Source organism: Xenopus laevis, chromosome 5L (assembly GCF_017654675.1).
Source record: "Xenopus laevis strain J_2021 chromosome 5L, Xenopus_laevis_v10.1, whole genome shotgun sequence".
In the NCBI taxonomy this organism is placed as follows: Eukaryota; Metazoa; Chordata; class Amphibia; order Anura; family Pipidae; genus Xenopus; species Xenopus laevis.
This window is the reverse complement of record NC_054379.1, coordinates 137,688,880-137,760,968: the sequence shown is the minus strand read 5'-3', so window position 1 is coordinate 137,760,968 and position 72,089 is coordinate 137,688,880. Positions and strand designations below refer to the sequence as shown.

The 72,089-nt window shown below is 40.8% G+C and overlaps 2 protein-coding genes across 2 annotated transcripts; both read left to right on the top strand.

Moving 5' to 3' along the window:
• The first annotated feature begins 1,837 nt into the window (after positions 1 to 1,837).
• Positions 1,838 to 23,206, top strand: LOC121393826 (vesicle-associated membrane protein 1-like). The gene is made up of 5 exons (XM_041563465.1): positions 1,838 to 1,915; positions 14,857 to 14,926; positions 18,705 to 18,863; positions 20,349 to 20,400; positions 22,093 to 23,206. Coding segments are annotated over exons 1-5 (300 nt in total). The 5' UTR covers positions 1,838 to 1,913; the 3' UTR covers positions 22,110 to 23,206.
• Positions 23,207 to 28,574: 5,368 nt separating this feature from the next.
• per2.L (period circadian regulator 2 L homeolog) lies at positions 28,575 to 62,914 on the top strand (the record flags this gene model as incomplete). The annotated part of the gene is given in 23 exon segments (NM_001087629.1): positions 28,575 to 28,760; positions 36,360 to 36,912; positions 37,300 to 37,392; positions 38,254 to 38,408; positions 39,373 to 39,494; positions 40,787 to 40,988; positions 42,777 to 42,828; positions 43,439 to 43,581; positions 44,655 to 44,733; positions 45,103 to 45,209; positions 45,313 to 45,466; positions 45,665 to 45,773; positions 47,388 to 47,516; positions 49,540 to 49,627; positions 51,111 to 51,258; positions 53,464 to 53,618; positions 55,172 to 55,510; positions 56,581 to 56,790; positions 57,017 to 57,891; positions 57,981 to 58,161; positions 58,272 to 58,464; positions 58,893 to 59,043; positions 62,361 to 62,914. Coding segments are annotated over 22 exon segments (4,284 nt in total). The 5' UTR covers positions 28,575 to 28,760; positions 36,360 to 36,403.
• Between the last annotated feature and the right edge of the window lie 9,175 nt (positions 62,915 to 72,089).

Below are 72,089 nucleotides of genomic sequence, written 5' to 3'. Positions count from 1 at the left end.
ATGTTTGTATGAATATGCCCTAAACATATTCTGTGCTGTGCCATTGGCACAAATACAGAGCTGCATGTTTGGGGATCACCCTGCTATGTCCCAGCAGCCCATCATTCAGCTCCAGCAAAAGAATATCAACTGCTGAGAAACTTACTGCCTAAAGGCAGATAAGTGCAACTTTGGCACATAAGGTGCCGGGTGAGATGGGGACAGAAGGGCCGGATAGTTACAGTAATTCAGCATTGCTTAGTCTAGGTCCCTCCAGTTGTTTGTTAAGTACAGCTCACAGCAAAAGGCTGTCACATGGGGCTGGGAGTTGTAATTCAACAATGGCTAAAGTTCCATAGTTAGGACAGTTCTGCTCCCACAAAGCCTTTTTAACCCCAGGGTGCTAAAGAGAAAAAAGAAGTTACCTTACCTGTGGTCCTTTACTGTCCTATTCTCTATAGTCGGAGCTGTGTAAGGAGCCAGCCCAGCCTGCAGCTCTTATAAGCCTCTGTCCCCTGCTTGCACCCACTTCAGCTCCTCATGGATCCATCTTCATTTCCTCATTGCTATATTCTCCTGCAGATATAATTGTCCTTTTTAAACAAATTATCCCCATCCTGAATATGATTGTGTAATTTACTAATTGTATTTGGGCCTGGTCAGAATCTCCTCCCTCGCAGGCCCATCTCCTTCTCTCCATGTAATACAGTTTAATGCAATTTCCCGCTGTGCTTTTGGTTACAGAGACACACACACATGGAGACTGGGCAAATGGCCACATTACCTGGTTACAGAACCAAAGCAAAGTAGCCTGTACTAATATAGTTGCAAAAGTGCACAGTTATGGTAACCCGTAGCAACTGCACTGGAATAAGGATATCCAGCTGTTATTCAATACTCCCATCACCCCCTGACAGTCTGCTTTGACTGAATATGTTCAGTGGGCTCATTTATCAACACTGGGCAAATTTGCCCATGGGCAGTTACCTATAGCAGCCAATCAGTGATTAGCTCTTTAAAGCCAGCTGTAAGTAGAACAATGAATGCAGCAATCTGATTGGTTGCTATGGGTTACTGCCCATGGGCAAATTTGCCCAGTGTTGATAAATGACCCCCGTACGACTATAGAACATATTGGACACTACTGAATCAGTGAAAGTTATCTGTCGGTTGGTTGCTGAGGATAACCCAACCTTTCCACTTGTTGCTAAATGATTATTGTTATCCAGAATGCTCATGACCTGGGGTTTTCTGGTTGAGGGGTCTTTCTGTAGTTTGGATTACCATAACTAAAGTTTGCTAGGAAAAAAAATACCTTTTAAAGATACACTGTCAGTTTGTGGTACACACACACACACACTTGCATTCACACTGAGACATATTCACACACATTTGGTAAAGGAGCTGCTTTGTTGGGAGGGATTCTCTGCTCTCATTCTCACACAGTTGGGGAGCAGAAAGCTTTTTATAGAGGGAATGGGCGGAGGTAAGTCTACACAGCAGCTTTCAGCCATGGAGCAGACTTTAGTTTAGAATGGATGAGTCTGGCATGCTCCATTTTTTATTTTGCAGGGGTCTCTAACTGCAAGAGGTAAACTTGTTGCAGATTTTGAAATGTCCTCAAGTAGAAAAGAACAAAACAAAAACACACACACACATATATATGGAAGTCAATATCTTTTATTATTAAGTTAATAGTCGGGGAGGGGGTTGATTGTCATTCTCTGTGGACCCCAGTGCACTGGCTCTGTGACTCTTCATTGCTATTCCCTACCCCCATGCTCCCCACCTAGCAACCCTGCCCACCCACTACCCGCCTCCTGCTCGCCCCCCTCCCCTCCCTTCCGTCCCTGTTCTGGGATGATGAATGTATTGAAACCTGCAGATCTACCGGGGCTGCAGTGGGGAGAGGAGCGGAGGGACCAACAGGGATCATGTGAGTAGGAAACTGACACATTGCCCAGTGCCAGGTCAGTGCTCACCCCCAGCAGCAGGGATGCCCCTATCTCAGTGCCTATAACCACCTCTGTGTAATTCTCACTCCATTCACTTTCTCTCATCTGCTCTCCAAACATCTGTACTTTCCATTAGCATATTCATCCCCAACTACTGCACATTTACTAAGGTGCCCATTTGACTCCTTTGTCTCTGGGCTCAGTGCATGAGCCCATTATCCCTAATTCTACCTTCACTGCCCATGTACCCAGTGCTTCTTACCCTTCTGCCCATGTACATAGAGCTTTTCATCTTACTGCCCATGTACCCAGTCCTTGTCACCCTATTACACATATATGCTCAGTGCTTCTCACCTACTGAAAGCTGCTCATCCTACTGCCCATGTGCTCAGTGATTTTCACCCTACAACCCATGTGCTCAGCGTTAAATCTTCTCAGGTGCTCAGTACTCAAACTTGGGTGCCCAGCCGTGTGCCCCTCACAATGCTCAGACGTCTCACCATAATGTCCATGTGTAGAGTGCTGAAAGCTAGCGCTGGTAAATCATCCTTTAAATGTGCATTCTGAACAAACAGCAATTAAAGGGCTAATTAGCAATTAAATTAGATGCATGCTGTATGGCAGTACAAAAGCCACACAGTTTCTTTTAAATAATAAGTCAACAGCCATTCAGACTGTGCTCTGGGTTAAATAAGGGAGTAGCAACTACACTGAGAGGCCTGGCTCCCCCCATACAACTCAGCGCCGAAATGTCTCCCAGTGTCACGGCGCTGTCCACGTGTTCAGTGCCGAAATCTTTCCCCATGGGCAGTGTCCATTAGCTCAGGGCTTGCCACCATTCTGTCCAACCTGCATGGATTAGTCTTGAATTAAACATTGTACAAAACTAGTTTAGGGCTCTAGGATAGGGATGTAGCGAACGTCGGAAAAAAAGTTCGCGAACATATTCGCGAACTTGCGCAAAAATGCGAGCGGTTCGCGAACGCGAACCCCATAGACTTCAATGGGAAGGCGAACTTTAACATCTAGAAAAGACATTTCTGGCCAGAAAAATGATTTTAAAGTTGTTTAAAGGGTGCAACGACCTGGACAGTGGCATGCCAGAGGGGGATCAAGGGCAAAAATGTATCTGAAAAATCTGCCTGTGTGTGCTTGGAAGAGATAGTGTAGGGGGAGAGCTGTTAGTGATTTCAGGGACAGATGATAGTAAGCTTGCTGGCTAGTAATCTGCTTGATACTGCTCTGTATTGGAGGGACAGAAGTCTGCAGGGATTTGAGGGACATTTTAGCTTAGGTAGCTTTGCTGGCTAGTAATCTACTGTTCTCTTTAAACAACTGCCATACGTTGACCTTGTAGGCATTGTTTGCCCAGTTTTTTTGGACGCAGCCACTGAAGCACAGTTGCCAGAAAAAATATGCCATATAAATGCTGAAAATAGTAATTTTTCGCCATACGTTGACCTTGTAGACATTGTTTGCCCAGTTTTTTTGGACGCAGCCACTGAAGCACAGTTGCCAGAAAAATTATGCCATATAAATGCTGAAAATATAATTTTTTTTGGTTGCAGCCACTGAAGCACAGAGGCCAGAAAAATTATGCCATATAAATGCAGAAAATATGCATTTTTTTGGTCGCAGCCACTGAAGCACAGTTGCCAGAAAAATTATGCCATATAAATGCTGAAAATATAAATTTTTTTGGTTGCAGCCACTGAAGCACAGAGGCCAGAAAAATTATGCCATATAAATGCAGAAAATATGCATTTTTTTGGTCGCAGCCACTGAAGCACAGTTGCCAGAAAAAATATGCCATATAAATGCTGAAAATAGTCATTTTTTGCCATATACGTTGAGTCAACGTATGGCAAAAAATTACTATTTTCAGCATTTATATGGCATATTTTTTCTGGCCTCTGTGCTTCAGTGGCTGCGGCCAAAAAAACTGGGCAAACAATGCCTACAAGGTCAACGTCGTTGACCTTGTAGGCATTGTTTGCCCAGTTTTTTTGGCCGCAGCCACTGAAGCACAGAGGCCAGAAAAAATATGCCATATAAATGCTGAAAATAGTAATTTTTTTGGTCGCAGCCACTGAAGCACAGTTGCCAGAAAAATTATGCCATATAAATGCTGAAAATATAAATTTTTTTGGTTGCAGCCACTGAAGCACAGAGGCCAGAAAAATTATGCCATATAAATGCTGAAAATATAAATTTTTTTGGTTGCAGCCACTGAAGCACAGAGGCCAGAAAAATTATGCCATATAAATGCAGAAAATATGCATTTTTTTGGTCGCAGCCACTGAAGCACAGTTGCCAGAAAAATTATGCCATATAAATGCAGAAAATATGCATTTTTTTGGACGCAGCCACTGAAGCACAGTTGCCAGAAAAAATATGCCATATAAATGCTGAAAATAGTCATTTTTTGCCATACGTTGACCTTGTAGACATTGTTTGCCCAGTTTTTTTGGTTGCAGCCACTGAAGCACAGAGGCCAGAAAAAATTAAACCAGTAGGGTTTGCACCCTAGTTTGTAACGGTGGCGGAGGGAGGAGGAGGACGCTAAAGGACAGCTGTGTGTGGAGTCATGAGGCTTGAAGAGAAGGACAGCTGCATAGAAGTCAGAACAAGTCTTCCGGCGTGCAGTAACCCTCCGAGATCCACCCCTCATTCATTTTAATAAAGGTCAGGTAATCGACACTTTTGTGACCTAGGCGAGTTCTCTTCTCAGTTACAATCCCTCCTGCTGCACTGAAGGTCCTTTCTGAGAGCACACTTGAGGCTGGGCAAGACAAGAGGTTCATGGCAAATTGTGACAGCTCTGGCCACAGATCAAGCCTGCGCACCCAGTAGTCCAGGGGTTCATCGCTCCTCAGAGTGTCGATATCTGCAGTTAATGCCAGGTAGTCCGCTACCTGCCGGTCGAGGCGTTCTTTGAGGGTGGATCCAGAAGGGTTGTGGCGCTGCCTTGGACAGAAAAACATTTGCATGTCTGACGTTACAGACTGGCCAAAGGGCTTTGTCCTTGCAGGTGTGCTCGTGGCAGGATTACTGGCACCTCTGCCCCTGGAATGTTGATGAGTTCCTGAAGTGACATCACCCTTAAAAGCATTGTACAACATGTTTTGCAGGCTGGTTTGTAAATGCCGCATCTTTTCGGACTTGTGGTATGTTGGTAACATTTCTGACACTTTATGCTTGTACCGAGGGTCTAGTAGCGTTGCGACCCAGTACAGGTCCTTCTCCTTAAGCCTCTTGATACGGGGGTCCTTCAACAGGCATGACAGCATGAAAGACCCCATTCTCACAAGGTTGGATGCAGAGCTATCCATCTCCGCTTCCTCATTATCAAGGACTGCATCATCCACGGTCTCCTCCCCCCAGCCACGTACAAGACCAGGGGTCCCCAAAAGGTCACCACTAGCCCCCTGGGAAGCCTGCTCCTGTTGGTCCTCCTCCTCCTCCTCCACAAAGCCACCTTCCTCCTCTGACTCCACTTCTGGCACCTCTCCCTGCGTTGCAGCAGGTGCCTGGGTTCGTTCTGGTGATTCCGACCAGAAATCGTGCGCTTCCAGCTCCTCGTCACGCTGGTCTACAGCCTCATCTGTCACTCGTCGCACGGCACGCTCCAGGAAGAAAGCGAAGGGTATTAGGTCGCTGATGGTGCCTTCGGTGCGACTGACCATATTTGTCACCTCTTCAAAAGGTCGCATGAGCCTGCAGGCATCGCGCATAAGCACCCAGTAACGGGGGAAAAAAATCCCCAGCTGTGCAGATCCAGTCCTACCACCCAGTTCAAAAAGGTACTCGTTGACGGCCCTTTGTTGTTGCAGCAGACGTTCCAACATAAGGAGCGTTGAATTCCAGCGAGTCTGGCTGTCAGAAATCAAACGCCTGACTGGCATGTTGTAGCGCTGCTGAATGTCAGCAAGGCGTGCCATGGCTGTGTAGGAACGTCTGAAATGGGCCGACACCTTTCTGGACTGGGTGAGAACGTCCTGGAATCCTGGGTACTTGGAGACAAAACGTTGGACTATTAAATTTAACACATGTGCCATGCAGGGCACATGTGTTAAATTGCCTAGTCTCAACGCTGCCAACAGATTGCTTCCATTGTCACACACCACTTTTCCGATCTGCAGTTGGTGTGGGGTCAGCCACCGATCGGCCTGTGACTGCAGAGATGACAGGAGTACAGATCCGGTATGGTTTTTGCTTTCCAGGCACGTCATCCCCAAGACAGCGTGACAACGGCGTACCTGGCACGTCGAATAGCCTAGGGGGAGCTGGGGGTGCACAGGTGTGGAGGAGGAGAAGGAGGACCCAGCAGCAGAGTAAGAAGAAGAAGAAGACGAGGTAGAGAGCGATGGAGGAGTAGAGGTGGTGGCAGAACCGCGTGCAATCCGTGGCGGTGACACCAACTCCACTGTTGTTGTTGAGCTACCCATTCCCTGCTTCCCAGCCATTACCAAGTTCACCCAGTGGGCAGTGTAGGTGACATACCTGCCCTGACCATGCTTGGAGGACCATGCGTCAGTAGTCATATGGACCTTTGGCCCAACACTAAGTGACAGAGATGCGGTAACTTGGCTCTGCACATGTTGGTACAGGTGTGGTATTCCCTTTTTAGAAAAAAAATTGCGGCTGGGTACCTTCCACTGCGGTGTCCCAATTGCTACAAATTTGCGGAAGGCCTCAGAGTCCACCAGCTGGTATGGTAAAAGCTGGCGGGCTAAGAGTGCAGACAAGCCAGCTGTCAGACGCCGGGCAAGGGGGTGACAGTCAGACATTGGCTTCTTACGCTCAAACATGGCCTTCACAGAAACTTGGCTGGTGGCAGATGACTGGGAATGGGAACAGGTGGTCAAGGTGGAAGGCGGAGTGGAGGGTGGTTCAGACGGGTCAAGGAGAGCAGAGGTAGAGCAGTAAGATGCTGGACCAGAAGGAGTGTGGCTTTTAGTTTGCCTGTTGCCTTTGAGGTGTTGCTCCCAAAGTGCTTTGTGCTTGCCGCTCATGTGCCTTCGCATAGAAGTTGTACCTATGTGGCTGTTGGGCTTACCAAGGCTCAGTTTCTGACTGCACTCATTGCAAATTACAATGCTTTTGTCAGAGGCACACACATTAAAAAAATCCCACACTGCTGACTTTTTGGAAGTGTGCGATCTGGCGGTAACAGTAGAAGTTGGCGGAGTTGGCGGTATTGGCGGCAATGGCGGGTGCGTTGGCCGGCTGAACACAGGTGCCGATACATGTTGTTGCCCTGCTGATCCCTGCGGGCTGTCCTCCCTGCTTCTTCTAAGTCTTATTCTCCTACTGCCTCTCTGACTCTCCGTCTCTCCATCTGAACTACCCTCCTCTTGCTCTCTTCTACTAGGCACCCACAAAACATCAATCTCCTCATCATCATTCTCCTCAGATGCATCAATTTCTTCTGACACATCACAGAAGGAAGCAGCAGCGGGGACCTCCTCCTCATCACTCATTATGTCCATCTCTATCGTGTTCTCTGCCAGAATTAAATCTGGTGTAAGGTCCTCATCTCCTTCATCTTCTTCTGGCAATAATGGTTGCGCATTACTCAGTTCAAGAAACTCATTGGAAAATAACTCCTCTGACCCCAGTGAAGAAGGGGCACCGGTGGTGGAGGAAGTGTTACGTGGGGTGGCCATAGCAGTGGAGGATGAGGAGGATGTTGTGGTAAAGTTAGAAACGGTAGAGGATGGGGTGTGCTGTGTAAGCCAGTCAACTACCTCTTCAGCATTTTGGGAGTTCAGGGTCATTGGCTTTTTAAAACTGGGAAATTTGCTAGGGCCACAGGATTGCATAGCAGCACGGCCCCTAGCACGGCCTCTGCGTGGCGGCCTGCCTTTGCCTGGCATTATTTTTAAAAAAACAACAACAACAACAAAAACTCAGTTGGTTTTTCTGGAAACGATAATACACACAGCTAGATGGCGGGTTGAAGAAAACACTGTGCAAATAATGCCTACAAAGTCAACGTATACACTACTACAGCGGTGGATACGGATTACGTAAAATATATGAATGCTGCTTGAAAAAAAGTAACTCAAGTGGTTTTTCTAGAGACGATAATATTATCAATATTTAGACAAAATGTGAACAAGCTCACACAGCTCGATGGCGGGTTGAAGAAAACAGTGTGCAAATAATGCCTACAAGGTCAACGTATACACTACTACAGCGGTGGATACGGATTACGTAAAATATATGAATGCTGCTTGAAAAAAAGTAACTCAAGTGGTTTTTCTAGAGACGATAATATTATCAATATTTAGACAAAATGTGAACAAGCTCACACAGCTCGATGGCGGGTTGAAGAAAACAGTGTGCAAATAATGCCTACAAGGTCAACGTATACACTACTACAGCGGTGGATACGGATTACGTAAAATATATGAATGCTGCTTGAAAAAAGTAACTCAAGTGGTTTTTCTAGAGACGATAATATTATCAATATTTAGACAAAATGTGAACAAGCTCACACAGCTCGATGGCGGGTTGAAGAAAACAGTGTGCAAATAATGCCTACAAGGTCAACGTATACACTACTACAGCGGTGGATACGGATTACGTAAAATATATGAATGCTGCTTGAAAAAAAGTAACTCAAGTGGTTTTTCTAGAGACGATAATATTATCAATATTTAGACAAAATGTGAACAAGCTCACACAGCTCGATGGCGGGTTGAAGAAAACAGTGTGCAAATAATGCCTACAAGGTCAACGTATACACTACTACAGCGGTGGATACGGATTACGTAAAATATATGAATGCTGCTTGAAAAAAAGTAACTCAAGTGGTTTTTCTAGAGACGATAATATTATCAATATTTAGACAAAATGTGAACAAGCTCACACAGCTCGATGGCGGGTTGAAGAAAACACTGTGCAAATAATGCCTACAAGGCCAACGTATACACTACTACAGCGGTGGATACGGATTACGTAAAATATATGAATGCTGCTTGAAAAAAGTGACTCCGGTGTTTTTTTCTGGAGACGGTAATATTATGGATATTTAGACAGAATGGGAACAAGGTCACACAGCTCGATGGCGGGTTGAAGAAAACAGTGTGCAAATAATGCCTACAAGGCCAACGTATACACTACTACAGCGGTGGATACGGATTACGTAAAATATATGAATGCTGCTTGAAAAAAGTGACTCCGGTGTTTTTTCTGGAGACGGTAATATTATGGATATTTAGACAGAATGGGAACAAGGTCACACAGCTCGATGGCGGGTTGAAGAAAACAGTGTGCAAATAATGCCTACAAGGCCAACGTATACACTACTACAGCGGTGGATACGGATTACGTAAAATATATGAATGCTGCTTGAAAAAAGTGACTCCGGTGTTTTTTCTGGAGACGGTAATATTATGGATATTTAGACAGAATGGGAACAAGGTCACACAGCTCGATGGCGGGTTGAAGAAAACAGTGTGCAAATAATGCCTACAAGGCCAACGTATACACTACTACAGCGGTGGATACGGATTACGTAAAATATATTATGGCTGCTTGAAAAAAGTGACTCCGGTGTTTTTTCTGGAGACGGTAATATTATGGATATTTAGACAGAATGTGAACAAGGTCACACAGCTCGATGGCGGGTTGAAGAAAACAGTGTGCAAATAATGCCTACAGGGCAAATAATGCCTAAAAGGTCAACTTATACACTACTACAGCGGTAGTAAAATAAAAAAAAGTAAAATAAAAAAAAAATGAATATTAAAAAAAAAAAATTAAAGTTGGTGCTGCTGAACTACTAGGAGCAGCAGATTAGCACACCAGTCCCACTCCCCAACACTGCTAGACTAATAGCACTGGGCTCTTATAGTAGTAGTAGTAGTAGTAGTAGTAAAACAACAAAAAAATAAATAAAAGCAGTCCTTACAAGGACTACTGTTATTGCAGCAGTCAGCAGATGAGATCAGAAGCAGGACAGCTGCCCACTGCAGCTACATACAGAGCACTGCAGTAGAAGGTAGATTACTAGCCAGCAAAGCTACCTAAGCTTAAATGTCCCTCAAACCCCTGCAGACTTCTGTCCCTCCAATAACAGAGCAGTATCAAAACGATTACTAGCCAGCAAACTTTCAACTGTCCCTGAAATCACTAACAGGCAGCAGCTCTCTCCCTACACTATCTCTTCAGCACACACAGGCAGAGTGAAAAAACGCTGCAGGGCTTCGGTTTTTATAGGGAAGGGGAGTGGTCCAGGGGAGAGCTTCCTGATTGGCTGCCATGTACCTGCTGGTCTGGGGTGAGAGGGCAAAAAAAAGCGCCAACAATGGCGAACCCAAAATGGCGAACGTCGCGCGACGTTCGCGAACTTCCGGCGAGCGCGAACACCCGATGTTCGCGCGAACAAGTTCGCCGGCGAACAGTTCGCGACATCTCTACTCTAGGACAATGCAACATTGCACCAATATAAGCTATTTGCAGACTGGCTGTTTCACCTTTGGCACTTTTGCCCCTGTGTTAAATTTACTTTATTGGATTAGCTGAATCATGCAAAAGTGCACCAGTTGTGTGACCCATAACAACCAATCAGCATTGCATAAACTCAAGATATAAGGAACTGCAGTCCTGAACTAGTCCTCTGTACAGCCACTGGATTATATAGAACTGGACATAGGACGTGGGTGAGTCAGTGAGAGAAGACTGCAACTAATACAAATCTTTTGCTAACACATTCTTAAATATCCAGCCCAGAGTATTGCCGCTATGTACAGTAATGCATATTAAAGGGGTTTATGGGAGTTATAGTTTAATAACATCTGGAAGAAAGAGCAGCATGTGCAGCTGTATTGGCAGCCTGGGGAAATCACCTAGCTGCCTTCTAATAAACTGAAACTGAATCCAGCACAAGGACCTTATACTGTACTTTCTTGAGAGACACAGATTATTTCCAGCCTAGAATTTTGGAAGAAATAAGTGATCTGTATTTTTGTCCCGCTTCTTTGTGTGATTCTCTAACAACTTTCACCTCCTCCATGCCATGTAGCTAAGATTAGCCTGTGCCTCACACCTTCTCACCCACGCTCCATCTCACCACCTCCTCTTTCTTAAAGGAATACTGTCATGGGAAAAAAAATTTTTTTCAAAATGAATCAGTTAATAGTGCTGCTCCAGCAGAATTCTGCACTTAAATCCATTTCTCAAAAGAGCAAACAGATTTTTTTATATTTAATTTTGAAATCTGACATGGGGCTAGACATTTTGTCAATTTCCCAGCTGCCCCAAGTCATGTGACTTGTGATCTGATAAACTTCAATCACTCTTTACTGCTGTACTGCAAGTTGGAGTGATATCACCCCCCTCCCTATTCCCCCCCAGCAGCCAAACAAAAGAACAATGGTAAGATAACCAGATAACAGCTCCCTAACACAAGATAACAGCTGCCTGGTACATCTAAGAACAGCACTCAATAGCTAAAACCCATGTCCCACTGAGACACATTCAGTTACATTGAGAAGGAAAACTAGCAGCCTGCCAGAAAGCATTTCTCTCCTAAAGTGAAGACACAAGTCACATGACATGGGGCAGCTGGGAAATTGACAAAATGTCTAGCCCCATGTCAGATTTCAAAATTTAATATAAAAAAATCTGTTTGCTCTTTTGAGAAATGGATTTCAGGGCAGAATTCTGCTGGAGCAGCACTATTAACTGATTCATTTTGAAAAAATTTTTTTTGCCCGTGACAGTATCCCTTTAAGTGTCTTGGTTGTTAATTAGCACTTGACACTGAAATCCACATATCTAATTTGTAATCGTAGAGTGATAAACTTAATTTGCAAATATGGCTGCAGAAGAAAATCCCAGAAGAATTCAAGGGTTCATTTATCAAAGGGGGGCAACTTCAAAGTGCTTTATTATTTCCCATGATGCAAAATGTACATGAAATTGATAGTTATAACTGTTTGTGCCCCGTTATTAGCAAAATAGTAGCAAAATGTTGCAATGAACAATCCGTTCTACACTGTGAGATACAGCTGGCAGGTAAAGGGCCTGTATATGAGAGTCCACATTCATAGCACTTGGCTCCAGCACTTGCATCCACTGTCCACCCATGAGTAAATTCTTACAGTATTTACTTATTGCAAGTATCTGTTTTGTCGTGTGTCATTAGGTCACTAGATGGCGCTGTTTTGTTTGTCTGAATTAATACACAATTCATTCTCACCTTTAACTGTCTTTTTATTCTGCCTTCATCTTAATATTTAAAATGCTAGTGACACCTGGCAATTCGTGCCCACACTCGGATTTCAATCAACTCATGGGGTTTATCATAAAGTATCTTCAAACAAACAGCACTCCCATTATAGAGATATCCTTTGAAAATACTATATATATATATATATATATATATATATATATATATTGGGAGTATTTGGGCCTCCATAGTAGTTGCTTGGGCCAAGCACATAGAGAAGGTGCAGTCCTGGGGAAATAGCTCCAGAGGAAGCAGAGCCTGCAACTGTTGAGGGACAGGAAGTTAAAGAAGGTTCTGATAATCGGTTGCATTATATATCAATAAAAATAGCTAATTCTAAGCTATTTTTTCACTAGCTTTCATTTTTTCTTTTTTGTAGTTTTTGAATTATTTGCCTTTGACCCACAAGCTCTGTAAGGCTACACATTTATTGTTATTGCTATAGAATGGCTAATTCTAAGCAACGTTTCACTTGATCTCCATTTTTTTCTTTTTTTTTTTATAATTTTTGAATTAGTTGTCTTCTTCTGGCTCTTTCCAGCTTTCAATTGGGGGGGGGGGTCACTGACCCTTCGTAAAAGAACAAATGGTCTGCACGGCTACTTTTTATTACTTGTGTTTTTATTCAGACCCTCTCCAAATCATATTCCAGTCTCTTTTTCAAATCAATACATGGTTGCTAAGGTAATTTTAGACCCTCGCAAACCAGATTGCTAAAACTGCAAACTGGAGAGCTGCTGAATAAAATTAACTCAAGAAACACAAATAATAAAAAAATAAAACCGACTGCAAATTGTCTCAGAATATCATTCGCTACATCATACTTAAAGGTATAACAAACCCTTTAACTATAAATGCAGAAACCCCTGATGTTTGCCTCCAACCTACACAGACTTTCATATTAGGAGAATGGGAAAGGAGTCAGAAGAAGCAAAGTCTTTAAACCCCCCCCCCCCCCAAAGCCATTCAGGTTCAACACAGCACAGAGATTCAGTCCCAAATGCAATTGAAGTGTTCCAGGCAAGATGGTTGCCAGGCAACATACAATGGTAAATCTACTGAACAGAACACTTAAAATGATATTTTTCTTAATTTTCTTGTAAAGTTCTATTTACTGAGCAGTCATTACAAAGTGCAGTTGAATCCGAGAGCAGTTGGACTGACTGGTTAAATAAATTGCTATTTTATGATGCTCATCTAATAGCATTGATTGGTAACAGTGTAGGCTCCAGAAATGCACTGAGAAATGCCCCATATAAGGCTAAGCAACACTTACCCATCTCCTCGAGGTACTTATAACTCCCTCCATAGCCTGGACCAGGATAGCAAAACAAGAGTTCAGGGCCACCAGGGCTGCTGCCTCAGGGGCCCACCCCCCCGGCTGCATCCCTCACTTTGCCTCCCGGGCCCCCATCTCCAGTTGCAACACCCTCCACCCCACAAGTGTACGTTATTCTTTTTTCAGCAGTGATCGGGCCCGTTGGGAGGCCGTAGGCAGCACCCATAGTTTGTGGGTCTGGGTTGGCAGGGTCTGGAGCCCACTGGGTTTTTTCCCAGGTTGCCGCCAGCCTAGTCCAACTGTGGGAGGATCTCAACTCAGGGGCTCCCCATATCTACAACTCTACAACTGCCTTTTCATACTTAGTTGGAGGACAGTACTGGCCTCTAAAGGTGACCATACACGGGCCGATAAAAGCTGCAGACAGAACAAGTCGGCAGCTCATTGGCCATGTATGAGGCCCTCCGACGGGCTTTCCCGATCGATATATGGCAATTGGGCATGGCTAAAAATCCTCTTCGATGATGCATGCGCGCAAACGACTGCCCGTACTCCTCCATTATGATCCGATCGTTGGGCCCTAGGGTCCATGATTGTATTAGTCCAATATCGCCCAAGGTGGGCATATCGGGGAGAGATCCGCTCATTTAGCAACACCTCCTTCTCTGTGTATGGACACCATTAGGGGAGTGAAATGGCTTAATGATTTGCTTAATAACCGAGCCTTTATCAAATTTGAAACAGTTAAAGAGAGACTAGGGAATGCACATCTGCAACTTCTGTATTTCTCTACATGCAATTGAGGCATGTATATGTATGTATGTATAGTTTTATTTGTATAGCGCTCCCTGAGGGCAAAGCACTGTACAGCAGAGCAATAAATTAGCAGAATAAACAGGGGGTCATTGCAATAATAAATACCAATAAGTACATTATTAAAATACAATTCACATAAATATAAAGTAAAGTTACAATACAGATGAAGTGCTCAGTGTCAAGGAGGCAAAAGGATGGAGGCATGCCTTTAAAACCCAATATGGGTCGTCAGTGTTAAGCCCAGAGGTAACTTTTTGGGAGGCAAGACTGTGGAAACCTAGCTCCAAAAAATACTTTCACAAGATGATTCTTACAATATCCCCCCTAGCCCATTTATTAAGGTTAAAAACAAGTCCTCAAATGCAAAAATGTAAAGAAGAATGGCTGGGAAGGGGATATTTTGATGCTATACCCTGTCCCCCGAGAATCCCAGTGAGGTCTTCTTCCTCTCTAGTTATGTCACTGACGACGCTCCTTTTCCACTGTCCTTTCTGGCTGTCGCATATACCCTGCTTACATACAGTAGCTGTGAGTGGAAATCAGATTTCATTTTTTGTTAAATTTCCATTTTTTTTCAATTTTAGGTCAGCATCTGGGGTACCCCCTCCAGGTAGCAACCGCAGGCTTCTACAGACCCAAGCACAAGTAAATGAGGTAAATAAAAGACCCCTTTATGCCCGCAGTCCACTGATTATACTGCACAACATAACATTTATAATACTGCTAATAACTGCTTTATGGCTACACTGTAAGTATTCAACCTCTTGGACTTTCCCACATTTTGCTGTGTTACAACCTGGAATTAAATTACTTTAAATGGGGTTGTTACTAATTGGTTGACACGACATAGGGATATAACAAATCCACTATTTTGGGATTCGGGTGAATCACAAATCCTTTATGAAAGATTCCAAACCAAATCTGAACCCTAATTTGCAAGGAAGGGAAAAAGAGAAAACATTTTTAGCTTTCTTGTCTGTATGATGGTTTAGCAAGACACCAGGATTCCAAATCCTGCTGAAAATGACCAAATCCTGCCTAAATACCGTACCAAGATTTAGTTAATCCCTAATATACAGTATACTTTATATATATGTTGATGAAAGATCAGCACACTCAGTAATTTGTGAATATACGCTCTTTTATTGGTACAGCATCTTTCGGTCCCACCTGGGGAACTTTATCATGGTTAGATGCTGTACCAATAGAAGAGCATATAATTACAGAATGTGCTGACCCTTCATTAACACATACCACAATGATTGGTCGTGCACCTCTGGCAACTTTAAAGTTTGAGTGAGGGCACATTTGGGACAATTACAGTATATATATGTATATATAGGACATAGTACCACAGTCCTCAGGATTATGTGCAAAAAGATTATTAGAGAAAATTATAGGATTTCCTCTAATAGATCTTTTTGCAAGTAATCCAGATGAGTGTTGTACTCTGTATCCTGCTATTCCATATACTTTGTATCTGCACCCACAAAAGCTGCTGGACTTGTTATGTGACTGCTCCCCCTCCAGATTGAGGTCTGGCCATTGACTGGTCCCAGTGCTTTGTAGCTCCAGTGTAGTTTTAAATGTATCTTTAAGGCATTGCCATGCTGGAAGGAGAACATCCATACTAGTCTCAGGCCTTTTGCAGACTGAAACAGAGTGAAATTAGTGGATCTGCTTATCCACAGAATGGTGGATTCGGTGCATCCCCTCTATTTACATAAAATATACCTATTACATTATAATTACCCCTTACAGATGTACAGAATTTCTTTTGAGATTATGCGAGTTGAATTGCACAAGGGTCAGCTCCAACTGCCAATGTATTATACCTCATATTATACTTCAACTCCAGCTCTAAACATATTGTCAGGGGCTTTAAAAGGAAGAAAACAAAATACCTCCCAGATAAACTTGCTATTATGCTCATTGGAAAAAGACACTTCATATTAATCTTTCTCACTGGAGATGAATTAAAGGAAGAACTGAGAGAATTTGATCAAAATAGTAGATACATTTGATCAAAATGCCACTTCTTTCACTGATGTCAACATCCAGAATTTCCCATTGGCTGATTATTTTGATATTGGTACAATTTGGCCACTTACGTGGATAGCCATGGAAGTTCAAGGTCAGCAGATGACCATATACACACATGGAATTGATTATGGACATGGATGTACAATCAGCCTCCTTAGTTTCCCACCTTGTCCAGTTACCTGAATTGAGATTGCCCGTTTGATTGTTCACAACCAATGGAACAAACTATTGTGCCCAGAGAAGTGGGCACTATTTATTCTTCATTCCCACCAAAGTGGGGAGTGGTTCCCAACTGACAACAATGTCAACTAAGATCCAGAATAGGAAACAAAGCCAAATACAGATTAATTCATCAATTAGCATTTATTGATCTGCCATGCAGGTTTTACCTGCAGAAGTAATGCCTCTGTCTATGCAACCTAGCATGTAGGCATTTAACCAGTGTGTGTGTGTGTGTGTGTAACCTCGGTTGCTTATAAAGGGACTGACATTAGTTCTGAAGATAGCAGCATTTGGTTTTCATAAAAATATTTTCACAAAAACACAGTGCTGTCCAACTTCTGTGGTATTGAGGGCCGGAATTTTTCCAAAAATGCAAGCCAGTGTTGGCCACTCCCCTTTTAAACCACACCCACTTTAAACCACACCCATGCTATCATAAGAACTTGTAAGACCATGTCCACATTAACGTTGGTAGCATACCAAAAAACTAAATGGTTGTTGCTCACTGCAGGGATATCACTCATATGTGAACAATTTTAGTCATATTAAAACATATTCCGTAATTGTATATGCTTCATCCTCCAATGTGTATAACACGGCAGCCCCCCTAGTACATGATTGTACCCCTAACAACAATTTTCAAATGTTAATAAACCCCCAGAACAAACCCTACCAGGCTCATGCCCCACAGGTAGTGTGGGACAGGCACAAAGGGAGCATAGGGCAGGCATGACACACACAGACAGCATAGAGCAGGGAGAGTATGACACACACAGGGAGCATAGAGCAGGGAGAATATGGCACACACAGGGAGCATAGGGCAGGAAGAGTATGGCACACACAGGGAGCATAGAGCAGGGAGAATATGGCACACACACAGGGAGCATAGGGCAGGAAGAGTATGGCACACACAGGGAGTATAGGGCAGGCAGAGTATGGCACACACAGGGAGCATAGGGCAGGAGAGTATGGCACACACAGGGAGCATAGGGCAGGAGAGTATGACACACACAGGGAGCATAGGGCAGGCAGAATAAGGCACACAGGGAGCAGTGGCGTAACTACCGGGGGAGCAGGGGGTGCGATTGGGCCAGGGCCTGCACCCCCTCAGGGCCCCCCGGTAGATCGCGCGCCACTGAGTTCTTTACTAATTGCGGCTATATGGAGGGGGACGGGGGCCCCGCTACACGTCGCGCGCCAGGGCCTGCCCCCCTCTAGTTGCGCTACTGACAGGGAGCATAGGGCAGGCAGAGTAAGGCACACACAGGGAACATAGGGTGGACAGAGTATGGCACAGACAAGGAACTTGGACAGGCAGAATACAGCAAGAGACAGGGAAACTTATCAGGATTACTCTAAGATGAACAATTCATACTGAGCTACATGCAGTGACACAGTATTGGTGCCCCTCCAGCAATGTGAACATTTGAACAAGTGAACAATGTTGGTACTTTCAGTCTGGGTATGAGGTGTGAACAGTACAGGGCTTTAGGGGTGTTAACAATAGAGGTGTCACAGGTGTGAACAATGCAGGGGTTTACAGTCTACATTTGAGTTGTAAACAATGCAGGGGCCAGTTAATATCAGTGATACCTTTTTTGATGCCACAAGGTAAGCAGTCACAGCAGGCAGACTTTCATGTGGGGGCCACACAATGGAAGGGGTCAAATCTGGCCCACCAGTTGGACAGCACTGAAATAATGTGCCACTGTTGTAAAATATAAGGATCTTGTAAGTCACAGAGTTCCATGTAAATGAACAATACCGAAGGCTAAGTGCTTTTTTTTACAGGTCATGGAGCTCCAAGGCTGACTTCTTATATCCTCATATGTTACAAAAGTATTATTATTTATAATAATACACAAATTTTAGTAAGTGGGGGGATAGAAATGACATCACTAAGCACTGATTCAAACCGATGACATCATCAAGAACTGTTTAAAAGAATATAACTTACAAGATATTCATTTGGCTTCTGTTTTAAATCTTTATAAAGACTTGCAGTAATCAGGGGTATAATTTCCATTTAATTCTTTTTATCAGCACCTACTTAGTAGGCCTTGTTGTGCTTGCCTTGTCAGTGTCAGACTATCCTCTCTTTGTTCTACTTATTTATATGGCCAATAATACATTTTGATGAATTTGTCCATTCTCCTGGTGGTGACAGGTAGTGGATATCATGCGGGTGAATGTGGACAAGGTGTTGGATCGCGATCAGAAGCTGGCAGAGTTGGACGACCGAGCAGATGCTCTCCAAGCTGGAGCCTCCCAGTTTGAGACCAGTGCAGCCAAACTGAAGAGGAAGAACTGGTGGAAAAACTGCAAGGTGAGCTGCAATACACATAGGAGAGGGAAGACTAACAAAATGAGAGAAGGATTGTTTGTATGGAGGTAGAAAGGGCGCTGGAGGGAACAAGAAAGACCATACTGATGGAGATGACACTGGGAAGTGGGTTATTGTACCTGTTTGTGTTTCATTTCTTTAATAACTAATAATGTCCTAGCTCACCCAAAATAGTAACATGCTAAGAGTATCAGTTCAATGATATCTACGTGTGTTCAACCAATACCAGCCTAGAGTATCCCTTGCCAGGCTTGGCCAATTAGTATAAAATATATATCTGCCTCCACGTTATCCAGCTCAAATGTTCATCCTGGGATAGCATCCTTGTTTTCATAGAATTTCCAATGAGTGTCCAGGCCCAGTGTTCATTGTTCCAAATACCGACCTCTTTTTATAGGAACAAATAGAATGTACACAGCAAGCCCTGTTATTATTGGTTTAGTAACGGGGGATATCAAATCAGAAGGGGTCTATCAGTAAAGATAAATTCACAAGTGGATCATCGATCCCCCCGTCAGTACATAAAGGCTGGTACCCTGTTGCCGCTCAACTACAGGAAACACAGGTAGAACATTGTAATTGTGTATAAGTGGCATTGAACATTGGATGTTTATTCAGTTCAGTTAATCTTCTCACTGTAAAGCCAGTTTCTCCCATTCATTTGCTACTGTAATTAGCCCAGCTTCTCACTGTACAACTCCGTTTCATTGTTACTGTAATAACTCAACTCACAACAGAGCCAACAACTCTAGTAAATGTAATTGCTGATGTAATTATCTGCTCCCCGCAGTGAAAAGCTAACAGCTTCTATTAATGTCATTTTTATTTTAATTGGCCCATCTCTTACTTATGATATCAGCATTTCCTTGTTGTGGCTGCTGCATGAGGACATTGGTGCCCTGAATGGTGAAACTCTAGGGGGTGCTTGGTGCTCGCTGGACTATCAGTTGCTTGATTTCTCTAGGACCAGCGCCTAGGTCTGGTTATAGTAGTGAGTTATCAGTCCAGACATGCAGCATCCTTCATGCATTTATACTTGAAAGAACTTTAAACCAGCAAAACTAGTAAACACAACATTGCTTAGAGCACTCTTCAGCGCACTGAAATATCCATTCATTTTTTAATTGTTTTTCTAGTTTTCAAGATATTAGCAAATATGAAAATATTCAAAAGCTGTTGCATCCAGGGTCTAGACGTGCTTTTGTGTCTAGTATCTAGCAGCAGAGGCAAAGAAACCCTGTCTTACCCCCTGCTATATACAAAATGGTAAGTACAGGGCTCCATTGTGGCTTGCGCCCACACCTCTGCATTGCAGCTGAATAGAGGCCTCACTGTATTCAGGAACCTGCAGCAGTTCAGAAAAGTGCAGAGTACTAGCCTACAACAATATTTGTGTTTGCTTCTGTTTTCTTGCACCTGGCACCCTGGTCATTTGACCGTAATAAAATCTCTTTCTTTCTCTGCCAGATGATGATTATCATGGGAGTGTTGTGTGCAATAATATTCATCATTTTCATCAGTAAGTGAATAAACCCTTGGAATAGACCCCAGTGCTTTGCTGGGACGCTACTGTATTATTCTTTTCTCTAATCCTGCACTCAATATTCAATACTCTTGAACTCCTCTAACCATTTTCCACCTCTTGCCAACCTGAGTCTTTACCATATGCTTCCTTCCTTTTCTGTAATTCTTCTTCATCCTACGTTTCCTTTAACTTTGAGTATTTTATTCTATATCCTTACTCTAGAACATACAATTTACTCTACATCCTACATTTCCTTCTTACTCCTATGTATCATTCTCATTCATATACCCCAGCCTTTTGTTTCCAGCTCTATCCTACACCCCTTCTGCACCCCACACTTATTAAGATAACCTACAATTGTTCTCTGCAATGTACAATCAACTACATCATATATTTCCTTTCTGTAAATTCTGCATTATTATGTCCTTCAGTCAGGGCCGGGCCAAGGTATTTTGTCACCTTAGGCAAGATTTTCAATGAGCGCCCCCAGCCCCTGTCCCATTGTACCATTATTCCATCACAATGTAAGGGCAACATTTTTTACCATATAAACCATATTAATTCAGTTGAATTTTTCCTGTTTTTTTTTTTAGAATGGAACCTTACAACAAATTAATGATTGTAGATTTTGTTTAATGTATTTTTAAGTGAAATACACAGCAGAAACAATCCTAACAAAAAAATCATAGTGCAACAGCCCAATCTTACTCCACCAGTCAACCCACTTAAACTAACACCCCTGTCACTGCACAACAGTCCAAAAAGTCGCATCAGTCCATCTCACTCCACACAGCACATCCACCCCAGAGTCACATCACAAAAACAGTCACAGCACAGCAGCTTAACCATTATATCCCAACAGTCAGACACACAGCAGTTGAAAAGAAAAGCGATGGAGAGATTTCCGGTTGCCCCCAATGAACCACAGCTCACCCTGCGCAGTCGTTCAATCCATTCCTTTCCTGTGCCAGAAGACAGCCGCTAGAACCATTGCGGAAAGTCAGCATCCAAAGTTTAAGCCGCACTAGCACTGCCTACATCCTGACACTTCTTCTAGCTGCGTATCCTGCCTGACTCTAAACGATCACAGGAAGAACAGACAGCGCATGCGCAAGGAGGGTATAGTCTGTAAGGAGTGCTGTGCTCACATTACCAGAAGGTGATTTGTTGCAGGCAGATTGTCTCAGCTCACTGACTAAATGTTGAAACAAACCAGTTGAGCAATGGAACAAATGTTTTAAACAGCACTAAGATGTGCGCCCCTCCAATGACTGTGCCTTAGGTGCCTACCCTGCCTACCACTAGTTCCGGCCCTGCCTTCATTTCCACACTGCTCCGCTTTCTTACATATCCTTTTCTACCAATGTATTCTCCACTCCCTTCTAGAGCTGTTTAGTAGGATGAAGATATAGATATTAAGCAGATCGATACATTTCCCCTGGACTAGTAATGGAAAAACAAGGAGCTATTACATTTTATGGAACGACTAGAATAGTAAAAGCTATCATCTGAGTGGTCACAATCTGCTCATGAAGTGACATACTAACAAAGATCCCACAATCAGTGTAGGGGGGTGAGAGAAGTTCAGCAGTAACTGTGAGTTTGTTCTTTTTTACTGATCTGTACTTTTTTCTCTCCTTACACATTTTTTTTTTCATTTTCCTCCCACATTGTACCTTTCCTTAGTTTATTTCTTCACCTGACCTTGGTGGTCCTTTCTCTCATCTTCTTGTTTTTTCCATGTTTTTGTTGTTCTTGTGTTTTCTCACCATTCCCCGAGCTCCTGTCAGCAGTTTCATGCCAAGATTCCAGGTGACTGAACATCTAATAGCAGAACTAACCTGATGGGACACAGGAAACCCCACAAACCAGCCACACAGAAGACTCCTACTGACTCTAGGAATTGAATATTTGTATTTATCATTGGTTGTGCCCTAATCAAGTTCCAGGTTAAAATGTGTGAATATTTATTCAGATGGCGTTTAGGCTCATACAAGGATGGTGTTTCAGGGTGTTAGAGTTCTCTGTTTATGGGAGACACTTCTGCTGGTAGGCAGGGTTTGATTGGGATCATCTGAATTGGAAGTAACCAAACCTGTACTCGTAATTTAGCAATAATTAAATTGCTGTGAAATGTACTAATACTGTATATAATGCTTAACCTGTGCTGGAAACAGTAACCTATGCAACAGTGATAGTACAGCGAGGCACACTACGCTCCACGACTGACAATAGGAGGCTCCTTAGCACCCAGCACAGAAGTTACAGGCATTCTCACCAAGCACATGTACATTTTAAGAGTCATAAAAACCCAAAGGGTGAACAGAAAAATCAGCTCAAAATTCCCCAAATGAAAACTCAAAATTTCCAGCATTTAGTGAGATGTTTTGGCTGTAAGGCAAGAAGAGAGTGTAGCCATTTGTTTGGCTAAAAGAAACTCCCATCAGGGTTGGCAAAAGAGAGAGAGAGAACAACTTGCTTAGTTGGTGCTACTTTAGTGAATCAGTGGTATTTGCACTATGTGGCCTCTAACAGAGTCCTCAAGGGAATAGCTATACAAGAATAAGAAATTCTTTATTATGAATGGGCATTTTCAAATTGTTGCACTCTCTGCAGAGGTCAAAATGGGCGTAGGATAAAGTAAATGTTGTTCATTATGGGCATAAGTGTTAGTCATTGATGGCTCTTGTTTCATTAACTAAACACCTGACATCCCCATTGTTCTTTTCTCACTGTTCTAAAACTGATCGATGTCTGTAGAATGTGTCATAATGCAAATAAAAGTTGTCTTGTAGCCAAACCTGCTGGGAGAGTTGTGCCGGACCTTTACAGAAGTGGAAAAACAACAGACACTTTAAAAGGAGTTGGTCCCCTTTAGATTAACTTTTTAGTATGATGTAGAGAGGGATATTCTGAGACAATTTGCCATTGGTTTTCATTTTCTATTATTTGTGCTATCTGAGTTATTTTGTTTTTTATTCAGCAGCTCTCTGGTTCGCAATTTCAACAATCTGGTTGCTAGGGTCCAAATTACCCTAGCAACCATACCCTAATTTAAATGAAAGACCGGAAGTAGCCTTACAGAGCATTTGTTTTTTCATCAGGTCAGTGACCCCCATTTGAAAGCAGGAAAGCTTAAGAAGAAGAAGGCAAATAATTCAAAAATGATAAAAGAAAAAATGAAGACCAAGTGAAAAGTTGTTTAGAATTACCATATATAATTCTGTACATTCTATAACATGCTAAAAACTCCTTTAATACACCATGTAGTCAGACATATAATCAGACAAACAGAAGGTAAACTGTGTCAGATGCAATGTAAAGGAAAGGGACTGATATTTCTCTGGCTTTTTGTAGTTCCGCTGCTGGATCCAGTAATGTGATAAATAATAACCACTAGGTGTCACTATTGCTCTTTTCTTATAATGATTTCATTCATTTAAATGTACATCCCACTAGAAAGAGGCGATGCAGGTGATATATAAATGCATTAGATATACTTATACTATTTTGTGTTTTGTTGATGTGTAGTTCTGCAATACTTTCTCAGCAGGAGACAGGAGCAGAGGCAATTAAAATTGAAAATTATGATATACAAGAAATATTAAAGGGGTGGTTCACCTTCAAGTTAACTTTTAGTATGTTATAGAATGGCTGATTCTAAGCAACTCTAAATTTGGTCTTCATTATTTATTTTTTATAGTTTTTTTTTTAATTATTTGCCTTTTTCTTCTGACTTTCCTGCTTTATCCAGAATGCTTGGGACCTGGGGTTTTTCCGGAAAACTGATATTTCCATAATTTGGATCTTCATGCCTTAATACTAGAAAATCATTTAAACATTAAATAAACTTAATAAGCTGGTTTTGCTTCCAAGCTGAATTAATTATACTGTATCTTAGTTTGTATCAAGTACAAGCTACTGTTTTATTATTACAGAGAAAAGAGAAAACTTTTAAAAATTTGGATTATTATTTACAATGGAGTCTATGGGAAATGGACTTTCCGTAACTTGGAACTTTCTGGATAACGGATTTGTGGATTATGGATCCCATACCTGTACTTGTAGTTTACGGTTACTAAGGTGCATGATATTGGTGGCAGAACAATCATGTTGGGTTTATTTAGATATGTTTAATTGTTTTGCTCATAACATTAAGGTATGGCAATATAAATTATGGAAAGCCCCCTTATCTGGCAAATGTCAGCTCCCAAGAATTTAGGATAATAGAGCCCATACTTAAAGGGACAATTTAAACAGCAGGTGAGACTATGGAGAAACTAGAGTGCCCCCCTGCAAAAAAATCTTCAGAGGGACCCAGCGCACGCCCATCCCCATCCTACAACACATGCACAATTACAGGGTGCACCATGAATAATGGGAGCCCCATTCAGGCCCCAAAAACTGTACAAAAAGCCCTCCTTTCCTTCTATTTGCTCTTCTCTCCTCTGTTTTAATATAGCAGCAGCAAGTTTACACTACGTGTTATACCATACAATATATAACAGGAGATAGCAGAATAAAAGAGAATAGTTGCCTATTTTATGCTTGTTGTATTGCAGGACATGACCTTATGAATATGATGACCTACTTGCTAAAGAAAACCAAGGGCTCTGTGCTGTCGCTCTTTAAACCGATAAGAGAATTAATCCTGAATGAGGGCAAAATGCACTACAACTATCTTATGTGACATTATTTTGGTTCACCTTTAACATAACTTTTAGTATGATATAAAATGTCTACGTCTAAGCAATGTTTCAATTGGCCTTCATTTTTTTATAGTTTTTCAATTAAGTGCCTTCTACTTCTCACTCTTTCCAGCTCTCAAATGGTGGTCACTGAACCCATCTAAAAACAAATGCTCTGTAAGGCTACAAATGTATTGTTATTGCTACTTTTTATTATTCATCTTTCGATTGAGGCCTCTCCTATTCATATTCCAGTCTCTTATTCAAATCAATGCATGGTTGCTAGGGTAATTTGGACCCTAACAACCAGATTGCTGGAATTGCAACCTGGGGGGCTGCTGAATAAAAAGCTAAATAACTCAAAAAACATAAATAATAAAAAATGAACAAATTGCAAATTGTCTCTGAACAAGTCACTCAGCATCATACTAAAATGTATTTTAAAGGTGAACAAAGCCTTTAGCAGATTTCTAAAGCACCCACATATTCAGTTGTGCTACACAATGGGAGAAATTTAAATATGCAGCTCATACAGATTACATACAGAAACAGAATGAGACACGGCATAAAACAGTATAGCTTTAAAGGAGAAACTAACCCTATGTAGGGTAGGGGTAGGTTTTTTTTATTAAGGGTTTATTTCTCCTTTAAGTCTAAAAGGACGAGCAACAAGTTTGGGGGTAGTGGTTAGCTATGCAATATGATCTATAGGTTTCGACACAGGACACTTTGATGCCCATTTATTTAACCTTATTTTTTCTGTCTGAGGTTTTTATGAGGAAAACTCATCTTCCAAGGAAAAAAAAAATTCAATTTTTAAAGATCTATATATACCCCAAAGCTGCTAAAAATCAAAAATACCCATTGATAAATACAATTTTAAAGAATTCATAGAATCCCAATATAGATTTTTATATGACATTGCTGAAACTGCAGATCAGGGGCAGGCTGGAGGTACAACAAATAGAGTGTAGACATTTACTGGCACGTACATAGCTGGTAAACTTTCAATCCGAGCCCTGGCTGCTATTTGAGTGGCTAGGCTAGTGAAATACCAGCAGGGTGGCTCTATACTACATTCACAGTCCAACAACCTTCTGCATTCCGAACCAGGCAAGCCAAGTGCACTGGAGCTCTCTTAGCCACAAACGCACCTTGCCTTCTTCTCCCAGCAGGTGTGCTCCCAGCAGTGCAAATAAAAATAATATTAATAATATTAAAAGAAAATAGAAATAATTGAAAAAAAAATACCTGATCACACTGGGACCCTAGATCGGCCAGCGTGCCTATGCATTACGCCACCCCTTGACTGTGAAACAGGGTAAGTATATACACCCACACTTCCAGCCATAGGGTCAGGGTGACAAGTAATCCAGGAGCAAATATGCAGCAGGGAATCAAGACGCCCGTAGGTGTTGCCATGCCTACTGTCGGGAGTGAATGTGAAGTGCACACACACATGCAGAGGGTGCAATGGGACTTAGTCATAAAGACTAAGTTTTTTTTTTTTTTTACTACACTTAAGCTGGCCATAGATGTTGAGATTTTTAAAAGATCAGATCCTGATCGTGAGACAACGATCCTCTCGGAACGATCGTACGATCGTATGAATTTACCATCAACAAAAAAGACCAATTTGCCAGGAAAACAAAGGGGAGCTGCCTGCTTGGCCCTGCAAACATAGATAGATTGTACTGGGACCGACAAAGATTTTTTGACCTGGCCGATCAATTTCCTGACAGATGGCTGAAAAATCGTAAGATGTATGATCATTCGAATCCCACGATAATTTCGAAGGATTGATCGTGCTTCCCTAAAATTGGTCGTTCGGCAAGAAGAATTGTCGCGTCTATGGGGAGCTAAAGCCTTAAAGACTAAGTCCCCCCATAAAACTCCAGGTATCTGGGCTAAAGGCGCAAGGATAAAAAGAGTTTTCCCAGCTGCTTGGGTGGAACCCTTTATCCCCGACCCCCACCGGCACAAAAGACACAGGCAGGAGGCAGGGGTCTTCAGGTCCCCTTTGTTGCAAGGCTAGGGCTGGGGACCCCTTTTTCCAAACCCCGAAGGGAAAAGAACAGTTGACCTCTGAAGAGGTCCATTCAGGACCGGGTTCAGGAGTAGAAGGAACCAGGTGGCCACACAAGACAAGCACAAACCCGGAAATGTTGCACCCATCCTAAAAAATAGTGCAAAAAGTGCATAAGTGCTATAAAAATTAAATAGGGGTGGGGTAAAATTAATAAACGTTAGGCAGTGTGCTGCCCCAGCCTATCGGCCGGAATATAAACATTTCTTAACTCCCGCCTAACGGCTAGGGTTGCCACCTTTTCTAGAAAAAAATACCGGCCTTCCTATATATCTATCTTTTTTCCAAATTAATAACATTGGGGTTGGCCATCATTTTTACCGGCCAGGCCGGTAAAATACCGGCCAGTAGGCAACCCTACTAATGGCTGGGGAGCATAAGAGCAAGTGCGCAGAAAGTGCAAGAGTGTGTTAAAGTGCAGGGTGAACTCCAACCCAATGGTTTCGGGCACCCCAGGTTTGCAAGGCCTGTGACACATAGCTCAAGCTGACAACATACGCCGGCCACTGGCCAGAGGATCAAGTGGATGGATTCACATGGATGCACCCTTAAAGGGGTGGTTCGCTTTTCAGTTAACTTTTGGTATGATGTAAAGAGTTATATTCTGAGACAATTTGCAATTGGTTTTTGTGTTTCATCATTTGTAGTTTTGGATTTATTTAGTTTTTTATTCAGCTATCTGGGTGCTAAGGGTTCAAATTACCCTAGCAACCTTGCACTGATTTGAATGAGAATATGGAATATGAATAGGGGAGGGTTGGAACAGAAAGATGAGTAATAAAAAGTAACAATAACAATACATTTATAGATTTACAGAGCATTTGTTTTTTAGACGGGGTCAGTGGCAGTGACCACGGGTTGCAGGTCAGGAAAAGCCTGATCCCCACATCACTAGTCTGAAGAAGAAAGCAAATAATTCATAAACTTAAAAAAAATAATAATGAAGACCAATTGAAAAGTTGCTTAGCATTTGCAATGCTAGAACATACTTAAAGTTAACCTGGAGGTGAACCACCCCTTTAACTAGATCTGCAAGCCCCCCCCCCCTTGGTCAAGATACTACACTTGATATTAGCCAAAAAGCCAAGAAGCCCTGACACGTAACTACACTAAACACATATGTGCGCTTCAAGTCTTGTCACTCGTGAGTTTCCACGTGAATCTTATGCAATGAGCTCGGTTCCGCCCCCTTCCAATCAGGCTTCGCCTTATTTGGAACGACGGGTGCTTCCACCAATCGAGGTGAATGGAAGGCGGCATCTCACTCAGAGGGCGGTGCTGTATTGCCCAGCAACCAGTGAGCGAGCAGAAAAGGCAGGACTTTGAGGGAAGCAGCCAATAGGCTTTTCCTGTGGGCGGAAACAGGCGCAGCTCTCACGTTGAGCTCTGTGTGGAACTGAAGGAGAGCGGAGACTGGAGAACTGGGTTATAACGTCAGCTGTCCTTTACTGAGGGGCTAGGCACCGGAAGTGCCCAATAATGAACTAACAGTGGGGAGCCTAGTGCCCTACCGGAGCGTGTAGGGAACAGCTGTCAGAGGCATAAGGAATTCCTGAGACCGTAGCTTGGAAAGCCGGCAGGTCGGTGAGTGCTAAGGCTTTGTGTTAATGGCGCCCAGTGCTGCTCTGTGACCGGCTCAAGTTATATAGGGTGTTATATAGGGGGGTCTCTTCAGCCTGAGTTCTGCTATAACTTCCGCAATAGCCTCTTGCTGGGGATGCTGGGAGTTGTCATTGTGCAGCCCATGTCCCCTGCATGCTATGAATTCATTCCTGGCTCCCTTTGTACTCTTTATAATCAATATCTGTCTTATTGTATCTCTATACTGTGTCTGTAGTCTCTAGTGTCTGTGACTTGTATTTTGTATGTACAACTTGTTCCATTAATATTATGGGCAGGACTGGCTGGCCATTGTGAATTAATCCTTACCTGAAACATATAATGTAGTATTGGCTTTAGGCATGGTGTGCGATATTATTTTATAACAATTATATTATAAGAAATGAATATCCTGTAAATGATAGCCTTATAAACGGTGTTTAGTGAAGTCATCGGTTATAATCGGCGCTTAGTGATGTCATTTCTGTTACTGAAACTTGTGTATTATAATAAAGTACCCCCTGCTGCAGAATATGAGGATATAAGAAGTCGCCTCGGAGTATAAAAAGGCCTCATGTATTTATATGCATAGGATGGGGTACTTTATTCACTATATATTCACTATATAACATACCTGAAGAAGGAGGGACCTTCGTTGTGATTGTGAGTTAGATCTGTGGCTAACGCTTTTCTGTTCTGCTTACTGGAGTGGAATTAGTGTAGATCTGAGATTGAGGACATTTGCCCCAGGTCCCCTCCACATAATAAAAGGTAGGTAAAATGACATTTTCAGTATGTAGAAATCAGGGATGTGCAACCTGTAGCTATTGCTGAACTACAACTGCACAACTATCGCGCTGCTGTAGTTCAGCAATAGCTGCAGGTTGGACTTCCCGTGATTTATATAAATTCCGCCAGATAATCTTTAAGCTTCCTGCATTGCCAGGCCCCCCTCTTTTCTCTCTGTATCTGGCACCTCCACAAACGCTTTACTGGTTGCATTACTATTTCCAAAGATCATTTTAATTTGGAGCCATGTAGGCACTAGTATGAGAATAAGAATAACATATATTCCTCTCTTTCACCCAAAGTTTCAGTGACACAATTGTCACTTACACCCTTTTAGAGTTGGCCACATAGGTTTATTCTATGTCTGTGTTATTTTAATGCAGCTGCTAAATGGTTACTATAGCCACTTTAATATATTGAATGCATAATTCTTGCCTATCTATGCACTGATATATATATATATATATATATATATATATATATATATATATATATATATGTGTGTGTGTGTGTGTGTGTGTGTGTGTGTTTTGCTATGGATTTCTTATTAAGTTAAGCAGCCTGACTATAGCAATGTGCAGCTGTCAGCCTCCAGCGATGTAGCAGTTGTGTATGTCAGTGAATGACCTACTTAAGGCTGCATGTTATACGCACGGCTCTGTGCTTGTGTAACACCACGTCTATAGAGAAGCAGGGCATTCAGGAAAAACAAGGCAGAGTATTGGAGTAGAGGCAGAAGTGTGACTGCAGATAATATCTACTTGGCCCTTTCTACCCCCTTCTATAAAACCCTTATTTTATTCTTGTCCTCTGCTAAATTGTAGTCGTCCGTCTTGTTGAAAGGTACTGCCGTCTTTCTACCATTGGGGGATAAGTATTGCCATATCGATGCGACTTTGCGATTTACTGCGTATTTGCGTTTTAAGCACAAAAATGTTTTTGCGAGGGGCACAGAGTACATATTTTGCTTATGATATTAGGAGGAATCAAGTTGGGTTTCCAGGCATAGCAACAAGTTGGTTAGCACTGTTTTTCATCTTGCTGTGGAAGATGTTCAGATGGTGGTGCTCATTAAGATACTTGTGCATACACTTTCCTGGTAATTGTTAATAGTAAAACCGATTGTGATGTGTTGATAAGTGGATTGTGGGTCTTTAAAGGGGTTGTTCCCCTTCCAAACACTTTTTTTCAGTTCAGTTGTTTTCAGATTGTTCACCAGAAACAAAGACTTTTTTTCAATTGCTTTCCATCTTTAATTTTTCATTGTTTTCCCAAAAATTAAGTTTTAAGTTCAATGTTTCTGTCTCTAGTGTCACAATCTGGCAGCTCCAGGATCCAGGATCATCTGAACTGTTACAAGTTGCTACATTTAGTTGATACATTTAGTTGTTACATTTCTCAGCAGCATCTTTGGAATATTATCAACTGTTGCATCAATTCTAACAACTGTCTTTAGTTTCTGCTCAGCAGGGACAAAAGAAATGTATCCACTAAATGTATCAATTTAGAACAGAGTCGGCGACCCCCCCCCCCCCGCTCCCAGAACTTTAGAAAAACTGTCACAAATAGAAAATGGAAAGTTATTGGAAAAAGTCTTTATTTCTGGTGAACTATCTGAAACCAACTGAACTGAAAAAAGTATTGGAAGGTCAACAACTCCTTTATAGGGGTTGTTCATCATTGATTTAACTTTTAGTACCATTTGCAATTGGTTATCATTTTCATTATTTGTGTTATTTGGCTTTTTATTCCGCTGCTCTCTAGTTTGCCAGTTCAGAAAGGACTATCCCTGTTACCGGATATTGTTGTTGTGTGCTGGGGTGTAATGGAGATGCTGTATTGTGGGTGTGCATTCATCTGTGCTGCTTGTCACTGTTAGAACAAGGTCCTACATGGGTGCTGTGAGGTGCTGCAGATACAGACAAAAGATCTTATGGTCATCAGCTTTTTGCATAGCGACAATTGCAGTGGAGTTGTGTTAGAATAATAACTTCGATTTATTGTCTATATGACAACAATTCCTCATCTTAGATTACCATCCCATGCCAGTACATGAAAGGTTAGACTGGGGCATCATAAAAGTAATATTGCTATTAACTACTAGTACAGGAGTTTAGAGCATGAAAACAACTTAAATATCAATTCAACTTAAAGGAAAATTTAAGTTTGTTTCACCAATTTGTGAAGCACCCCTAGCAATTCGTATTCATTTCCTTAAAGAGTTATACACACAGTGGCACACTGAAAAAATGTGCAAAAGAAATAGAAGTGTTTTATTTGTGCCACACAGAGGTAATGCTTCAGCCTTGCTGTGGCCCCAATAAAACACTTTATTCCCGCATGTTTGAAAGTGCGGCTGTGTGTATACATCTTTATAGTAATGACTTAACCTAGGCAAGAAGTTTGTAGACTGCACCTGACACTAAGGGGCAGATTTATTTAGGTCCAAGTTTTGTCTTTCATGAAAATTCAAGTTTTCTAATTTTTTTGGTCAAAACTAACATATTTGGGTTAAAAAAAAAAATCTAAATTTTCGAGTTTTTTGTAAAGAAACTCAACTTTTTCAAATTGTATTATACCCTGACCCTGGAAACTGCTTAAATCTGACAATACACCATCTAAAACTTGTCCGAGGTCTTGTAGGAGTCAATTGCAGAGGTCCCTTGAAGATGTTAACAACCCTGCTTGGGTTTTCCCAAAAACTCGATCAGAGTTTTCGGGTTTTGCAACTCGAACTTGCAGAATTACGTTTTTTCCATTTGAGTTTTTTCTTAAATAAGGTACCATTCCAGTTGTGAGGTTATTCGGATACTATCATGGGAAAACATGTTTTTTCAAAATGCATCAGTTAATAGCACTATTAACTGATGCATTTTGAAAAAACATGTTTTCCCATGATAGTATCCTCCAGCAGGATTCTGTAACAAAATCTGTTTTTCAAAAGAGCAGATTGTTTGATATGCTGTGGCAAGTCTTTAAGTAACCTCCTCATCAGTGCAAGGAATGTGTGTAGATATAGGATCCATTATCTAAAACCTGTTATCCAGAAAGCTCCAAGCTACGGAAAAGCCATCTACCATAGACTCCATTATAATCAAATAATTCAAAATTTTAAGTCATTTTTCTTTTTATCTGTAATTCTGAAACGAATGCAAAACACTCCTATTGGGTTTAATTAATGTGTAAATAATTTTATAGTAGACTTAAAAGAGAAGGAAAGCTACAGAGGCATTTTATTGCCAATAGATTAGCTGCAATAGTGCAAGCTAGAATGCTATATTTATTCTGTAGAATGTTTTACCATACCTGAGTAAAAAGCTCTAGAAGCTCTCTGTTTGTTTAGGTTAGCAGCTGCAGTATTAGCTTGGTGTGACATCACTTCCTGCCTGAGTCTCTCCATGCTCACTTATAGCTCTGGGCTCAGATTACAGCAGAGAATGGAGGGGGGGGAAGAGGAGCAAACTGAGCATGCTCACGCCCGGGGCAACGAGGTTTAAACTGAAAACAGGAAGCCCATGAGTACACAATAGAAGGAAAGAAATGCTGTTTCTTTTGACAGAGGACTCAGAGCAGCATTACTTTGAGGGTTTACTGGTATATTTAAGTTGAACTTTTCTGAAAAGGCTTCCTTAGTTTTAACCTTTCCTTTTCCTTTAAGGTATGGAGATCCAAGTTAGGGAAAGACCCCTAATGAGGAAAAACCCAAGTACCGAGCATTCTGGATAACAGGTCCCATAACTGTACCACATATAATTTGACACAATGGACAAATTGACACAATAGGTGTGGGTGCTAAGGCTTGGAATGTGGTTCATTTAGATCTCATTAAATACTGTGACCTATAGGTTGCTGTTGTACAGCCCAGGTATAAAGCACCCACCATTATCATGCTTACTATATCCAATATGAAACCATCTCTAGATATCTAAAGGCTGGTAGCAGAGCTATGGGTCTTGCAGCATGATGGATTTGTACATGTCTGCTCCTTCAGTCATCATGTGTATCATGAATCAATTTCTGCCATGTATTCTCTTTTGGGTGATTTAGTGATATAATAGTGTAACCAAACCCATGCTTATTCAGTCATTAATTTAAGACTCTCTGCTGTACTGTGCATATATAATAGTATTTTATTGCCTTCACAGTTGGTTATTCAGATCTAAGTATAAAACTTTTACAGACAAGCATTCATGTGGCGTCCTTATACAACTCTGCCAAAAATACATGCAGATCAATTTTGATTAGTGATGGGCAAAGCTTCAATGAAAAATTCAGGAAAATCCTATTTGGTTTATTTAAATATCTAGTTAGGGTTTGTTTTCACTCCATTTCTGCTTTATAGCATGGTAAAAAGGAACAATATCCTGAAGGCCAGTGGGGCATATATCTATATACAGGTATGGGTAGGGTTACAAACTTCTCCCCCAGTGGAGACTGGGCAAGGGGCGGGGCCATGACGTGACTGAGGCGTGACATGGGGGCATGGCCATGATGTCTAGGGACAGGGCTACGGCACGGCGATTTCTGATTGGCCGGCCGCTGTGTCAATCATGGGGAATCCTTATTTGGAAAACCGAGCAGCAACATTTTGACCTGGGCAGCCCTTCAAAATACCCGGCTGTGTGGGTCAAAACTGGACAGGTGGCAACCCTAGGTATGGGAACAGTTATCCATAAAGCTCTGAATTATGGAAAAGCCATCTCCCATAGACTCTATTTTAATCAAATTATTTCCTTTTCTCTGTAATAATAAAACAGTAGCTTGTACTTGGTCCAAACTAAGATATAATTAATCCTTATTGGAAGCAAAACCAGCCTATTGGGTTTATATTATGTTTACATGATTTTTCAGTAGACTTAAGGAATGGAGATCCAAATTACGGAAAGATCTGTTACCTGGAAAACCCAAGGTCCCGAGCATTCTGGATAACAGGTCCCATACCTGTAGAACAAACAGATGGCTACACTGAATGAGTGCATCCCCTTCCTTTTCTCTACTTGGAGCCTATCAGATATGGATCCCGGAACATGAGAATTTAGATCAGAAAAAGAGATCATTAATGGGTTCAGTGTAAGATAAAAAAAAAATAACAACCCTGCAGTCTCACAAGTGAGAGTTTATATTGTTATAAAGGGCCCATACAAGAATCTCTGCATTCCTATGCGCCCATTTTTACATTTTCTTTGTGGTACCAGGCCCTGCCCTGAAGGGGTTAACAGGAGTGTCAAGCTGCTGAGAATTCGGTCAGATGGGAGAGAATTTGTGTGATTAACAAGGATCTGGCATTTGTGTGCTGCGGTCACATGGGTGCATAGCCTAGTTAGGAGCCGGCTTTATATAACGTGTTTATGTGGGAGGGGGTGGGGGAACACTCCTCCGCATGTAGGTTGACCCACTGCTGCTTACACAACCGCTCTTATACTGTGGGTCAGCTCAAGCCACCAGATAGGGGAGCTGCTGCTGTGCAGCTGACAATTTCTGGAATGCAGGGGACATTGTAGAAGTACAATTAAGTGTGGCTGTTAGATTAGGGAATTGTATGGTTGAAAAGAAATTTAAAAAGGTCAATTTAGAAATGTAATAACCCAGGAAGCTCTAACGGAAAATGTTAGCTGGCTGGTGGGGGATAAATGTCAGATTTAAGGGACAGCTTAGCTGATATACATGTACAGGTATGGAATCGGTTGTCTGGAAACCTTTCACCCAGAAAGCTCCAAACTATGGCAAGCCCATTTCCCATAGACTATTTTAATAAAGTCAGATTTTTCAAATAATTCCCTTTTTCCCCTCTGTTATAATAATAAAACTTTACCTTGTACTTGGTCCCAACTAAGATATATTATAGGCAAAACAATCCTATTGCTTTTAATTAATGTTTAAATTTTTTTTTATTGTTGGACGGAGATCCTTTGTATGGAAAACTCCAGGTCCCAGGCATTCTGGATAACACATCCCATAGCTATATATCTGAGTGTGTGGGAAGTTCTGCTATATGGCTAATAAAGCCTGTAGTGGGACATATGAAGCCTTTGTGAAGTATTCTGGATATTGCTGTTCTTAAGCTAAGCAATATGATTTGTGTGTTTCATTTGTATTTGTCCCACCAAAGCAGCAACTTTGTTCTCTTATTCACAAAAATAAACATAATAACAAAACATGTTCTGATTTAGTCTAGTCACTAAATGTAGGCAAGCCATAAAAGTCTTTGTAAACTACTTTGCATTCTATACTTAATAATGGACACACTATACTGGTTAGTGATACCAAGCTATATATATATATATATATATATATATATATATATATATATATATATATATATATATATATATATATATATATATATATATATATATATATATATATATATATATATATATATATATATATATATATATATATATATATATATATATATATATATATATATATATATATATATATATATATATATATATATATATATATTATATACGGTATATATAATGTGCTAAAGGGACACTGAAGGACTACTTCTTGCTGTGTGTGTATACACACACACACACACACACAGGTATGGGATCTGTTATTCGGGAACCCGTTATCCAGAAAGCTAAGAATTACGAAAAGGCCATCTCCCATAGACTTCATTTTATCCAAATAAACATAAATGTGTTGATAAGCAAGGTATACTTTGGAAATATTTGAAATTAGGCTGAGGGTCTTAGGCTTTGTAAAGTGTTTCTTATGTTTGCTTATATTGAGTGGTTTATTAGCTCTCCATTTTAAAAATATTTTTTTTCTTGTTTTAGGTGGCCACAACATTGTGCCTGACGATTCCCCCTCATTTGATACAATGCCCACTCAGTGCATGGAATTACAGACAGATTGTTTTTCATTGCAGGGGCATAGTTCATCCACTCTCCCATCCAGTCAACATGGACACTGTGGAGATTCTACTCTGCTGAGTGAAAGCCCATTACTGAATAAGTCTTGCTTGGAAATGACATCTTTACATGAGCAGGGTGAAGCAGCAAGACATAAGGCTATCTTTGGCATACCTTCCATTGATATGGACCTCAGTGTTCTCTTTGGTCCGGAAGACGTCTCATCAAAAGGGAATCGTGAAAACCAGGGGACTGATCCCGGCTCTGTCCAGTCAGTAGGCTCTTTACCAAAAATGCACTCTGCCTCCATCAGACCATTTGCTAGTGATCATATACCAGAACCGATCCAGGTGGAAAAGCCTGAAGAACTGGGGGACCAAGGGATCACTCTTCAAGAAGATGTGGAAATGAGTAATGACTCTATGAGCAATGAAGTTACAGAATCTGAGGAAAATGGAAAGGAACTTTCAGAAAAGAGGTAGGAATGTATAGGAATTTAAGCAGGGGGAATAGAGGAAAAATGATGGGCAGGTAGGAATGTTTATCAGAACTAAAGTTCTGAGCCGATTTAGAATGGCACTCAACTACTAGTTTTATAATAATATAAATAAACAGAAACATTCATTCATTCATTCATATGGCCTTAATCATTGATTTTTAAGCTGTTTACCCTCTTTTTACTTTACTCACCATAATGTTACTGCAGTAACAACACACTCCTTTCTACAAATTTCGGAAGATAGAATGTAATTATTAGAATTAATTATTTAACCATCTGGTGTCCGATTAACAGGTGAAGCTGCTGGTAAATTTATATGCATATGTATGTTCTTGCACATTTTATGGAATATTTTCTCTGTCTCAGCTGCTCCGACGTCCGCTCTCCTCAATGCAGCTCCAATGCTTTCTCACTAATGATGGCTGACACTGAACACAACCCATCTACTAGTGGATACAGGTATGTCATTTAGTATCTCTTGTTATTCACTGTGCAACCACTGGTAAAAAAAAAAAGCAAGATGGGAGTCAAACAAAAAGGAAGCAAGAGAGTTAAGAAAACAGCAGTGATTTGGGGAATATGGTCAATAAAGGATGCCTAGAGCTTGCTATGTAAAAGTAATTAGGCTCACGCAAACCTGACTAGTCCTACAGCCCCAAACTGCATTACCAGGGAAAATCCCTGGTAATGTAATAGCATATATGTACATTCTACTGTTCTAACTAAATTGGCATATTTGTGCTTAGCACAGAGACAAAACAAGAGGCACAGCCGTGAGTCCACTAATCCTGTGACTTCTTTTAAAAGGGATTGTAACACTACAGTAGAGCTACATGAGTAAACATGGACATTTGTTGCCAGATAAAAGGAAAAGTATAGAAAAATGTACATTCATTCCACAGTAGGAATAGACTAGTAGGAAATGAAGAATAAGTTAATGCAATTTATAGTGCTGTAATATTTCAAACTACTGGTACAGTTGATGAAAACTGGTGCAAAACTGTGTGTGTCTCGCAGTCAAGCTAAGACAAAGGGGAGGGTGGGAGATATGCAGTGAAGGGTATATAGCTGGTTTGGAGCACAGGTGCACTTTTGTAAGTGAGGTGGAAAGAAGAAGTGATGTTGGAGGGGAAGGATGAGAATAGGTTACCATATAAAAATTCTAATAAACACTAATTAAATACATTTCTATAATTTCCATCAATGTGTGTATGTAGGTATGTATGTATATATACTTGGCAGTGTTGGCAAACTATTGATGTCTTTTTCTTTTTCTCAGTTCTGCTTTGCTCTCACTAGTTTTGTGTTTGATCATTGCAGCAGTGAACAGCCAGATAAAGAGAAAACTCAGAAGGACTTGCTGAAAACTCTTAAGGAGCTACGATCCCATCTGCCACACGATAAGAGAATCCGTGGCAAATCCAGCACTGCTGCAGCGCTCAAATATGCTCTACACTGCATCCAGCAAGTTCAAGGTAATGTAGATGCCTCAGCCTAAAGGTACTTGGGGGAATCCTCTACAAAAATCTGCACTACCTTTTAAAATTGGAATTTGCAATTGCAACGATTAGAAATGGCATCACTGAAAAACATGCATTACACTACTTTGTGTGCATAAAAATGGCCTGTGCAGGGATACAAAGCTGTGACAGTTACCTTATCAAATGCACAGTAAATACATGACATGCTGAGTTTGAAAATGAAGCATCTCATTGCAGAAAACATCAGTGAGTTAAATAGTATAAGGCAGGGATCCCCAACCTTTTGAACCTGTGAGCAACATTCAGAAATAAAAGGAGTTGGTGAGCAACACTAGCGTGGAAAATGTTCTTGGGGTGCCAAATAAGGGCTGTGATTGGCCATTTGGTAGCCCCTATGTGGCTTGTCAACCTACATTGAGGCTCTGTTTGGCAGTGCACCTAGTTTTTATGCCTTAACTTGCCTTAACAAGCTTGGAATTAAAAAATAAGCTCCTGCTTTGAGGCCACTGGGAGCAACATCTAAGGGGTTGGAGAGAAACATGTTGCTCACAAGCTACTTGTTGGTCACCCACTGGTCAAAGGTTTGTGCTTCTGGAACGGATATGTTGACAGAGCAAAAACTTCTTATCTCCTGTCTTTCATTAGGGCAGGGACAAGTGTAGCAGATTGTCTGATTTCCTCTGCCTGTGTTATGTAGGCAGGTGGAATAAAGCGGATCCGCTTCATGAGCCTTTCTCTTAAATTCCCGCAAATATGTTAAATCTATGTCATATTTATACTCCTAGCGACTTGTCCTTTGAGTATATTTGCTCTTTTTCCCTGTTATTCTCTACAGGAACACATAGGTATATGGGGCCAACTCAATGATCAGTTTTTCAGATTTATCAGGGCTGTAAACCAATGCCAGCCATTTATTGCCAATCCTATGCAATGCTTGTTTATTATTTGTATCTCACAGCAAATGAAGAGTACTCCCAGATGCTAATGGTGAACGGGGAGCTGCCATGCCGCTTAGAGGTGTCGTGCTACTCTGTGCAGGAGATTGAGAATATCACTTCAGAGTATACTCGAAACAATACGGTGAGACATGAGATTAGGACGCCAGATTTCATTAACTATGTGGGATAGTAGAATCAGCCATTTTTTACTGTAAGGATAAGGGCACACAGTGGGGCTCTGTTGGTCATTTAAAATTGCCCCTTCCAGTACCTTTGCTTGGCTCTCTTTGTCAATCACCGTACTCCATTCAATGTGCATTCTTTATGCATTAACATCATATTTAAAAGTTCATGTAAAGGTAAACTAAACCTTTCAAGGACAAGACCATTTCATGGGGGGAGGGGGTTCATTAAACCTCGTCCCAGTGGTAAAAATAGTTTTGTTTTCTTTCCTCCCCAGGTCGTTGCTTTTTCTCAGAAAGAAATATATTGATCAAGTTAAAAAACAAACTGGGCACCATGCCTCCATTTTACTTAACTTTTACCAGGCAAAAAACAGGATCCCATTGGTGTGGTTTAATTTGCTCCAGTGGGCATGGATGCAATATTTGTGGATGATTTTTTAAAATCTATTAAAATCAGTTTACTCCCCTGCTGAAATGCTCATGGCACAAATACAATGTCCTTTCTGATCATTATAACACATTTTTACATGAAAGCCATGTATCATAATGTGCCATCGTCTGATGTCAGACCAAAATTAGCTGTGTCCGTAGCTTATATTTTTTTCTGTTATTTGTGAAGAGAAGGAGATAATTAATTCATGTTTTGCTTCTTGTTGTGTAACGTATTGTTAGCAAGATAAACCATTTCTATCAGTCTGCCTTATTAAAGGAGAAGGAAAGACTAAAACTAAGTAAGCCTTATCAGAAAGGTCCACCTAAATATACCAGTAAACCCTCAAAGTAATGCTGCTCTGAGTCCAGTGTCAAAAGAAACACTACATTTCTTTCCTTCTATTGTGTACTCATGGGCTTCTGTATCAGACTTCCTGCCTTAACCTTAAACCTCCTTGCCCCGGGCGTGAGCATGCTCAGTTTACTACTCTCCCCCCCCTCCCTTCTCTGCTGTAATCTGAGCCCAGAGCTATAAGTGAGCAGGGAGAGACTAAGGCAGGAAGTGATGTTACACCAAGCTAATACTGTAGCTGCTATCCTAAACAAACCTAGAGCCTCTAGAGCTTTTTACTCAGGTATGGTAAAATATTCTACAGAATAAATATAGTGTTATAGCTTGTACTATTGCAGCTAATCTATTAGCAATAAAATGCCTCCTTTCATTCTCCTTTAAAATGAAGAGCTGTGAGAACGAGTGGGGGCATAACATTTAACTTTTCTTGATTGCCATAAATAATTAGTACTGCTTTCCCTTTAGGACATGTTTGCTGTAGCAGTTTCCTTGGTTACTGGAAGGATCATCTATATTTCAGAGCAAGCTTCGGTGGTCCTACGTTGTGGACCAGACATGTTCTCACAGATTCGTTTTGTTGAACTAATTGCCCCACAGGATGTCAATGTATTCTACAGCTCAACCTCTCCGTACAAACTGCCATCCTGGAATATCTGCTGTGGGGCAGGTAAGCAATACTTCATATAATATGCCTAAAATTTATTTAAACCTGGGTGTATTATCTATTTGACCATTATTCAAGCACCACGGTTATTGGATCAGTATTGTTAAAAAGGTTTTCACCTTATTAGGGCAGATTTATCAAAATCCAGAATGGCTGGGAATGGGGTTTTCCAGATAAGGGATCGTTCTATGATTGTGATCTCCATACCTTAAATGAGTGGTTCACCTTTAAGTTAACTTTTACTATGTTATAAAATGGCTAAGCAACTTTTCAGTTGGCCTTTATTATTTTTTTTTCATTATTTGCCTTCTTCTGACTCTTTCCAGCTTTCAAAAGGCCACTGACACCATCCAAAAACAAATGCTCTGTAAGGCTACACATTAAGGGGCTGATTCACTAAGCTCGAGTGAAGGATTCGAATGAAAAATACTTCGAATTTCGAAGTATTTTTTTGGTACTTCGACCATCGAATTGGTTAAATTCGTTCGAATTCGAACGAAATCGAACGATTCGAACGAAAAATCGTTCGACTATTCGACCATTCGATAGTCGAAGTACTTTCCCTTTAAAAAAAACTTCGACCCCCTACTTCGGCAGCTAAAAGCTACCGAAGTCAATGTTAGCCTATGGGGAAGGTCCCCATAGGCTTGCTAACCTTTTTTTGATCGAAGGATTTTCCTTCGATCGTTGGATTAAAATCGTTCGAATCGTTCGATTCGAACGATTTAATCGTTCGATCGAACGAAAAATCCTTCGATCGATCGAACGTAGGATTAGCGCTAAATCGTTCGACTTCGATATTCGAAGTCGAACGATTTTAGTTCCCAGTCGAATATCGAGGGTTAATTAACCCTCGATATTCGACTATTGATGAATCGGCCCCTTACTGTTATTGTTACTTTTATTACCCATCTTATAGTTCAGACCCTCTCTTATTCATATTCCAGTCTCTTATTCTAATCAGTGCATTGTTGCTAGGTTAACTTGAACCCTAGCAGCCAGATTGCAGAAACTGTGAACTAGAGAGCTGCTGTAAAAAAGCTAAACTCAAATAATAAAAAATGCAAACCAACTGCAAATAGTATTAGAATATCACTCTCTACATCATACTAAGAGGTAATTTAAAGGTGAACCCTTCAAGTCTGCTAAAAATGATTAAAACCTGAAATAAACCCAATAGGATTGTTTTGCAACCAATATGGATTCATGCAGCTTAGTTACAATCAAGTACAAGCTACTGTTTAATAATTAGAGTAAAGTGAAATCATTTTTAAAAATTTGAATTATTTGCTTAAAATAGGTTCTATGGGAGATGGACTTCCTGTCATTGGGAGCTTTCTGGATAATGGGTCTTCGGATAAGGAATCCCATACCTGTATAACAATTCTCCTCTATTATTCTTGAGGCATATCGCATGAGAAATCTAGCAGGTATAAGGAGTTCCTTATTAGGCAGACATGCAAGATGGTCATTGGTTTAGTGACTGACAAGGAAGGTAGAAGTTAGACAAAGCAGATACATTAAAAGCATAATTACGTAAATATGAAAGGACATTACATTTTATCCAGAGAGCTACACATTAAAATGGACGTACCCTTTAGTTAGTCTTTAAGAAAATCAATTTTAGGCACATTAAGGCCGTTACATTTTATCTTTGAAGCACACCATCAGATCAAATTATGAACCAGTAGATGTTTATAACAGTGAATAAATAACTTTATTAGTGGAAGAATATTTTTCCCTCTTCTGCAAAGTAACAAGATCATTGACGAGTGACCCTCTCTGTTTCAGATTCTAGTTATGTGGATTGTATGGAGGAAAAATCCTTTTATTGCCGCATCCGGTAAGTTCTCTCCCGGCACGGACTGTTTTATGTGTGCAAATTTTCACTGCTGCTTTCATGCTCCCTTTATGACAAAAATCCGGTGCCTATGACACTTCAGAAAGAGTGATTATTTCAAAAATCTTGCCATAGGCAGATCTCTTTACCAAGGGGAGTGGCTGCTATAGTTAACATCTCTGAGATCAGAACATCGTGTGCCGGTGGCAAAATTCTTACCGAGTAATTGTGCCATCAGAGCACCCGGAATTACACAAGTTAAAAAGATACGTATTCCAGTTTTAGAAACAAGACCTTAATATCAAGTATTCTTGTGAAATTCACAGGGCTTTCTGTTTCTGATATTTGTATAGGCCTGTCACAGCTATATTATTGCCATTTTAAGTCAGAATTGTTCACAGTTCCACTCGTATTGTCAAATATGATGCTTAATCGGTAAAGGGCAATACACTGTATAATCTACAGGCATGTTTCTGAGTTAGAATTCTTGTGGGACAGGCCCCCAATATATTTTACAAATAAAGCTGTTTACAGCAATCAGGATGCCAATACCTGCTTCTAGGAGCTGGCATTTGATATAACTATATACATTTTTCTTGGTCTGAATCTACAGCTGTGGACGGGTATCCAGAAAAGAAATTTTGTACCACCCTTTCCGGATGACCCCTTACCTGATCTGGGTGAAGACAGAGGAGACTGCTAAGGAGCAGCTGTGTTGTGTGCTGTTTGCTGAGAGGGTTCATTCTGGCTATGAAGGTATGTGTTTTTACAGCATTTGACAGCGGTGAGTATCTCATTAATAAATGTTGCTCTAAGTCCTTATTTACCATGGATTGAAACCAATAAATATTTGGAGCATGGATGATAACAGGAAGATTGCTCATAAATTACCTCGCTAAGTACTTGTAGAATATCTAGGCAACACTCTCTCTGTAAATAAACGTCATTTTGCAATGCAAGGCAGTTTAAGCAGCACTTTAAGAGTCATTAGTCACTTGTTATGTGTCATTTACTCTCCATTAAATATTCTGCAGTGTACTTAATCCATTATTCGGCTAACAGATCCAGCCACTTCATTCTGCACATGTTGAGTGATCTATTTCTATTGGACTACATTGCTGGATTGTGTATTTTAGATGTAGCGTTAGCAAAACAAAGAGTACCAATTGCTACATAGGACTTGCACCCGTTTACTTATATTTTGTGCCACCTGGAAACAACTTTGTTTTTATGAAGTGCAGTTAGTAGAGCAAAATACCTCCAAGGTATTTGTATCACCCAATCTGAGAGCCATAGGGAAAAAACTCAGTTATTAGCCTAAGCACAGACTTCGGCATTAACATTTTAATACAGTAAGGCACATTATTATAAATAATTTGTGATGTTCAGCTCAGGAAATCCTCAAACTTAACCTCCACCCGACCCAACAATCAAAATGTTGGCATTGTAGGACCTGCCTCCAACCTGTACTGGCGTCTTCTCTCTCTCTACACTATTTCTATGTGTGTCTCTGGTTCCAACACAAGGAATCTTCGGAAGCAGAGGAGGAGTGTACTTCACCAGTACGACCCACACCCAAACCTAACCTGCAATAGTTGCCCAAATTTCAACCCAATTCTAACCAACTGGCAGTAAACCCGCGGGTTTTGGATCAACACGCACACCACTATTTATAATGCTTTAATAAAAAGAATATTTAACAGATGGTGTAGTCAGTAAAAAGGCAAAGGGTGCCTGCAAATAAAGCAACATAATTTAGTATGTACAGGTGATATTGTTTTTAGTAAAGTGTTCTGGAAAGCTAATCCTGTTTGTTTGCATTGTTTTAGCTCCTCGGATCCCTGCTGATAAACGCATCTTTACCACTACTCACACACCAAGCTGTTTGTTCCAAGACATAGATGAGAGGTGAGAGGAGAGTTGCACTGAAGAACTTACCTAATTCTTGCTGCACACTTAGGCTGAGGGCAGACGAAGCAGAGGTCAGCTTCTCTGCACCAGCTTTTTTCAGGTAGAGAGATGCCAATGATCTCCCATTCACTTAACTGTTCCTCTGCACTGACAGACACTGTGTCGGCCAATATCGGTACAAATGGCCAATCTGGTGCCTGTCAATGGAGAGGAGCAGATGGGAGCACATTAGCTTCTCTGCACCTGAGGAGAACCCGGTGGTGGAGAGAATTTTGGTTTACACCTCGTCTCCTATATTGTAGCTGGGATATATTTGTGTTTCTTCTCTGCTCTTCTTGCCAGTTGTTAACTGTTTTGTTTCCATAGGGCTGTGCCCCTTCTTGGATACCTGCCCCAGGATCTAATTGGAAGCTCTATTTTATTGCATATTCATCCCAAAGACCGACCCCTTATGCTAGCTGTGCACAAGAAAAGTATGTGTTTTACTTTTGTAATTCATTTTCTCTTAACAATCATTATGTCTGTGTTAAAATCAGATTTTAGCAAAGCCATCATTCATCGTGTTTTTTTCTCCAGTTCTGCAGAATGGAGGGCAACCTTTTGATTTCTCCCCAATCCGTTTCTGTGCTCGTAATGGGGAATACATCACTATTGACACTAGCTGGTCCAGCTTCATCAATCCCTGGAGTCGCAAAGTGTCCTTCATCATTGGCCGGCATAAAGTTAGAACGTGAGTATTTTGTGTTGTATTTGTGCAGGGTCTTGGCCCTGAATTACTTTTTGCTCCTGGCACAGGAGCACTGAATAAACATAAAATATTCTAAAGCTGCTTTGATTTACAAAGGCAACAGACTGAATTATATTTATGCTACTTCCTATTATAAGGCTGGCAATGCTTTATGTAATATTTTTTTATATAATATTCTAGGGGCCCAGTCAATGAAGATGTCTTTGCTGCTCCACCACACACTGAAGATAAGTCTCTACATCCTGGGATTCAGGAGATCACAGAACAAATCTATCACCTCCTTATGCAGGTAATTTTATATATTTGCTTCTAAGGAAGCATAACCTAATATGGAATCAACCATGTGTGTCTGAGCAGGCACTCAATGAGCAGTCCGTCAAGGCAGGGAAGTTAACCAAATGTGAATTTGGTTAGTACCAATAACAGGCAGCATCTGTTATTGGTATAACATAAATCTACATTAATTTTACTTTCCTGCCTTGGTGGACTGCTGGGCCATTTTCTGACTTTTGGTGCATCATGGACATAGCTTTTTAAGTTTAAAGGGATACTGACATGGGTTATTAGAGCTGCTCCAGCAGAATTCTGCCCTGAAATAGGTTTCTCAAAAGAGCAAACAGATTTTTTTTATATTTAATTTTGAAATCTGACATGGGGCTAGACATATTGTCAGTTTCCCAGCTGGCCCCAGTCATGTGACTTGTGCTCTGATAAACTTCAGTCACTCTTTACTGCTGTATTGCAAGTTGGAGTGATATCACCCCCTCCCTTGCCCCCCCCCCCCCAGCAGCCTAACAACAGAACCATGTGAAGGTAACCAGATAACACAAGATAACAGCTGCCAGGTAGATCTAAGAACAGCACTCGTTAGTAAAATCCAGGTCCCACTGAGACACATTCAGTTACATTAAGTAGGAGAAACAACACCCTGTCAGAAAGCAGTTCCATAGTGCAGCCCTGGCTCTTTCTGAAAGCACATGACCAGGCAAAATTACCTGAGATGGCTGCTTACACACACCAATATTATAACTAAAAAAACTATACTTGCTGGTTCAGGAATAAAATGTTATATTGTAAAGTGAATTATTTGTAGTGTAAACAGTGTAATTTAGAAATAAAAACAACACCATAAAAATCAAGATAGAATCCCTTTAATAATATATCCATAAAAAAGAAATAATTACCAAAAGCAGTATTTGTCAGCCTCTAGAGAGGCCTCTGGGGCCCTTATATATGGGTCATCAAGAAGAAATGGTATGCTTGGCTGGTAAGTTCAGAAGATTTGCTTTTTTTGTCTTTACACATTCTTACGCAAAGGTAATGTGAGCTATAGAAGCCAGATATATTTGCAGACACTTTTAACGCAGACAAAATGCAGACAGACAATTTCAATGACATTCTTAGATCAAATTTCACTGTATGTAGGTCATTCATGCTCACATAATAAGTTAGCTCTTCTATCCACCCTATTATTGTGATGTGCTTTTTAAGTATGGTTTCCTATATTCTGGCATGACCACTACAGCATGAAATATGCAGTATGGGAGAGTGCTGTATTTTTTCAAAGTATATTTTAAACTGTTAAAAGGCTTGCATTATTTCTAGATAAGTGTACCATATATTCTAACTAGCTAATTTAAATCTTCATTTATGTTCCATGACCCAAAAATGGGTTCTCATACAGTCATTCGTTTTCTTTAGCAAGTTGACTTGGGTTTGGAATGATTATCTTGAAGCAGAAGCATCTAGGACAATAATCATTCCAAGCAAATTATGTTCAGGTGCAAAATCAGTGCTCCTAATCTTAGGATGAAGGTTAGCTTGTAAAGCCCTGTAATCTTAATTCAACTGGGATAGAGTGGGTAGGAGTTAGAAATATAAAGCTCTTTTTCTGTCTCCTCAGCCTGTGCACAACAGCAGCTCCAGTGGATACGGCAGTCTGGGCAGCAATGGTTCCCATGAGAATCCGATGAGTGCAGCATCCTCCAGCGACAGCAATGGAAATTCAAATGAGGACATAAAGGACAAACATGTCAGTGGTAGTAGAGATGAAAAATGCAGTCGTATTCTCCTTCCTACATTTTTTTGAGTAATACCATAATGTAAAGGGGAAGTAAAGTAGAGGTATGGGACCTGTTATCCAGAATGCTTGGGACTTGGGGTTTTCCGGATAACTTATCCTTCCGTAATTTGGATCTTCATACCTAAAGTCTACTAGAAAATCATGTAAACATTAAATAAATCCAATAGGCTGGTTTTTCTTCCAATAAGGATTAATTATATCTCTGTTTGGGATCAAGTACAAGGTATTGTTTTATTACAAAGAAAAAGGAAATCATCTTTAAAAGAGTGGAATGTTTGGATAAAATTGAGTCTATGGGAGATGACCATTCTATAATTAAAATGCACCGACCAATTAAATTCTTTATGGGCCAAGCTGCACAAATAAACAAATAGGTAACTGAAAATGAAATGCAGGCAATTCATGTTCCATCCGGTTTTCTGGATAACAAATTACTTTCTGTAATTTGGATCTTCACACCAAGTCTGTTAGAAAGGCTACTAGAAAATCCTGTGAACATTTAAATAAACCCAATAGGCTGGTTTTGCTTCCAATAAGGATTTATTATATCTTCGTTGAGATCAAGTACAAGATACGGGTTTATTATTACTGAGAAAAGGGAAATCATTTTTAAAAATTTGGATTAATTGAATAAAATGGAGACTATGTGAGACGGCCTTTCCGTAATTTGGAGCTTTCTGGATTAAGGCTTTCCGGATAACGGTTCCCATACCTGTTCTTTTCTATACTTTCTTCTGTTCTGTTTATGGATGTTCACTGAATGACAGCTCACTTCCATTACGCAGGTTGCTTTGACCCCTTTCAGTCTGCTTTCTCTTCACTGAATCCCATGCCAGCATTCTTTTTGTCTCTTCACATTCTAGCTCCCATGCCCCACATTCAGCGCTCCTCTGTTTATGCTCCTACTCTTAGGATTTTCCTTCTGTGTCTGTATGTGTGGGCAGAAAGAAAAGTGTGGGCTCAAATCCCATTCATTGACTGAGCAAAATAATAGATGTTTGGAAAAGCGTTCGCATCACCATGAATGAAGAGTTATTTTCTAATGTGTGGCACTGTGTATAATAACTGCTGGCCTTATTCACATTGCCTCATGTAGGTAATGCAAAAACAACTCAAATATGATATTTTATAAAAAAATAAGTGCATGAATTAGCACAGAAGCCCTATTCAGTTTTCTCAGTGACATAGAGGATGCGATGCTTAGAAGGCAGCTAAATGGAGAGTCAAAACAAAAATTATGGTGATAATACACATTTCATTAACCCCTCTTATAGGCTATAGTTTTCTGTTTCTTACAGGGAATGTTGACCTCACAATTAACTGCTGTAGATTTTCACAGACCGAGCGCTTGCGCTTTTTGGTGTCAGGGGGCGGTAGGTGTTTAATACATTGCCTTCTAGTTTAAGGCTCAGGGCATACAGGACATGTTTTTCACTTGCTGAGAAGCTTAGTATTAATGGACAGATTTTGGCAGTTTCAGGCTGGAGACCGTAGTATGTCATGTAACTAATTTTGGGCTCCTTGGCAGGATTTGGTTTTAGAAAATTTGTAGGCAACTGGGTCCTATGCTTTTTAGGTTTTTATTACAATGTTATTGCTTATCATTTTTTTCAGGCTTTTTCTATTGGACCTGGTTACTAGAGTAGCCCTGGACCCCAGCAGCCACATATCCATTTAAATTGCAAACTGTAGAGCTGAGGAACAAGACTTTAACTTAAAAAAAACAACTCTAGACCAGTTGCAAATAGGTGTACTGCTGTTGGCTGCACATATTAAATTAACTATATAGTGGATATAGGATCAATGTTTTATACTGTTTTGCTGAAGTAATCCTATTCCTGTTCCTGTTTTCCCAGCAGTAGGAGGATTACATGCACTTTGTGTGCAAGTTTCGATTGGCCAGTGCTGCTGTAAATGGACATTCCTGCTCTGTATGGTCACTGTTCTAATTCGTCATTTTGTCACTCTGCAGGTTGCATGCCAGGACCTTATGAGAGAACATGGCCGTGCCATCAAAGAAAATAAGGAGAAGCAAAAACTGACAAAAAATCTGCTAATAGGTATGACAGACGTAGGGTTCTTGTATTTTTTTATTTTGTACTTCCCTCTACTCTAAAGAGTAGTGAAGAGTGCTAGTATTCAAGCCGGGCAACTACAATGTCAGATCCAGCTGATCAGCACAAACAGACAAGTGGCCATGTTCATTGTGGCCACCTTTTAGTTGTTTCACTTACTCAGGCTGGCAGAATGTCTGGAACAGCAGTGAGGGAAGAGGAGCTGGGGCCAGAGCACTGACTGAATGGGAATTGGCAGTAGAAAGTTTCAGACCTGTCTGACCGATAAACCAGCCAGTATCAATGGTATTCAGATATTAATCTAATGGCACCTGTAGTGCACCATTATTTCAACTGGTGAGAAATGGTGGAAATGCTACCATCTCCCTTCCTTGATGCTTGTCATTGACATGAATGAAAACCACCTGTCATGAGTGGTGCCTCAGAAAAGATCCCGTTATAGGACTGAAATTTTGGGCCATGTATTGATATAAAAACTTCCTGAAAGAAAAGGGGACGGGCGTTGACTCAATAATTTCAATAATTCAGAGCTTACTTGATACCTGGTTTCTGGATAATGGATCCCATACCAGTATTCTATTTTCCCAGTCATCTCACTGCACATTAGTAGAATAATCTTTGGATAGCTGTCCAGTGGCCACATTTTTAAGAAAAATCTACCCTGTGTAGCATATACATTTGAAGACCTTGCACAAATCTGCACCTGCAGCCATTTTCCACAGGGCTGTAGTAGAACTGTGCCAGTGGGATTATGTTTTAGTAGTACCCTTTAATTATGATGATAAAGGTGATCAGCTGGATGTGCGCTGTAACATATTTTTTCCTAATGCAATACATCTTTAAATAGACATACTTACTGATGAGTAGGTTCATCCAAGCAATATTAAGTCTGTCTTTCCATTATTCTGTACCATCCAGAAACTGCTGATATCAAATTTGACAGCTGACATATAATGGTTCGTGTCAGGGTGATTAATTTTTAAGTGCAAAATACATTTTAGTAGAAGATGCCTTTTTTCTCTTAAATGAAATGCACAAAAATAGGCCACTTGTCAGGGTCACAGTGGTCTCAGATTTCCAGCTTCAATGAGAGTGAAAGATGAGCACCGTTATGCACTGTCACCTATTTTGGATACATGCAAGTCGCACACTTACGTAAACACAGGTGGATTTAGAATTAGGGGCAGAATTTTTCATGTTCCAGTTGTGTTTTCCATAACAAAAGAACTGCAGCTGTGTGCCACCCATATTTTTTGTTTTAACTTTTGGGGGGGAAAAAGCAGAAAATAATCACGGACATCACCAACTTGTGCCACTTGATCTTCTGTTGTGACTTGACTGACAAAACAGGCTTTTATACTTAGTGTTAATGATGACGGACATATGTCACTATATGGATATGTGTGTGTTAACAAGTTCTATTGCAGTTCACAGATGAACCATTAACTTAATTTAAAATCATTTACAGATCATTCTCCCGGCACCAGGGATTTTATTAAAGAAGTCATTACAGATGGTCCTGGTAGTGGTCCCTGTCCTGTACAAAGTGAAGATTTGCCAACAAAACAGCACCCGTACTCCTATCAGCAAATCAGCTGCCTAGACAGTGTTATCAGGTAAGAGTAAGAACTACTGCACACTATGTTCTGTATATTTGAAGAATATATAAAGATTCTTCATATAGAATTACTGGCTGCCCTGACTCGTGTGTAACCTTTGCCATCTTTCTAATTCTGTCTTCCTGATGATCTGAAAATTCCTCAATAGATTCAGTAAAATATAGTGTGTGTTAAAAATAACTACTTCATATTTACAAACAAAAAATCCTTTAAGTTAACTTTAAGGGGCAGATTCACTAACTTCGAGTGAAGTATTCGAATGAAAAAAATTCGAATTTCGAAGTATTTTTTGGGTACTTCGACCATCGAATTGGTTAAATTCGTTCGAATTCGAACGAAATCGAACGACTCGAAGTAAAAATCGTTCGACTATTCGACCATTCGATAGTCGAAGTACTTTCCCTTTAAAAAAAACTTCGACCCCCTACTTCGGCAGATAAAACCTACCGAAGTCAATGTTAGCCTATGGGGAAGGTCCCCATAGGCTTGCTAAACTTTTTTTGATCGAAGGATATTTATTCGATCGTTTGATTAAAATCCTTCGAATCGTTCGATTCGAAGGATTTAATCGTTCGATCGAACGAAAAATCCTTCGATCGATCGAACGAACGTTTAGCGCTAAATCCTTCGACTTCGATATTCGAAGTCGAAGGATTTCAATTCGAGGGTCGAATTTCGAAGTATTTTTAACTTCGAAATTCGACCCTTAGTGAATCTGCCCCTAAGTGTGTTATAGAATGGCCGATTCTAAACAACTTTTCAGTTGACCTTTTTTTTTTTATTTATATAGTTTTAGCCTCCTTCTTCTCACTATTCACTGACCCCATTTAAACAAATGTCATGCAAGACTACAAATTTGTTATTGCTACTTTTTTTTACTCCTTTTCAATTCAAGCCCTTTCCTATTCATATACAAATTTGTTATTGCTACTTTTTTTACTCCTTTTCAATTCAAGCCCTTTCCTATTCATATACCAGTCTCTTATTCAAACCAATGCATGGTTGCTTGGGTAATTTGGACCCTAACAACCAGTTTGCTGAAATTGCAGAGCTGCTGAATAAAAAGCGAAATAACTCAAAAACCGCAAATTATAAAAAACTAAAACCAATTGAAAATTGTCTCTTAAAGCTCTTAAAACGTTTCACAATATCGTTCTCTGCAAAAGTCTAAACACTGAAAAAAAATAATTTTCATTATACATATACATGTTTGAAAATACGACTGATTTGCATAGCCCATGTCTCCCAAGTGTGCCAATACCATACGTCCAGCTTTGTGAAGATACCGTATTGATTAAAGTCTTGCCGAAAACCGTGCAGTGTTCAAGAGTTGCATTCTGAGAAATTGGTAGCGGAGGTAGATGCCCACGATTGAATGTAGATACACTTTTAATGCTCATAGTGTAATCCACTAGATACTTTCCACCATGCTCAGCTTAACCAGAAGTGCTAGCTATTCTGGTTGTACAGTTATGGGATCCGTTATCTGAATTACGGGAAGGCCATCTCCCATAGACTCCATTTTATCCAAATAATCCAAATTCTAAAAAATTATTTCCTTTTCCTCTGTAATAATAAAACAGTAGCTTATACTTCATCCAAACTAATTAATCCTTATTGGAAGCAAAACCAGCTTTTTGGGTTTATTTAATGTTTACATGATTTTTTTTTTAAGTAGACTTAAGGTATGAAGATCCAGATTATGGAAAGTTATGGAAAACCCCAGGTCCCAAACATTCTGCATAACAGAACCTGTAGTTAGGTAGATTGAGATAAGGAGCAAGAGCTTGCCTTGGGGCTACATTGATATGTAGATAAACAAGTGCCGGCCTTTTACACCTGATAGTATTCCCAACCAGGTCATCCCTTTGAAGTGCTGCCCATGCAAAAGATACATTCTGTAAACAATTAGTAAATAATTTGGTTGGGTACTTTTGTATGTGTTGCTAATTAGCCGTTCTGCTTGTTGATTCAATGTGCCCAGTTTTAAAGGGGTGACCCATTAACCCTACCACCTATCATAAGAATAATATGAAGGAAATCTGTTGTAAGTGGAAATAATTAACAGAGAAATGTTAATTTCATACCATTAAGCTCCGGCTTCCTGTCATCTCCACCATTTGTAGAAGTTTATATGACGTTTGAATGCTTTGTGCAAAACATTATAATAATCTCTAAACGTTTCTTGTTATTTACACCCAGGTATCTGGAGAGCTGCGGCGTGCCAACAAAAAGCAAGTGGGATTCTTCTGGCTGTAGAGAGATGGCTTCCTCTCACTCTGACCATAATCCTCTTCAGCACCAAAAAACAGAGTTGGAAAAGAGTTTTCTCAGTGGTGAAGCCAAGCTTAACCAAGGTACATTGACCCCTCAAGCCCGCCTTCTGCTAAATCAAACAAATCATATTAGGTATAGCACTTTGCATGTGATTTAAACAGAAATATAGAATAGACGGGGGGGGGAGAACCAACAAACTGAAATGCATTTCCAATCAAATCCCATTTGCTATCAAAGACAATAACATTATACATTTAACAAAGGCGAAAAAAGACTATACTACACACATTCTATTAAAAATTATATATAAATGCTGGATGTTGTGAGTATTATATTACTTTTTGGTGATTTTATTTTTTTTTAGTGTTTGATAATTGAGACCAAGGACTCATAGTAGGCAATGAATCTTGATATTGGGCAAAATGCTGGTAATCGCCTTAAGAAGCAAACACACTTGAGTCTCAAATAGTAGTTTTTCCCCTTGAGTCGAGTTTTAGTTTCACAACTTTTTTGGGGGTTATATTTTCTCTTTGTTGTCGATACAGAAAGGGCTTTAAAGTGATACTGACACTAAAAAATTACTTTTTAAAATATGAAGGTACATTAAAAATTACCTATAGGTGATTGTGCCGAATGACAAATCGGAAGCCAACTGTGTTGATCAAAGGACAATAAAACACAAATTCATGGGGGATATAATAATGCTGGGCACTTCTTGGGAAAGAAGGAAAGGATTGCATAACATATTAAATTCCTTGTCCTTTAACATGTAGAACACAGGCCAAACTTCCTCTGCTTTGTGTTGTGGCCCTAGAAAGAACACATGTCTGAAATTATTTTATCCACACCTTCTCTGGAAGAATCACACTTATTCGTCTGCACATTGTGACTTCCAAGGCAGATGCCATAATTATCCTGATGCACTTCTGCTGCAGCAAAAATTAATGTGATACCAGTCATTAGATGGAATAAATAAGCAGAAAGATATAGATTAACAAAGAAAGCAAGTTATGTAGGATATATGGCCTGCACTTGTTTAAGGCAAACTAAGCTCAATATTTCAGTTGTAGAAACCCCAGGAGCCTATAGAAGAGTAGCCTGTCACACAGATAATCCTGTACTTCATATTCCATTATGTGCTGTGTTGACATCTTTTCTGCCTATTACTTGCTGCTGTACTTACAGTGATAGACGATTGCTTGGTGACTTCATCAGAGATTTCCCAGTGCTCAAATTTATGAGATGAAGGCAATGTTCTGCATCATAAGCAGCCATTTGCTCCACAAAGGAGTAAGCATTAGCAGCTGTTTTTTTGTGTAGGCTTCAGGAGGATGGACTCAATGCCGTTTGCTATTAGTGGATGGCTTTCCAACCTTAGGCCATTGGAACACTAGGTATTTCTCCACAAGGGTAGACATGTCAGGCCTGTGGTACAAAAATGGTACGCCGAATAAAATTAATAATTTTTATTTTTTGGTGTTTAACATAAAATCAAAGGCCAAAGCATAGTGTGGAGTTATAAGCCAGCTACATCTGGAGAAAAGGGTTAGGAAAACAAAAAGGGATTTTTGTTTAAGGGACCTCATTGCTTTATCTGGGACATTCTCTGTTTCTTCTATATGTTTATTTACAGGCAACCTGGTTGTGTCGGAAACCTTACCCAAGTTGCCAAGCTGCACTACTTGCCCATCTCTCAAACTCATGTCTCAAGCTTCTTCCTCAGGCCCTTGCATCAGTCTCGTTACTGGGGTGCCAGACTCTACTATTTCCTCGCTGCAGGCAACACAACCTCTTTCTGCACAGGGCTCTCTGCCTTGCACCCCACTCACCTCTATCTCTGTTGCACCCTGTCCTGCCCTTACTCCTCTATCTCTGGGCGCCAAGGCTGAAAGTGTAGTATCCTTCACCAGTCACTGCAGTTACAGCAGCACAATTGTACATGTTGGTGACAAGAAGCTGCAGCCCGAAACAGGTACAGTTCTGCTTTGTACGACCAGTGCATGTCTAGAAGTATTTCAGTAGCAAATATGGTTAAAGTTAAAATATGGTTTCAGAAAGCATCCTTTAAGTCTTACACTGATACTTTAGACCAAACACTATCGTGACGCTCCCATGAAGCATTATGCATAAAAGTCGTTTATTTGAGTTTCATATTCTTTGTGGTGTTTGCTAAAATTAAAGTATATGATGGTTAAGTTGCATATAAGTGATACAAAGACTCTTCCTGCAATATAATAATCATTACAGAATCAGCATACATATTTTGCTGTGCCCCAGGCACTTTCCCAAGGTGTGCAGGTACCACACAGGACAATCATTTTAAAGGGCATGTAAAGGCAAAAAAATAAAATCCCATTTTTCCTTTCTTTAATGAAAAAGAAACCTATATCCAATATACTTTAATTAAAAAATGTGTACTGTTTTTATAAGAAACCTGACTGTATGCAGTGAAATTCTCCCTTCATTTACTGCTGTGGATAGGAATTGTCAGATGGTCCCTAACTGCTCTGCAGGGAAACAATCATACTTATGAACAGCAGGGGGAGCCCCCGCCTTACTTCCCAGCCATGCAGAACTCAAGCAGCTTTGTTTAGGACGATCCCTAAGAAGCCCAGACCACACTGAGCATGTGCACAGTCTTAGTCTTGCAAAGATGTTTAACAAAGTTACAAGGTGGTGACCCCTTGTAGCCATCTTTGAAAGCATAAATTATTTGTTTGATTAGGCTTGTGGTGCAGTAAGTTCATGTTCATATTTAGTATACAAAATACATTATTTCTAGCCTTATTCTATTTTAGACTTTACATGCCCTTTAATAATAAGATTGGTCATGCTTTCAGTAGGCCAGATAGTACAGATCACAGTATAATTAATATATGAATGTCTTGTATTTTCAATAGTGTGGTTACTGGCATGTTTGTTTTACACCTGTCGGAGCATTATTGTCACTCGAAGTTTAGTTCAAGCTGCAGTAACAGGAGCAATTGAATGTTTTAAAGTCACACATACATACAAATACTGTGCTGTTATTTTATTACTCAGAGATGGAGGATGGTCCATCAGCCCCGGGGGATCCAGCACCCATTTCTGCTAGTGTGGCAGAGTCATACAGACAGATGGGACTAACCAAGGAAGTGCTGGCAGCCCACACTCAGAGAGAAGAGAATGATTTTCTCACTGGCTTTATGGATATCAAAAAACTCAGTGCCTTCCAGGACCGGTGCAATAGCTACCTGCATGAAAGGCCAGGGGGTGAGTATACAGGAGCTTCTAGTGCCTCATAAAACTGTACACTGCCCAAACTCTGGTAATTAAGCTTTAAACTAAGATTTAAAGAATGTTAAAATGGAGGGAAGCCTTCTTGTTTTGTGCCAACAGATTAAAGGAATCACCAATTAAATGATAACATGCTAATTCCATCAACTTTGGTTTAATACCACTGACCTGAATTAATTGTGATTGCATGTTTCTAATTTAGCCCCACGTACACGCCGTGCCCAGGGAGCGGATACATCCTGGAAGAGAACTGGCAAAACTCGAAAGCCTAAAACAAAGAGAGTGCGCCCAGAATCCTGGGATAGCAGCAGTTCTGGTGCTCAACAAGCCCCTCGATGCCCTCTGCCTGGTCTCAACACTACGGCCTGGTCACAATCTGATGCCTCACATGCCAGCTATCCTCCATTGCCATACCCTGTGCTTCCTGCCTATCCCCTACCGGTATTTCCTTCACCACAGATTCCGGTGCCAAACGAAACTGCTCAGATTCCTTCGGCCAATGCATCTACTTCTCAGCCTTTCCCTGCACCATTGCTTCCCCCTATGGTTGCCCTAGTTTTGCCTAACTATGTGTACCCTGCCAGCCTACCAACTTCTCTTTATCCAGGGCCTGCACCTCAGCCTGCATTTCCTGCGCAGCAAACTTCATATCTTCCCCAATCCACCTTCCCTGCTTCACAGCCTACTTTTCCTGCTCCAGCCCCAGCATTCTCTGTTCCGCAACCTAATTTCACTGTTGCACAGCCTGTATTCCCCACACCACAAAATGCAATGTCCGTTCTGCAACCATTATATACTCCGCAGCCTGTGCAGATCCCTTTCCCAGCACAGCCCATGTCATTTCCCATTCCTGCCACTACACTAAAGATGAAAGAGGGGATTTCTCGCTCTTCAACTCCACAAGAGCCGCCATCTCCCCCTCTTTTCCAGTCACGCTGTAGCTCTCCATTGCAACTCAACTTACTACAGTTGGAAGAGACCCAGAAAGTGGACCATACTGAAGGAAACACAGGATCCACAGATAAAGGTGGCGGAAGTAGCTCTGTTTTGGTGAAACTATCTGAAGACTCTGAGCTGGTTAGTGTCACATATGCAGTTGTCATAGAATTTATCAATCATTACATGAATATTTTTGGAAATGTTTATTTCACATTTGTCACCTCCAGCACCTCTGTAGAGCAGCACCTCCTGCAGATGCTCAGAACAGTGATGCCATGTCAATCTGCAGTGATCTAATGGACTTTCTGAGGGAGGACGCATCTTCTGGTACATGTTCTGCCTCTTCTGCCATCTCAGACTCCATGACGTCAGGATCACATGGCAATGGTACATCTGGAAGTCAAACAGGTTGGTGGGCATATTAACTGGTGATACATATTCTGTATTCATTTATATTTCAATGTGTAAGCCTTTATGCAGTAGTAAATATCCATGCGTTCATTTTGTCTATGATGCAGGAAGTAGTTTGACAAGCCGGAGCAGCAAGTACTTTGGAAGTGTAGATTCATCTGAAGACAAAGCGCATGGGGGGCAGGAGACCAAATCTCCAAGTAGTAAAAGCATTATGAAATATGTTCTCCAGGATCCAGTATGGCTGCTCATGGCCAATGCAGATGAGAATGTGATGATGTCTTACCAAATCCCAAAGAGGTGAGACCGTTCTAGTAACTGAACAGTGCAAACAATGCTTACTATAGAGTTCCCTGTTCTTATGCTTCGTTTCTTTCATGAAGCTATATATTTCCCTGAAACACTTCAACAAAATCTATTTTATTGTGGTTCATTCTTGCAGTTGCTTTAATGTTGATAATCTTATGACTCTTGAGTAACCTATCTTGGTTCTCATAGTTTGATATAAACTTCTTTAGAGCCATAGATCAATACGTGACTTCTCCATTTTTGTAGGATGGCAGAAGATATTATGGCACAAGTACTGGATTGAAAAAAAAAAAAGAGCATGATCTCTGGAGCTGAATATATATGTTAGCAATGTTTCTCTGATATCCCAGATGAACATGCATAGCTGCCTATTAAGCTACCGCTTTGTACTGAGAAAGGCTTGTTATATCTTTTCTCAGGGATATTGAAGTAGTTCTGAAAGAGGATCGCGAGAGGTTGAAATCTCTCCAAAAAATTCAGCCTCATTTCACAGAGGATCAGAAAAAGGAACTGGGAGAGACTCATACCTGGATGCACCGAGGAGGACTGCCCAGAGTAACGGAAGTGACAGTAAGTTGTTAATAGTAATGCAAAAATAAATGCGATTAACTGATTTAAGTATGAAGCAAGTGTTAGATGTAAAGCTTTTTTGTTTGTATTGTATTGATCAACCATTTTTCTTTTTATCATATTTCCCATGTAATTGGTATTCAGTTAGAAGGTATATAAACACACACAAGTTTAAGTGGTCAGATAGCTCTCAGATTAACTGACAGTATTTGTTTTTAGTCTTTGCCGGATTTTATTTTATTTTATTTTTGCAGAGGAAAATAGGGTGTGTTGCTGGTTTTGGGTCAGAAACATGGCTGCACACTGTGGGTAAACTCCAGTGTAGGTTGCATCTAAGTCAGTACCAGGTTTAGGCATTTTCTCAACATACTCGTCACTAATGAGATCTAATCATTTACCATTCTCAGTTTTCATTCCTGCAAACTATCCCAACCTTGTATTTTTATGTACTGAAATAGTATCAACTGTTGGTTAATTTTCTGGTTAATTAAGGCTATCATTATGACCGTAGTACCACACCCCACATATTCAAAATGAGGGATATCGTAACCATCACCAGGGTCGGACTGGGCCAGTGGGACACCAGGAACAAACCCAGTGGGCTCTGCTGGCCCAGACCTTCTCCCTGCACCAATCCCTGACCTCCCCAACTGGTTACAATTGCCTTACGTTTTGAAGGAGGAAGGTTTACACAGGGTAGAGGGGCCATTGTAGGAGGGTTGTGGCTGGGGCGAGGGACCATTGGAGGGGGGTTGCGTCTGGGGTGGAGGGCTTGACATGGCAACCAGGTGGGCCCTGGACCCCCATTCCAACACTTCCCATCACCTCTTTTATGGAGCTATGTTTAAGGGCCCCATTATGTGTTTATTCCTTGCAACATTCCACTGAATACTTCACATGCATGCTTATGTGAAATGCACAGTAATATCCACAAATGAACAAAAGGTTTATTTCTAACAACATTCCACTTCATTTAGGCACACTTATAAGAAGTCTCTGCTGCCCTATATTAGGTGTATCCCCTATAGTATTGCCCTTTACATCACTATAGGAAAACTGATCATACATGTTAATGTATACAATTTTATAAACGAAGCGCTATGATTCTAGTCCACGGGACTATAGGTACCAGCCACTGTTTGGTAAAATATAGCTGACATAAAATGCTTAGCGAAATCTAGAACCACTCACAAATAACTGTTGCTGCAGCCCAGGGTTCTTCCATGAATAAACACTTTGGAGTTGGATGCCCATTTCCCATTGTAAATTCACGTGGATGTGGCCATGACCGTGATTAGGCATAATGTAGCCAACTCTGCTGCGGGAACAGATGCAATCTGGCATCAAGCATATGCTCACACACCTTTAACTGTTGACAGTTGTTAAAGTTTGTGGCCTTGAATGTGATCTTAAACAGGTATCACAGGATCATCTAGGTGTATATTTGGAATGCAAACGAGATTTGGCTTTGGAGTTTATATTTAAGTTTCATAAAGGATAAGAAAGGCTTAGGGGGAGGGTTCCAAGAATGGGAGACTATTTTTTGAACACTCCAGTTGGCGCCATATGCTAGAGGACAACGAGATGTCAACAAAGTGCTGTATGTTAAGCCATTAATCGGATTGTCCTCAAGTGTGTTCTATAATTGGCTGCAAGCTAAATCTAGTCTTGGAATAGCTCAGGCTGTCTGGGGCATGGTGCACAAATTTAGAACACGTTGGGTATGACCTCAGAACACCATTAGTAGGAGGAAAGAAGCCGAAGTACTAGCGGCTATGATACTAATGGAGCCAGGTTTATAAATAACGTGATCTTAGAAAAAAACAATCGTTTGTGTACGACTGATGTTTTTGTTTAACTCAAAAGAAAACGGTAAGAGCAGAGAGAGAAAATTTTATGGAGTCGTCACATCAGGAGAGGTAAATCTTATAAGGGGTTCAGCCTTGTTATACTTGGAGAATCCACACTGTGGCTAGGTCTGCAGCCTATGTACAACCTCTATTTTATTTCATTAAGTGTATTCTTTTAATCATAACTAAAGGAAAATGTACTATTCCGCATAGTAGAATTTCAGTGGATTTGAGTACACCTTAAATCCCTATGAAAACATTTAAGGTCCACATAGTTTGCCTAAGGCAGTGCTGTCCAACTTCTGTGGTACAGAGGGCCGGTACATGGGGGAGGGCCGATAATGGAAACCACTCCTTGTTTTTAAACCACACCCATGTTACCACAAGACCATGTCCACATTAATGGTGGTACCACACCAAAAAACCAAATGGTTGGTGCTCACTGCAGGGATATCATATTAAGACATACCCTTAAATCCATATGCCTCCTCTTCCCCTGTGGATAACACAGAACCCCAGCACATGATTAAACACCTTAGGACCCCCTAATAATAATTTTCAAATGCTAACAAACCCCCAGAACAAATACCATAGTATGGCACACACAGGGAGCATAGGGCAGGCAGAGTATGGCACACACAGGGAGCATAGGGCAGGCAGAGTATGGCACACACAGGGAGCATAGGGCAGGCAGAGTATGGCACACACAGGGACAATCGATCAGGCAGATTATGGCACACACAGGGAGCATAGGGAAGGCACAACAGAGGAGGAGACAGGGAAACCCATCAGGACCACTCTAAGATGTACTACATACAGTGACATAGGGCTGGTGCTCCTTCAGCAGTTTGTATGAGTGTGAACAATGTGGGCAGTTTCACTCTGGGTCAGAGGTGTGAACAGTACAGGATTTTAGGGTGTGAACAATAGAAGTGTCACAGGTGTGAACAATGCAGGGGGATTACAGTCTGAATTTAAACAATGCAGGGGCCAGTTAATATTTGTAGTGATACCTTTTAAAGTTTATACATGGTAAGCAGACAAAGCAGTCAGACTTTCATGTGGGGGGCCACACAAGGGGGGGGGGCACCAGTTGGACAGTCCTGGCCTAAGAAATGCTTGAAAGTTACAGGCTGAGCAGGTTGCCGTACTTCAGTTGCAGACATTTGCAGTCTCCCAAACTGGCTGAGAATGGAGCTTGCAGTGACTGACCCAACCAGTTTTATCTGTGATGTTGGTTCATAGTATATTTCTGAAAACTGCTATAGAGGCAATTACCAGGGAAATGGTAACATAACATCTATACAGGGTTTTTGCACTTTGCAATGGTGCAATTTATTTCAGGCATCAAACTCACTTTATTATTATTATTATATACCTTTGAAGAACTGAACTTGAAGAACTGAAATTGGTTCATGCCTGCATACAAGTCTGTCTGGTTCACATGTCTCATCTTTCTGTTTTCAGGACTGTGTTTACTGCAGAGGTAGAGGTTCAGAGTATGGGGAAGCTGTCCAAGCACTGGAGTTGAGTGAAATCATGGAGTCATGTGATTAGAATCAAACATGGAAACTACTGACTGTCTCCTGAATTGATCACCAGCTACTTCACACTCACCAGCAGAGGATACAGGGCTTCACATTGTGCATTCCTGGCTGCCTAGGAAATACTTGCTCTCAACACTGATTTCCCCTTTATGTTGTCTGTTTCATACAGATTTATGAAGTTCATCAACCAGGCGTCATGTGGATCCTTGAACAGGAAAGATGTACCAGTACTATTCTATATAACAATTTGAATTGCCCTTGCAGACTGGCCACACTATCCTCTAGGCCACTGGTTCCCAAACTGGGCCTGTCCCCTCCCCCCAATGGGTGGCTTGGAACAGTGACAGGTGGGGCTCAGCCTAAAGGCCGGTTAAGTGTGCGAATTGGCGAGAATGGTCATTGGCTCTCCTTGATAAATCTGAAATCCCATCTTGAAGGTCAGTTAGGGTGAGATATGGGTTGAATATGTATTTCCTCTCCTAGACATGAGCCCAGTATTTTCTTAGACCTGTACTAATTCCATGAGGAATGGGGCACTGGCCAAAGGTTGGACCTTTGAAGTGGGGCACCGGCTAAAGTTTGGACCATCAAGGGGGCCTAGCTAAAAGTTGGATGTTCAGGGGGGCCTAGTCAAAGGACTGCTTCAAAGTTACAAGCTGAGCAGCAGCTTCAAAGGGGCATAAAACTGAAAAGGTTTGTTAACCACTGCTCTAAGCAGATGTATTTAACCTTTTAATACTCCCACTTGATACATATAGATTGCAGTGACTTGATGTGAGTACACTTTCACATTCTTGTCCTGTTCTCTGCCCCTGTGCTTGTCTGAGCACAAAACCGACTCACGTGGCATTCATCATATCACCATACCAGCACGATATCCTGCACAATGTACATTATCTAATTGGATCCTGTATGATCTGTGCTGGTTACGGAGTCTAGGCTGCCTGATCAGAGGCGCAATTACAGGTACAAGTGCTTTGCAGTGCCTATTAGGGAGAAAGCCTTGGCAGCACAGAAAGTGTTGGACGATACAGGCTTTGAATGTTACTTCTTCAGACCGAGTTCTTTCCCATTTTGGATGACAATCACAGACTGTTACTGAGCTGTGTGACACGGCTGGAGTGCAACACACAGGCACCTTAACCACTGTACCTCATCTGATGAGTCTCTCCCTCACTGTGTGTTGATGTGTCTGTGTAAAATATATACTCCTTGTACAGGTACACAAGTCCAGGCTAGTGTGTCTCTGTCTTCTGCTGTATGTCATGCCAACTTCTAGAACATTTGTGTAGTTTTAGCGTGTGGCAATGTGTATGTACAAATGCAGCAATACCACGTTTGTATCTGTGTTTCCTTTGCCTATTCATTCAAAGTTGGAAATGATTTTGCAGCTACTGTAAATGTACAGCACCACCGAGTGTAACCATGGTCTGAGCATAGCAACCCAGGTATAGTGAAGGACTTCATATTTTTCTTTAAAAAAACTGTAATTTTTTCCTAAATGTTCACAATTGTAGCCAGTCACTAAACAACTCAGCCATGGCTCTAGAAAATACTGTCTAATATTACATTTCATTTACTGATATTTGTTTTGTACCAGAATATTCCGAAGTGGAACTTGGTGCCTTATTTGTCTGTGTCATGTGACTGATCAGGCAGAAGTCTGGTGTGGCTCACTTGTTAACAAACCTCTTATATTGCCTTGTTTAGTGCTACCAAATACCTGCACTCCTCGCTCCTTATTGGGAAGCTACAGTAACACTTCACACACAATAAGGCTCTAGGATTCTCTTATTAACAATAGGGTGGCCACCTCTCCAACTAGAAGCAATAACAATAGAAGTTGCAACTGTTTGTAGAGTTCTTGCCAATGGATTTTTTCACCCTCCATTGTTCTTGGAGTTGCACTGGGATATTACACTTTTATATATACCACTCTCCCTGCTGACTTAGATTGTATATATCCATAGCCACACAGACACCAGTATGCAAGTAGCAATGGTCAGTCGCTGGCTGCTTACTGGGAGCATAGCAGGTACATAGTATATGAGGTCTATCCCCCCCAAAATTAAATGACACTGGTCCCTGCACTTAACTAAACCCTTTGTCATCCATTTCAGGATGCACTTCCTGTAACGGCCGGTTGTACTAGCAGATACAGTAGAAAGTGCTAAATGCATATTAAAAAAACCAAAAAGATATGGTACAAGGTTGTGCCAGTTTAAAGATTTGTGTATATACAAGTTGCAACTGTGCACCCCAATTCCTAAAAGAACTGTTGGCCTTGGAGTGCAGATACTCACCCGATCGAGAGAGATATATATATATCCTTTAATTATCTGGAATACATGGGACCTGGATATTTATGAATAAGGGATCTCTATACTACTAAAAAAAAAACATTTAAACATGAAATAAACCCAAGAGGATCATATTGCCACCAATATGGATTCCTGCAGTTTAGTTACCATTGAGTACAAGCTACTGTTTTATTATTAGAGAGTAATAAAAAATTATTTGCTTAAATAGAACCAGAAAATGCCATTCCCTTTATTTCAGAGATCTGGGTTTCTGGATAATAGATTTGCAGGCCCTGTAATAATAAAACTCTACACGTGTGTATTGAAAGGAACGATTTTTCCTGGAAAGATCTTATTTGTCATGTCTATGGCCACCTTTAGAGGGACATCAGCACCAGATCTATACTTTGCAATAGCACTAATACATAATACAAAAGCTGCCCCATCTATATTAAATATACTTTCATTTTCCTTTGAGTCATTTATAAAATCCAGCTTTAAAAAACCCTTTGTATTTTTTTTTTGTTTGTTCATTAAAATCGTCATTAAAACAAGGAGTATTGGCACTCGCTCAATATCCTGCCAAGTCCCGGGTGCATCTCCCAAAATGTATCTTAATAGTTGTAGACAATGTAGGTTTCGGTTCCTTTAGAACAGTGATCCCCAACCAGTAGCTCGCGAGCAACATGTTGCTCCCCAACCCCTTGGATGTTGCTCTCAGTGGCCTCAAAGCAGGTGCTTATTTTTTAATTCCTGGCTTGGAAGCAAGTTTTGGTTGCATGAAAACCAGATGTACAGCCAACCAGAACCTCCTGTAGGCTGCCAGTCCACATAGGGGCTACCAATAGCCAATCACAGCCCTTATTTGGCAACACCCAGGAACATTTGTCATGCTTATGTTGCTCCCCAACACTTTTTACATCTGAATGTTGCTCACGGGTGAAAAAGGTTGGGGACCCCTGCTTTAGAACCATCGTCAGGATAAATACAGTATGTCTCCTTTAATTGATATAGTGCTGCTTCTGCACACAGCTCTGTACAGCAGAACTACACCTTCATATAACAAATGGGTCAATACATGAACAAGTACAAAGTAGAGCACATGAAAGATTAAGTTCTAAGTGTGAAAGAAACAAGAGGAGGGGTCGCTGTTCTGTAGAGCTTACAGTTAGGAATTTAGAGGGACTTTTTTTTTTTTTAGCTGGATTTGATCGGTGACTTATTAATGAATCTCTTAAGAACTGGACAATGAATTAATTTAAATCTGGGGCGATGCTATATTTATGGGTTGTGTGTAATGAATTCGTTCTCTGAGTGATTAGGATTGGTCCCTTCCAGTGCCAAGTACTGCTTTGCGGTCTATGAATGTTCTTGTGATTTATCCATGTACATTACTGCTCAATGGTACATTTCTATAGGATATGGCAAAGCACATACACACGGTGGGAACCCTCAGAACTGCCCTTTACCCCAAGGAAACTGACCAAAGTGAGTTACTGAATGAGTTTTGGACCATAATGTACACTGTAGTTTGTCACTTTCTGAACAAAGGTGCGACTGTCACCCGTCAATGTTCACTTTGTCCTATGGCTCGTCCTGTTTCACACAACTTTGTATCTGAATTTCAATTAAAATATTGTTTTTAAAAAGAAGTGTTATGTGTTTTATATTTGCTGAGAATTGTGTGCCCCCCCTCTGATGGATTAATTCCTGCTTTATTTGGTTTGTATTGGCCTCCTGTAGACTCCATTTTAATCAAATAATTAAACATTTTAAAAATGATTTCCTTATTCTCTGTAATAATAAACAGTAGCTTGTGCTTGATCCAAACCAAGATATAATTCATCCTTATTGGAAGCTAATTAAATATTTAGATTATTCTTTTAGTAAATTAGAGGTCCAAATTATGGAAAGACTCCTAATCCGAATCCCCCCCAGCTGCTAAGTATTCTGGATAACGACTCCCAATGCACGTGTTTAACTATATGACACACGTATTTCATCCCATTGCTTATTCCCTGAAACTGCAAGTCCATTTACAAGCATTAGAGAAATGGCTGACTCCTGTTCTAATTTGACTGCAAATCTACAGTGGGAAAAGCAGGTCAAACTGCCACAGAATTGTTAATAATAAAATTAGCAGCTTTATATAATACAAAAGAGCCATGTGACAGTATATATATATATATATATATATATATATATATATATATATATATATATATATATATATATATTTGTACATGCCCTCCTAAACCCTATACATAAATATGGCTAAAAATGCCATTTTATATATGAACTTATTGCACCCGCTTAAAGTTTCAGCTTCTCAATAGCAGCAATGATCCAGGACTTCAAACTTGTCACAGGGGGTCACCATCTTGGAAAGTGTCTGTGACACTCACATGCTCAGTGGGCTCTGAGCAGCTGTTGAGAAGCTAAGCTTAGGGGTCGTCACTAATTATCCAGCAGAAAATGAGGTTGGTCTGTAATATAAACTGATGCTACAGGGCTGATTATTAAATTCTGATGCTAATTGCACTGGTTTCTGTGCTGTCATGTAGTAATTATCTGTATTAATTACTAATCAGCCTTATATTGTGACATTTCTATTCTATGTGTATTGTATATTGTGAGTGGGTCCCTAAACTCAGTAAGTGACAGCAACACAGAGCATGTGCAGTGAATCCACAGAAAAGAAAATGGGGAGCTACTGGGGCATCTTTGGAGACACAGATCTTTACTGCTAAAGGACTGTGGTTGCCTTGGGCTGGTACAGAAGCCAAAAACATAATGTACAACATTTCTAGCTACTTCTTTAGTTAAGCTTTAGTTCTCCTTTAAAAATATGAGATAGTCTAATTCATCTTGGAGTCCAGTGATCTGTATAAAAACACCTGGGTGCAGATTCACTAACGGCGAATTTTCACCAGCGTCACTTTGCACCACTTTGCCAGGCGCAAATGCGCTATAAATTTGTTAATTCACTAAAATGCGGTTTTGTCCAGGACGTGGAATGCTGGTGACTATTCGCTAGCTTTACTTTGGCAGTGCGAGCATTTCATAGCGAAGATGCGCTAGCGTTCATTTGTACCTACTGAAAATCCACTATTGATCTTAGGTGCTTAGGTCAATTTGCATACGGCGGGTAATTTAAAGTTGAATGGACGTCCTTATTATAAATATTGGTGCAAATGCTTGAAGTTACCACTTTTTCTTATACATGTCCAGGGAACCTTAATAAAGGGAATTGAATTAAATAATGCCCTACACATGAGGCCACTATAAAATGAATGTTCCATATGTTATGAAATGTCTGGAGAAAACCGGTTACCCAAAAAAAGGGACTTTTGCAGGCAATTCCGCTTCAAAAAAGGAAAAGTCGCCAGAGTTTTTGGAACTTTAATGCATTTTCGGTTTACAGGATATGATGTAAGTGACAGAGGATTGAGGAAAATTGAGGAAGATTTTGCTTCTTTTAAGCACCTTTTAAGCACTTTCCCTGGTCTGAGGTGGCAAAGTCAACTCTGGCGAAAGAGGTAACGTTCAGTAAAATCCGCACATTACCGTAGCAACCATGCATTGATTTGAATAAGAGACTGAAATATGAATAGGAGAGGCCTGAATAGAAAACAAAAAAAAATAAAAAGTAGCAATAACAATACATTTGTAGCCTTACAGAGCATTTTTTTTTTAGATGGGGTCAGTGACCCCCATTTGAAACCTGGAAAGAGACAGAACAAGAAGGCATATGATTCAAAAACTATAGAAAAAATGAAGGCCAATCAAAAAGTTGCTTAGAATTAACCATTCTATAACATAATAAAAATTAACTTAAGGGTGCCCCCCCTTTAAGGTGGCTTAAACAATACACAGTATCTGATCTGTGGGGCCATTAAATATAAAACTGACAAGTGCCTTCTAGTGGCTGAAGGTTATTTAAAGTTAAAGGGATGCACGGCTGAGCTTTGGGTTTATCTGCTGAACTGACTTTGCTGTGCAAGTTACATTGGGAGCAGAACAGGCCCAGTTATAGGAAAGCAAAAACTTGGGAAGGCTACATGTTAATTTCATTATCCAAGATTCACGATCATTTGGAGCAGTTAAAATGATGTTGTTGGACCACAAGATGGTGCTAAACTTGAAGGTACCGACTCCAAAAAACAAAAAAACTGAAATAATTCACAATGCACGGTTCGCCCTGACAAGGCAGCCATTTTTTCCATGAAATTCCACTGTCATTGCACCCACTGTAAACTGCCGCCAATACCTGCACCCTGTGCAAGCTGCAAGTGATGCTATAATGGGGGCAGAAGCAGCTGCAAATGTCCCACAAGTTGCATCTATGTTTATGGGAGCATCAGGCGGGTGCAGGTGATTTCTCTCCAACGAGGATTTCTCTCCGAGTATTTCTCTCCAACGAGGATTTCTCTCCGAGTATTTCTCTCCAACGAGGATTTCTCTCCAACGAGGATTTCTCTCCAACGAGTATTTCTCTCCAACGAGGATTTCTCTCCATCGAGGATTTCTCTCCGAGTATTTCTCTCCAACGAGGATTTCTCTCCAACGAGGATTTCTCTCCAACGAGGATTTCTCTCCAACGAGGATTTCTCTCCAACGAGGATTTCTCTCCGAGTATTTCTCTCCAACGAGGATTTCTCTCCGAGTATTTCTCTCCAACGAGGATTTCTCTCCAAAGAGGATTTCTCTCCAACGAGGATTTCTCTCCAAAGAGGATTTCTCTCCAACGAGGATTTCTCTCCGAGGATTTCTCTCCAACGAGGATTTCTCTCCAACGAGAATTTCTCTCCAACGAGGATTTCTCTCCAACGAGGATTTCTCTCCAACGAGAATTTCTCTCCAACGAGGATTTCTCTCCAACGAGGATTTCTCTCCAACGAGGATTTCTCTCCAACGAGTATTTCTCTCCAACGAGGATTTCTCTCCAACGAGGATTTCTCTCCAACGAGAATTTCTCTCCAACGAGGATTTCTCTCCAACGAGAATTTCTCTCCAACGAGGATTTCTCTCTAACGAGGATTTCTCTCCAAGAAGGATTTCTCTCCAACGAGAATTTCTCTCCAACGAGGATTTCTCTCCAATAAGGATTTCTCTCCAACGAGGATTTCACAACAGAGGAGCACAAAAAAAAACAGTGCACAAATCAGATTCATCTCACCCTCCCTATTCCAGGAATAAGGTACAGCATTGCTGTTCAACTTGCTACATGTAGTGGGCCAATTATGTCTCATACAGCCTGTAGATTCAATTAAAATGATTCTGTCATGCACTGAAGTCTATGGAGCCTTTCAGCAGTATAGGGACTATACAAATCCTTGGGAAGGCCACATCCATCCCACGGGCCTCCAGTTGGACATCTCTGATTGAATTAAAGGCAACCATACATCTGCCAGATCCTCAAGAAATCTGACCATTAACCCCACAGACGTGATAGATAGTGTATAAGGGGCCATATTTAACTTTAGCATTGCTACTGAGAAATGCCTGATATTCCACTGCCCGTGTAATTGTTGCATGTAGACGCACAGTAATCATAAGGCCTGGAGGGACTCGGGCCAATTCCTACTGACGTCAATTGAAAGCAATCCATGGAAGGCAGCAGTGGGGGTCCTGATTATGTCTGCAAAGCCCCCTGTGACATTGCCTACAGGCTTAACATGAATCAGCTGTGCCCCCCCCAGGTCATGTCTGTCCCTAGCCTGAAAGTTGTCATCATTTTACTCTAATTTACTCACTGTCGTTGATTCCAGGGTTCCCTAGGATCTACTGCAGAGCAGGCAGAGAATATGCGTGTGTATATGTATGGGAATTGAAATGCTTTGCAGATAGCGCTTGCATCCATAAAATTACCCTTCAGTTTGAATTACTAGGTAATAATTATTTTCTGTTATTATGGAAATTGACAAATGTTAAGGTGAACTATTGCTTTACTGCTTTTTGCTCCTATTGTCTATTGAAAATGCCAATAAATATAATTGGAAGAGAAAATGACTTTCAGTCTCAATAAATCCAACAGGGAGGCAATGGGTTGCAATATACATATAAACTACCTTCACATGTATGTTGTGTGTGCTGCTTTGCCATATCATATATACAGGTACGGGATCTGTTATCCGGAATGCTCAGGGCCTGGGGTTTTTCAGATAACAGACCTTCACACCTTAAGTCTACTAGAAAATCATTTAAAGGTGAAATAAACCCAATAGGCTGGTTTTGTTTCCAATAAGGATTAATTATATTTTAGTTGGATCAAGTACAAGCAACTGTTTTATTATTACAGAGAAAAAGGAAATCGACTTTAAAAAATTGGATTCTTTGATTATAATGGAGTCTATGGAAGGCAGCTTTCTGGATAACGGATTTCCCGGATAATGGATCCCATACTTGTACCAGGTCTCTGAATTCTATATGAGGGTATGTTCTCTCTATTAGTTGCCCATCTATCAGACCTACAGCAGGATCAGTCCATAGAGCCCCACAAATCAGCATTGTGCTGTGATTGTAGTGCATGTAAATCACTATGATGCCAAAGCTACAATATCCCCTGTTACAAAGGCCCGTCCTTTAGTTGTGGCTGTTTTGGCTGAGCCTCGTGGCACTCGCAGGACATCTGTCCCTATCCCCGCACGCTTCTGCAGCAGATGCCAGCCTTTGTTTGGAGCTGGAGGGGTGTGAAGTGCAGACTAATGGTGGGACACACACAATGGCCACACTGACCCACAGACTTGTTTAACCCCTGCACTGCGGCAGTCTGATAACAAGCCTCACAGACAGAGGAAGGATTCCATCAGTGTATAGCTAATTAGACTGCAAGCATTTCAGCTCAGCGACGGCTTTGATTTCCTTCTCCATTTACTGTTCCTGGTTAGAACTGTACAGTCTCTAATGATACGAAGGATTACTAGACCTGGGTCAGATTTGGAACCTTAATTAAATTACTCCTACAGAATCCCATGACCCGTATGAGGGTACAAACCCCCCAAGAACATTGGTAAAGCTCCTGGTACTAACAGTTCATGTATTCCGAGAGATTGTGTATTCTACTGACCTGCAACCATATAACATCAAACTGAGAACTGTCTGTGAAGTCTATAACCCACAATGTACCCCCTACTGTAATACAGAAACATATTAAAGGAAAAGATGACCTTTAAATTAATGTGACGTAGGCAGTTTTTACAATTTGCAAAAGTAATTAAAAAACATTGTGGGTCTTGCCCATCAGTTCTCCAAGCTGAAATTTCATCTGGTTGCTGGGGTACAATTTACCCTAGCAGTTGGGCAGTGGTTTGATTGATGAATAGGAAAGGCCTGAATAGAAAGGGAAG

Excerpts from the sequence above, each read along its gene's own strand:
- LOC121393826 (XM_041563465.1), top strand. Across the intron at positions 14,927-18,704 it reads CCCAAGCACAAGTAAATGAG|GTAGTGGATATCATGCGGGT; the intron begins GTAAATAAAAGA and ends TGGTGGTGACAG. Across the intron at positions 18,864-20,348 it reads ACTGGTGGAAAAACTGCAAG|ATGATGATTATCATGGGAGT; the intron begins GTGAGCTGCAAT and ends TTTCTCTGCCAG.